Here is a 72089-nt window from a genome sequence, read left to right as displayed (position 1 = left end):
CCCTTCTTACCTTTAACTGCACACTCTCTGGTGCAGCTTGTTTGCATAGATATACATTTTCCCAAATATTTCCTCACTTGTTCTGTACCACAGTGTTTTTGAAAGTGCTTGTCTTTGGCTCCTTAAGCAAAATAAAGGCAGTTTTGTCTCAGCACTGTAGCCAGAAAGTAATTTTATATCAGTTAAGTTGTGACCTCTCCCTAAAAGAGCAGATCCTGCAGCCCTTATGCAAACAAACTCCCATGAATTTAAGGAAATTTTGCCTGAAACAGGATAGCAAGACTGGCCCCAAGAGACTTTAAACCTATTCTCAGCTGTTTCTAGGATTAATTTCAAATATTACTGATATTTAGCTATAAACAGACCTCAGACATCACTCACCCATGACAAAATCCAGCTGCAGGCCAACGTGATATCCCATCTCCCACTCCACACGTCCCCAGACACCGCCCCCCAAAACAAGCTGCCTTTATTGAGTGCTTGTCCATATGTCTAGTGAATGTGAGGTTAGAAGTGCACCTGGAATTGGAGAATTCTTCCTAGCAGAGTCTGGCTGGGCTGCGCATGTGCCCCTGCTCTCTTCATGTTCCACACTGAGGGTGTAAAAGGAGCTGCCAGATTACCGCCATTTCAGTTCCTTCCTACCAGTTGTGGGCTGGGAAGGAGCCTGAGTGTTCACTGTGGCTCCACAGCCTTACCTGTAAATAGTGAGAAACAGTTTCTAGTTTAACTTGGTATATTTTGGGGCACAGTGCTCTCCTTGGGACCCCAGTCAACCCCTTTCCCCAGTGCTATTCTCTGGGGGTAGGGAGCATATGCCAAAAAGAGCCCCAGCTTCAAGAGCTGAGTGGACTGCCAGAAGCCCTTCCTGGTAACCAACGCCTGTTTGCACTGCCTGGGGGAACCCCATATTCCTTCCATGTGCAGTAAGTTGTTTTACTGGAGAACGAGGCAGACGACAGAGTTCCATCTCAATATGTTTCTCATGGATAAGTCCTTGAGGATGGATCGAAACCTCTGGCCAGGGAGACTCCCCTGAACATCCACCTGAAAAAGATAGGAGTGTCCCCTTGGAACACAGCTTTGGCTGAGGCAATCAGAAGGCATGTGCTGCTCTTACAGGGGAGCTGTGCAGATGACCTGATTTTACTACCAATATCCGTTGTGGTTATCTGATTGTTTTTCAGCTGTTCAGTAGTTTCATTGCTTTGCTTTGCTTGAATTTCTCTACTAATACAATTAAAAAAACACCAACTTTTGATGGTAAATGGTTATTTTTAAATATACAGACATATGGTTAGATGCCCAACAGCCAGCACCCAACAATGGTCTAGTGTCAAGATTGTCAAAGGTCAGAGGCTAGTTAGGTTTCTAAATGTGTACTTAAGACACCTGCCTGATTTTTATCAGTGCTGAGCATCTAACAGTTCCCACTAAGGTCAAATTAGGCTGCTATTTTTGAAAATGTTGGCCCTAATCTGCAGGTAAAATTACAGCTACTGCATGCACAGATCATGAATGTAAATGATAAAGTGAACCACAACAGGCCATTTCTGCATGCAATCAAGGTAACTAAATTAAGCATGCATGCACACACAACTAGATACACAGACCAATTCCAGTCTTTTTGGTAACTATCCTGCATAGAGTGTTTTCTTTCCATGCTTCTCTTCACAGGTTGTATAAACGTATGCTCCTTTAATAAAGAGTTAAAAAAATAGGGACCAACTTTCACTAGTTTTTAATAAAACAGCTCCTCCCCCATCACAGCATCCTCTTACTCACCTACTTATGTCTGCTGTGACCTATATGGCATTTCAGAACGACTCTACCATGAGACAGTGTAGTCTTTCAGAGGTAAAAAGAGAACTCCTCTACTCTTTCCATTCTTAAAAGCTTTGTGTCATTTTTCTGGCCACCTTTCTAATGTGAGGCTCCATATCCAACTCAATGCCCAGACACAGAACAAAACAGCTTAAAATGAATTTATAAAGGCTTGTGAGAAAAAAGGCTGCATTCATGCCACTTTTTTGTTCAAGTAGTTGTACAATTTATTGGGTTGTACCTCTCTTTTCATCTCTTTGAAAAAAGCTCTAGGGCAGGAAGCTTAAAGTTGTGGCTGGTTTTAATACACTGTAAATATCAAAGAAAGTGATATAAAGTACTGCACATATCCATAAGGCTTACAGATTTAAAATTCCTCACTTTCATTGAAAATCTCAGCTGTTCCATGGCTTTTAGTATCTCAGTGCTTAAGACAATAGCGATAATAAAACGTCAGAGAGTGGTTTTAAAAAGATATGGAGAATTCAGTGCTTTCCTTGGAATTCATTTGTTGAATCGAGGAACTGGCACTTTAAATGTTCACCAAATAGTGACATACTCTAAGAGGATCTGATGTGGGGTTATGCATTGAGCCTGAATGGGCAGCTCCCTTTCTTTTGGAGAGGTAGTGATGGTGGTGATTCTCAACATTTTACAATCACAGAATCTCAGGGTTGGAAGGGACCTCAGGAGATCATCTAGTCCAAACCCCTGCTCAAAGCAGGACCAATCCCCATTTTTTGCCCCAGATCAACTTAACAGCCCCCTCAAGGGTTGAACTCACAACCCTGGGTTTAGCAGGCCAGTGCTCAAACCACTGAGCTATGTTGGACTATTGTTTTATAACGAATTTTGCCCTGGATGCCAGAGACTAAAGTCAAGCTGAAGTCAAGTGAAGCTGCATCTTAAGAAACAAACAATTTTACTTTCAGCTTCAAACTGACTAAAAAGGAAAAAGTCAAAATCAAAAAGGCACACGAAGACACTTACATAAGACGTCTATGGCAGGGACGTCTGACTCAGGTAGCTACTGAAATCAATGGGGAATGCTTACAGATGATGCAGAAAGTGGATATTTAAGCCAGCTTCCACCTTTTGCTGAACAGAAATGCTTTTAATGAAATAACCGGAGATACTTCCTAAAATGCTCATTCCACTCCCCAAGCTGAAAAGTATTTAGTCAGTGCCAGTTAAGAATTTTAAACTATCTTCTTCCTATTTACCCCAAAATCAGTTTTAAACAGAATTTAAAAGTTCTGTTTAGTACTCAGTATTACTATTTAAGTGCATTTATGTTTACTGAGGTTTCACAGGATAAATCTTCAAAAGCACAAAGCTGAGAGTGGGTTTAGTATAGCTAGAAGAGAGTCACTTTTGGAAAAGTGCTCAGTTTCTATATGTATGGCTGTTCTCTGGTTTCCCACTTTTCATTTAAACAATCAACACACACAAAACGAGTTGATTTTGAGAAGCAGGGACAGTCTTGTTGAAACAGAATTGCAACTGTTTGGCAAATCTCTCTACATTGTTTTTGTTCATTAATTCTCAACTTTGACAAGTCATACTATGATTAATAGCATTCTGTCTGGAAGTGCAGAATTCTGTGGGCTTTTTTTTAATTTTGTTCTTAAGAAAGAATCATATATTCAACTATATTTCCCAGTACACAATTTGGGCTGAGGTTTGTAAATATATATTTTAATAAAAGCAAACAAACCCTGGTAACCGCCTTCCATTCCCAAACTTTTAAGTTTTGCAGATGAAGAAATCTCACAACATACAATCCAGCCAGCCCTGTAGCTTTATCTTGCAGCTCAAACTATTACTGCATATGGAATTCAGTAAGAGTCCCACAGGAGAAAGAGCATGGAGACTTATCACATTTGGCGTTTGCTTCAGTTACAGTCTAAACTCCAGATCTCCCCTCAATGCCAAGGAGACCAATACTCCTTTTTCAAATGCTAATGTTTAAAATATCTAATTAGGTGTTTAAAAAGGCCACACCCTCCAATGATAATTATAAAAAACATTTAATTTATCTCCCATTGGTACGACAAAAACTAGCAAATCTGATACAGCTAAAAGGTGAGGAGATAAATGTTGCATTTTACTAGAGACACGTAAAATGTAAATATTGCTTTCCTCTACATGGATCTTACACATATTAAAAAATGCAAGGTTAAAAGCAAGTGTTCCTTTCTATGTTCTTCACTAGGATTTAACTTCCATTTTTTAAAGGATGCCTTTTTGTTTCTCACTTCTTCTTTTACTTTATTGTTTAGCTACCGTGGCACTTTTTTGGTTCTGTTTTTTCATTTTAGATATACATTTAAGGTGAGCCTCTATTATAGCGTCTTTAAAGTTTTCATGCATCTTGCAGGTATTTCACTTTTGGCACCATACCTTTTAATGTCTGTTTAACTGCCTTCCTCATTTTTGAGTGGCCCCCCTTTCTCGAAATTAAATGCTACATTGTTGGGCTGCTCTGATGTTTTCCCCACCCCAGGGATGTTAAATTTAATTATATTATGGGCACTATTACCAAGCAGTCCAGCTATATTCACCTCTGGGACCAGATCCTGTGCTCCACTTCGGACTAAATAAAGAATTGTCTCTTTTCTTGTGGGTTTTAGGACTAGTTGCTCCAAGAAGCAGTCATTCAAGCTGTCAAGAAACTTTATCTTTGCATCCCATCCTGAGGTGACATATACCCAGTCAACGTGGAGATAGTTGAAATCCCGTATTATTATATTTTTTATTTGTATAGCCTCTCTAATTTCCCTGAGCATTTCACAGTCACTATCACCATCCTGGTCAGGTGGTTGATATTATATCCTCACTGCTATATTCTTATTATTAGAGCACGGAATTACTTTCCATGAAGATTCTATGATACAGTGTGGTTCATTTTAGATTTTTTACTTCATTTGATTCTATGCTTTCTTTCACATACATTTTTCAGAGTAGCAGCCATGTTTGTCTTATCTGCAAAAAGAAAAGGAGTACATGTGGCACCTTAGAGACTAACAAATTTATTTGAGCATAAGCTTTCATGAGCTACAGCTCACTTCATCAGATGCATGCTCATGAAAGCTTATGCTCAAATAAATTTGTTAGTCTCTAAGGGTATGTCTACACTACGGAATAAGGTCGAATTTATAGAAGTCGGTTTTTTAGAAATAGGTTTTATATATTCGAGTGTGTGTGTCCCCACAGAAAATGCTCTAAGTGCATTAACTCGGCGGAGCGCTTCCACAGTACCGAGGCTAGAGTCGACTTCCGGAGCGTTGCACTGTGGATAGCTATCCCACAGTTCCCGCAGTCTCCACTGCCCATTGGAATTCTGGGTTCAGATCCCAATGCCTGATGGGGCTAAAACATTGTCACGGGTGGTTCTGGGTACATATCGTCAGGCCCCCGTTCCCTCCCTCCGTGAAAGCAAGGGCAGACAATCGTTTCGCGCCTTTTTTCCTGAGTTACCTGTGCAGATGCCATACCACGGCAAGCATGGAGCCCGCTCAGGTAACTGTCATCCTATGTCTCCTGGGTGCTGGCCGACGCGGTACAGCTTTGCTACACAATAGCAGCAACCCCTTGCCTTGTGGCAGCAGACGGTACAGTACAACTGGTAGCCGTCATCGTCATGTCCGAGGTGCTCCTGGCCACGTCGGCTGGGAGCGCCTGAGCAGACATGGGCGCAGGGACTTAATTTAGAGTGACTTGACCAGGTCATTCTCTTTAGTCCTGCAGTCAGTCCTATTGAACCGTCTTATGGTGAGCAGGCAGGCGATACGGATTGCTAGCAGTCGTACTGTACCATCTTCTGCCGGGCAGGCAAGAGATGAGGATGGCTAGCAGTTGTATTGTACCATCTTCTGCCGAGCAGCCATGAGATGTGGATGGCATGCAGTCCTTCTGCACCGTCTGCTGCCAGCCAAAGATATAAAAGGTAGATGGAGTGGATCAAAACAAGAAATAGACCAGATTTGTTTTGTACTCATTTGCCTCCTCCCCTGTCTAGGGAACTCATTCCTCTAGGTCACACTGCAGTAACTCACAGAGAAGGTGCAGCGAGGTAAATCTAGCCATGTATCAATCAGAGGCCAGGCTAACCTCCTTGTTCCAATAAGAACGATAACTTAGGTGCACCATTTCTTATTGGAACCCTCCGTGAAGTCCTGCCTGAAATACTCCTTGATGTAAAGACACCCCCTTTGTTGATTTTAGCTCCCTGAAGCCAACCCTGTAAGCCGTGTCATCAGTCGCCCCTCCCTCCGTCAGAGCAACGGCCGACAATCGTTCCACGCCTTTTTTCTGTGCGGACGCCATACCAAGGCAAGCACGGAGGCCACTCAGCTCACTTTGGCAATTAGGAGCACATTAAACACCACACGCATTATCCAGCACCGGAACCTGGCAAAGCGATACCGGGCGAGGAGGCGACGTCAGCACGGTCACATGAGTGATCAGGACAAGGACACATTTCTCTGAAAGCATGGGCCCTGACAATGCATGCATCATGGTGCTAATGGGGCAGGTTCATGCTGTGGAACGCCCATTCTGGGCTCGGGAAACAAGCACAGATTGGTGGGACCGCATAGTGTTGCAGGTCTGGGACGATTCCCAGTGGCTGCGAAACTTTCGCATGCGTAAGGGCACTTTCATGGAACTTTGTGACTTGCTTTCCCCTGCCCTGAGGCGCATGAATACCAAGATGAGAGCAGCCCTCACAGTTGAGAAGCGAGTGGTGATAGCCCTGTGGAAGCTTGCAACGCCAGACAGCTACCGGTCAGTTGGGAATCAATTTGGAGTGGGCAAATCTACTGTGGGGGCTGCTGTGATGCAAGTAGCCCACACAATCAAAGATCTGCTGATATCAAGGGTAGTGACCCTGGGAAGTGTGCAGGTCATAGTGGATGGCTTTGCTGCAATGGGATTCCCTAACTGTGGTGGGGCCATAGACGGAACCCATATCCCTATCTTGGCACCGGAGCACCAAGCCGGCAAGTACATAAACTGCAAGGGGTACTTTTCGATAGTGCTGCAAGCTCTGGTGGATCACAAGGGACGTTTCACCAACATCAACGTGGGATGGCCGGGAAAGGTACATGACGCTCGCATCTTCAGGAACTCTGGTCTGTTTCAAAAGCTGCAGGAAGGGACTTTATTCCCAGACCAGAAAATAACTGTTGGGGATGTTGAAATGCCTATATGTATCCTTGGGGACCCAGCCTACCCCTTAATGCCATGGCTCATGAAGCCGTACACAGGCAGCCTGGACAGTAGTCAGGAGCTGTTCAACTACAGGCTGAGCAAGTGCAGAATGGTGGTAGAATGTGCATTTGGACGTTTAAAGGCGCGCTGGCGCAGTTTACTGACTCGCTTAGACCTCAGCGAAACCAATATTCCCACTGTTATTACTGCTTGCTGTGTGCTCCACAATATCTGTGAGAATAAGGGGGAGACGTTTATGGCGGGGTGGGAGGTTGAGGCAAATCGCCTGGCTGCTGGTTACGCGCAGCCAGACACCAGGGCGGTTAGAAGAGCACAGGAGGGCGCGGTACGCATCAGAGAAGCTTTGAAAACCAGTTTCATGACTGGCCAGGCTACGGTGTGAAAGTTCTGTTTGTTTCTCCTTGATGAAACCCCCCGCCCCTTGGTTCACTCTACTTCCCTATAAGCTAACCACCCGCCCCTCCTCCCTTCAATCACCACTTGCAGAGGCAATAAAGTCATTGTTGCTTCACATTCATGCATTCTTTATTCATTCATCACACAAATAGGGGGATGACTACCAAGATAGCCCAGGAGGGGTGATGGAGGAGGGAAGGAAAATGCCACACAGCACTTTAAGCACAGCACTTTAAAAGTTTACAACTTTAAAATTTATTGAATGACAGCCTTCTTTTTTTTTGGGCAATCCTCTGTGGCGGAGTGGCTGGTTGGCCGGAGGCCCCCCCACCGCGTTCTTGGGCGTCTGGGTGTGGAGGCTATGGAACTTGGGGAGGAGGGCGGTTGGTTACAGAGGGGCTGCAGTGGCAGTCTGTGCTCCAGCTGCCTTTGCTGCAGCTCAACCATACACTGGAGCATACTGGTTTGGTCCTCCAGCAGCCTCAGCATTGAATCCTGCCTCCTCTCATCACGCTGCCGTCACATTTGAGCTTCAGCCCTCTCTTCAGCCCGCCACCTCTCCTCCCGGTCATTTTGTGCTTTCCTGCACTCTGACATTATTTGCCTCCACGCATTTGTCTGTGCTCTGTCAGTGTGGGAGGACAGCATGAGCTCGGAGAACATTTCATCGCGAGTGCGTTTTTTTTTTTTCCTTTCTAAGCTTCACTAGCCTCTGGGAAGGAGAAGATCCTGTGATCATTGAAACACATGCAGCTGGTGGAGAAAAAAAAAAAAAAGGGACAACGGTATTTAAAAAGACATTTTATAGAACAGTGGCTACACTCTTTCAGGGTAAACCTTGCTGTTAACATTACATACATAGCACATGTGCTTTCGTTACAAGGTCGCATTTTGCCTCCCCCCACCGCGTGGCTTACCCCCTCAACCTTCCCCCCTCCCTGTGGCTAACAGCGGGGAACATTTCTGTTTAGCCACAGGCAAACAGCCCAGCAGGAATGGGCTCCTCTGAGTGTCCCCTGAAGAAAAGCACTCTATTTCAACCTGGTGACCATGAATTATATCTCACTCTCCTGAGGATAACACAGAGAGATAAAGAACGGATGTTGTTTAAATGCCAGCAAACATACACTGCAATGCTTTGTTCTACAATGATTCCCGAGTACATGTTACTGGCCTGGAGTGGTAAAGTGTCCTACCATGAAGGACGCAATAAGGCTGCCCTCCCCAGAAACCTTTTGCAAAGGCTTTAGGACTACATCTAGGAGAACCGCGAATGCCAGGGCAAAGTAATCCTTTCACATGCTTGCTTTTAAACCATGTATAGTATTTTAAAAGGTACGCTCACCAGAGGTCCCTTCTCCGCCTGCTGGGTCCAGGAGGCAGCCTTGGGTGGTTTCGGGGGGTACTGGCTCCAGGTCCAGGGTGAGAAACAGTTCCTGGCTGTCGGGAAAACCGGTTTCTCCGCTTGCTTGCTGTGAGTTATCTACAACCTCATCATCTTCTTCGTCCCCAAAACTGCTTCCGTATTGCCTCCATCTCCATTGAAGGAGTCAAACAACACGGCTGGGGTAGTGGTGGCTGAACCCCCTAAAATGGCATGCAGCTCATCATAGAAGTGGCACGTTTGGGGCTCTGACCCGGAGCGGCCGTTTGCCTCTCTGGTTTTCTGGTAGGCTTGCCTCAGCTCCTTCAGTTTCACGCGGCACTGCTTCGGGTCCCTGTTATGGCCTCTGTCCTTCATGCCCTGGGAGATTTTGACAAAGGTTTTGGCATTTCAAAAACTGGAACGGAGTTCTGATAGCACGGATTCCTCTCCCCAAACAGCGATCAGATCCCGTACCTCCCGTTCGGTCCATGCTGGAGCTCTTTTGCGATTCTGGGACTCCATCATGGTCACCTGTGCTGATGAGCTCTGCATGGTCACCTGCAGCTTGCCACGCTGGCCAAACAGGAAATGAGATTCAAAAGTTCGCGGTTCTTTTCCTGTCTACCTGGCCAGTGCATCTGAGTTGAGAGTGCTGTCCAGAGCGGTCACAATGGAGCACTCTGGGATAGCTCCCGGAGGCCAATACCATCGAATTGTGTCCACAGTACCCCAAATTCGAGCCGGCAAGGTCGATTTAAGCGCTAATCCACTTGTCAGGGGTGGAGTAAGGAAATCGATTTTAAGAGCCCTTTAAGTCGAAATAAAGGGCTTCATTGTGTGGATGGGTGCAGGTTTACATCAATTTAACGCTGTTAAATTCGACCTAAAGTCCTAGTGTAGACCAGGGCTCAGGTGCCATAAGTACTCCTTTTCTTTTCACAAAGAGTGTCACTCCCCCAACAGGATGACCTATTCTATCCTTCCAATATGCTTTGTACCCTAGTATTACTGTCTCCCATTGATTATCCTCATTCCACCAAGTTTCTGTGATCATAGAAGATTAGCGTTGGAAGAGACCTCAGGAGATCTAGTCCAACCCCCTGCTCAAAGCAGGATCAACCCCATCGAAACGATCCCATCCCGGCTTTCTCAAGCCAGGCCTTAAAAACCCCTAGGTAACTCATTCCAGTGCTTCAACGCCCTCCTAGTGAAATAGCTTTTCCTAATATCCAACCTAGACCTCTTGCACTGCAACTTGAGACCACTGCTCCTTGTCCCATCATCTGCCACCACTGAGAACAGCCTAACTCCATCCTATCTGGAACCCCCCTTCAGGTCGTTGAAGGCTGCTATCAAATCCCCCCTCACTCTTCTTCTTCAGACTAAATAAGCCCAGTCCTCTCAGCCTCTCCTCATAAGTCATGTACTCCAGCCCCCTAATAATTTTTGCTGCCCTCTGCTGGACTCTCTCCCATTTGTCCACATCCTTTCTGTATTGGGGAGCCCAAAACTGGACACAATACTCCAGATGTGGCCTCTCCAGTGTATATATGACATAACTAGAATGCGTGTTACGCTACATATGCCATGTAACATATCTCTGTAAAGGTTATGTTCTACTGAATCTATTAATCCTATTTGTATGCATGTATCAGTTTTATATACGAAGTTATGAATATTGGCTGCATACTTGTTTGATTCTGAGTAGGTTTTCGTGAAGCAGTTGGTCAGCTTCCTGAGAAAAGACTATTCTCAGTAAGTGCCCAGTCAAGAAGCCCTTAAGCCAACAATGAACTTGGAGATGCCAGTCCACATCTGGGCTTTCCCAGGAATGTGGCTTGGCTGGTAAGGAACTCAGTCATGCATGGACATGTGACTTGCCCAGGTGACTCCAAAACTCCATTTTGTAGCTGGACTTTGCATAGGGGAGAGGAGGGCGGGTCTCCACCCACAAGAGAAAGTCTATTTAAGCCCGTGGGAGACCCCTCCATTTTGTCTTCAGCTGGCTAAAGAGAGCCTCTCCACCCCCAAAGATACCTGAAGGAAACTGGAACAAAGGACAATAACTACAGGGGGCATGAGTGATTGCTGGACCCAGACGAGAAAGAGACTAGTCTGTAAAAGAGAGCTTACTGGAACTGGTGAGGATTTTATCTGTATTCAATTTGATTAGACATAGACTTGTGTGTTTTATTTTATTTGGTAATTCACTTTGTTCTGTTACTACTTGGAACCACTTAAATCCTACTTTCTGTATTTAATAAAATCACTTTTTACTTATTAATTAACCCAGCCTATGTATTAATACCTGGCTGGGGGGTGGTGGGAAACAGCTGGGCATATCTCTCTATCACTGTTATAGGGGGCGAACAATTTGTAAGCTTTATACAGGGTAAAACGGATTTATTTAGGGTTTGGACCCCATTGGGAGTTGGGCATCTGAGTGTTAAAGACAGGAACACGTCTGTAAGCTGCTTTCAGTTAAGCCTACAGCTGTCAGGGGATGTGGTTCAGACCTGGGTCTGGGTTTGCAGCAGGCTAGCGGCTCTGGTTCAAACCAGGCAGGGCACTGAAGTCCTAGCTGACAAGGCAGGAAAGCAGGAGCAGAAGTAGTCTTGGCACATCATCAGGTGGCAACTCCGAGGGGGTTTCTGTGATCCAACCCGTCAGAGGTTTTGGGACAAACTGATAAACTAAACAATAATAAGTCATCCAGGGCCAGATGGTATTCACCCAAGAGTTCTGAAGGAACTAAAATGTGAAATTGCAGAACTGTAGTTTGTCACCTATCATTTAAAATCAGCTTCTATATCAAATGACTGGAGGATAGCTAATGTGATGACAATTTGAAAAAAGGGCTTCAACGGTGATCCCAGCCTTCAGTACTGGGCAAACTGGTTGAAACTATAGTAAAGAACAAAACTGTCAGACACATAGATGCCAATTTGTTGGGGAAGAGTCAACAAGGTTTTTATAAAGGGAAATTATGCTTCACTAATCTACTATATTGCTTTGAGAGGGTCAACAAGCATGTGGACAAGTGTGATCCACTGGATGTAGTGTACTTAGATTTTCAGAAATCCTTTGACAAGGTCCCTCACCAAAGGCTCTTAAGCAAAGTAAGCTGTCATAGAATAAGAGGGACAGTCCTCTCATGGATTGGTAACTGGTTAAACGATAGGAAACAAAGGGAAGGAATAAATGGCCAGTTTTCAGAATAGAGAGACGTAAATAGTGGTGTCCTCCCACGGTCTTCACTGGGACCAGTCCTATTCAACATATTCATAAATGATCTGGAAAAAGGGGTAACAGTGAGGTGGCAAAATTTGCCAATGATACAAAACTACTCAAGATAGTTAAGTCCCAAGCAGACTGAACAGCTACAAAAAGGATCTCACAAAGATGGGTGACTGGGCAACAAAATGGCAGATGAAATTCAATGTTAGTAAATGCAAAGTAATACACAGTGGGAAACATAATCCCAACTATGCATATAAAATGATGGGGTCTAAATTAGCTGTTACCACTCAAGAAAGAGATCTTGGAGCCATTGTGGATAGTTCTCTGAAAACATCCACTCAATGTGCAGCGGCAGTCAAAAAAGCTAACAGCATATTGGGAATCATTAAGAGAGAGATAAGACGACAGAAAATATATTGCCCTCTATCTAAATCCATGGTACACCCACATCTTGAATACTGCATACATATGTATATGGGAATTAGAAAGGTTCAGAAATGGGCAATAAAAATGATTATGGGTATAGAATGGCTGCCATATGAAGAGAGATTAATAAAACTGGGACTTTTCAGCTTGGAAAAGAGATGACTAAGGGAGGATATGATAGAGGTTTATACAATCATGACTGGTGTGGCGAAAGTAAATAAGGAAGTGTTATTTACTCCTTCTCATAACACAAGTAGTAGGGGTCACCAAATAAAATTACAGTAAAAACTTTGTTATCCATCATGTTGGTTAACATGTTGGATAAAATTCCTGTTAACTAAGAGTTATACTTACCAATGGATTACCAATTTTCAAAGAATTAGAATACAATAAAATGAACAAACTTTTCTCGCCCTTTTCAAGACATGTACAGATATCTATTTTCTGTTTTAATGTCAACAATCTCTTACTCTTCTCTCCTTTGCTTTTTGCTGGTATTTTGGAAGCCATAATGGTAGGGTTGTGTTGATATTTTACGATAAACACAGGACAATACACTGAGTAATAAACCGACCGATCACAATGGCGGATACAAACAGAAAGAACAGCATTTGGCTCTTCTTGGCTAACTCAATTGTTGTCTGACTGCTCTAGGAAATACTCAGATCCTGAATAGCTTCAGCATCAGTCCCAGTTACTAGATTGAAGATTTGTATTGGAAGATATCAGAAATGCTGGTTTCTAGAGCTTTCTGGTTGGTAAAATGCCAGATAACACAGCTTTTACTGTAATAGGCAGCAGGTTTAAAACAAAAGGAAGCATTTTTTTCTCCACACAGTGCACAGTCACCGGTAGAACTCTTTGGCCTTCACAACAGCCTCTGGCAAGACTATAACAGGGTTCAAAAAAGAACTAGGTAAGTTCATGGAGGACAGGTCCATCAATAGCTATTAGCCAGGAGGGACAGGGATAGTGTCCCTAGCCTCTGTTTACCAGAAGCTCTGAATGGGCAACAGGGGATGGATCACTTGATGATTACCTGTTCTGTTCATTCCCTCTGGGGCACCAGGCATTGGCCACTGTTGGAAGACAGGATGCTGGGCTAGATGGACCTTTGGTCTGATGCAGTATGGCTGTTCTTATGTTCTAAGTGCCTCCAGTGGAAGTTCTAGTGGAAGAATACACCTTCAGACATGCTGCTGCTTTCTTTTTTCCATGTCCTCCTTTACAGGTAGTAATTCTAGGCACAAGATCTCCCACATCTTAAAGAATCTCAGCCTCAGTAGTTATTGCTACAAGATCTTTGCTACTTCAAGGCTGTGGCATGTAGATTATGGGATAGTCTCTCTTCTGTGCTCAAGACCGCTACATTACGCCACAAGGTAAGATGTTGATTCCATGGCTCATGTTCTGTTGCTTTATGCTGGCTATTTGGGGATAGATATAAATAAGTCACACTTCCCCTCTGCCCTCAAATAATCTACCTACTGTATAAGTATAACCTTCCAATACAGCCTCACATCTGCTAGCTCAGTGTGTAAGAGCCTGAGTCAGACTCAAATCAAAGTAAAGCAGCTCTGTAAGCTGTACCAGTGGATATGGTCTCGCATGCTACTGTTCTTGAAATGGCTAGGTTACCTGAAATAAAGTTACAAAGCCTGCAAAAAGGTGATTAATTTATCTTTATATTCACTGACATGTATCTTTTCCAATGTATTTTTTTAACAATGCTCAAAAAGTACACATTTTGAAGGCTTGTTTCAGTATTACAAATGTCCATGGCCTATATACTACAGCAGCGCCATGCATGACAGTATAGTTAAGGAACTGTCAAGGTTTCCATTACTGACTCTGTTTTTCAAGAGTTGATAATGGAAGTACAGAAATGTGCTCCTGGCTGTAACTTAGTGTGTTCAATATCTTAGGCCTGGTATTTATTTTTAAATATTTGGGTTTAAATCTGTTCATCTGTCATTAGATTCTGATACACAGAGAAGTTTAATTGCTTCACACTTTTTTGGTGCTCCTTTTTAAAAAGAAACATGGATTTTTAACAATGAAAGTGAGTCAATACAAATTAAGATCCCCCCCCAGTAACATGAACTCCACAAACCATTAAACAGCTCTTCTCAGAAATTTTGCTATTTTGTATTATGATCTATGGATCATAAGGGAATCTCACATTTTTATTAGGATTTTAACAAGTGTTAACATTAATGAAATTATCACACACAAAAAGTAGTTTAGAGTAACGTTAATGGTCTGACAGATACATTAAAACAAGAAAGTTCAGAGTTGACAGATACTTCAGCCAAGATTTTCAGAAGTGCCTACTGATTTTAGGTGCCTCAGTTTGGGCTGTTCAGCTGGAGACACCTTAAAGGGGCCTGGTTTCCAGAAAATGCTAAAAACTAGGCCCCTTGCAGACCTCTAAAGTTTGGCTCCCAAAAATCACTAGTCACTTCTGAAAAATCTTGACCCCTTAAAGTAGGCAAGAAGTGACTAGGTACTGAGGCAAATTTATTAGATATTATGTAAATTTCAGAGACTGCTTTTACTCTCCTGCTGAAGTTTTTAGTAAGTTGAAGCAGTAACTCTTAAGTTTTCTTGCTTATCTTAGCTAAAAATCAGACCGTTACCATAACAGTGTAAATTCATTATAAAGACATACATCTGTGTAGAAGTTCTGCAGCTTTGCTGATTTCTTCAGTTATGTTCTCCTATAGACTGATGATTTTGTGTATCCATCGCCAGCAATGGACATCCAGCCGGAAAAAATTCAACTCCTTGTGTGAAAAGTTTTGCTGAACCAGACGAAGAACAATAATTCCAATATTAGACTCAAGCTGGAATTAACTATTTCATTTAGTTCTTACTATGATTTTATAAGCGCTCTGTACACCTCCAGTCTTTCTGAAACACAAGGCACAAATAGGGAACAGACATTCCAGCAAAGAATGATTGTCTGAAAATAGCAGTCCACAAGAGTCCTCAATCCAGCACTAGAAACATCTCTACTGTCCAGTTCTATGCCACATCCTCTAGATAATCTGCAACATCACTTAACTGAGAAATGGTAAGATCTTGCGTGAGGTCTTCAAGCTAGAAGAGTAAACAAAAATCAACCAGACAAGATATATTTATTTAGATTTCTAAATCTATTAAACTATACAGTCCTGCAAAAAGCATCTTGCTAGCTTACGGCCCTGTCTGAAAGGTATCAATTCCAACATATGAGATACCGTGTGCATTCAACTGCCCATTAAGTTAATGAGAAGTACCTTATAGAATTGGGCTCCTAATGCCACTGCTTTACTTTTCCAACCAAATAAAGAGCAATTGGTTCAAATGAGAAAAAAAATATTTAAAATAAAGTAGATTTGGAGTCACTTGCCCTGTTTACAATTTTAAAAATGCACTGAAAATTTTTGGAAGGTGACCTAGGCAATAGGCTGTTAGCATGCTGTCACCAAAGAACTATTCAGCTGGAAGCAGTACCTATTAATTGTAATATCTCAGAGTTCAACAGAAGCCCAGCAAAAATACTTTAAAGTCTTCTGGTTTAGAAAGGGAATATACTCTAACAATGCAGACAGAGGTATGGAAATTTGATAGCCAGTACTGAATAATGAAAATATGAGCACAACTGAGGCAGTTAATAAAAACTCTTGCATAAGCTCAAAGATTACAAGAAAACCTCTCAACTGTTACTGCACAGTTAGATCAAATAATTGTTTTGTTTTTTTTTCTTAAAAAGAGTCAGTATAGACTCTAACCCTAATGAAAACTTATGCTCAAATAAATTTGTTAGTCTCTAAGGTGCCACAAGTACTCCTTTTCTTTTTTAGTAAATGAATGGTTATAAATAGAAGGCAGTTTTAATGAATGGCATGACTATATCCACCTGTGCCCAAAGGGTTTATTACATAATGACAATTGTCCATAAAGGAGAACCCAACATCTAATCACCACATCCAAGACAAGATTAAAAGCATATCCAGACAATAAAAGTCATACTTTATCACTGGCATTCAAGTCGTCTATTTCCACAGAAATTTCCTCTATTTCTTCACCAATACTGATGTCACTTTTTTCTGAGCGATGACTGGTACTAATGACAGAAAAAAGAATAAAAGGTGAAAATAATTAGATTTTCTTTTTCTGCTGTACAAGAATTCCCACCACACTCACACACCTCTATAGGGAAGAGTGTTTAGGTTAGATAGCGCCATTTTTACAGAACAGAAATTTAAATAAAAATATTTGAGAATACACCTGTAACTAAATTAAGCTGTGAGAAATAAGCTGTGCCATGTATATTGTAGGATCCAGGCCTTAAATGTTATTGCTCAATTGTCTGCCCTTCATGCTGCCGAGTTTTTTAGATGCAAGATTCAATTTGGACTAAAGTTAGCTAAAAATACTAATTAAAATGTATAAAAAAGTAAATGATAAAAATGTATTGTTGAGAAGAGGCTTTTTAATTTGATTAAAAAACCCTAAAGCTTGTCAGCATCCTAAGGACAGGTTTTCAAGACACTCCTGCCTACAGAAAGTATAAGAAAGATGTATATTCACAAATGTATAACAGACAGATGGCAGCATTGTCAAACTGATCATGATAGGATGGAACCTACTTCTGGTTCAATGTAATTAGAAAACTGAATCATGTTTACTATCCATTAAATATTACCCTGTAGCAATATAAGTATTTTTCCCTCTTACCTGTTGAAATCATCAACATACTCATCTTCATCTCCAGTTCCTAAATAATAAAAAAAGTATTTTACTGAACAAAACAGATTCCCTGTGCAGGAAATATGAAGAGATCAAATTATATTTCTGTACTTGTAATGGGGGAACTGAAAAATATATATATATATTTTTAAACACAATGCATGTATTTGTAATTAAAAACAAATATCATGTGAGCACTGTACATTTTGTATTCTGTATTATAATTAAAATCAATATATTTGAAAATTTGGAAAACACCTAAAATATTTAAATAAATGGTGTTTATTATTAATAGCGTGATTAATCGCACAATTAATCACGATCAATTTTTTTAACTCACTTGACAGCCCTGTTAATAACAACAAGGGGAAGGAATGTATGACAAAATAGGGAAAAAAAGATTAAAGAAGATTTAGGGGAGTTAAATGTATTCAAGTTGGCAGGGCCTGATGAAATTCATCTTTAGGATATTAAAGAACGAAGTAAAGCAATCTCAGAACGGTTAGCAAATTATCTTCGAGCACTCATGGAAGATGGGTGAGGTCCCAGAGGAGTGGAAAAGGGCAAACATAGAACCTATTTTTGAAAAGGGGAACAAAGATGATCCAGGGAATTATAGACGAGTCAACCTAACTTTGATACCTGGAAAGATACCGAAACAAACTGTCAATTTATAAGCATGTAGGAAATATTTTAGAGAAGTTCTATGGCTTGTGTTATACAGGAGAGCAAACTAGGTGATCACAATGGTCCCTTCTGGCCTTGGAATCTAGGGTTATAAGGAATAGCCAGCACGGATTTGTCAAGAACAAATCATGTCAAACCAATATAATTTCCTTCTTTGACAAGGTTACTGGCCTACTGGATGGGGGGGAAGCAGTAGATGTGATATATCTTGATTTTATTAAAGCTTCTGACAAAGTCCAACCTGACATTCTCATAAGAAAACTAGGGAAATGTGATCTAGATTAAAATTACTATAAGGTGTATGCACAACTGGCTGAAAGACTGTACTCAAAAAGTAGTTATAGAATACCAGAGTTGGAAGGGACCTCAGGAGGTCATCTAGTCCAACCTCCTGCTCAAAGCAGGACCATGCCCCAATTTTTGCCCCAGATCCCAAATGACCCCCTCAAGGATTGAACTCACAACCCTGGGTTTAGCAGGTCAATGCTCAAACCACTGAGCTATCCCTCCCCCCAACGGTTCGCTGTCAAAGTGGGAGGGTGTATCAAGTGGGGCTGCAGGGGTCAGCTCTGGATCTGGTACTATTCAACATTTTCATTAATGACTTGGATAACAGAGTGAAATGTATGCATGTAACATTTCCAGATGACACCCAGCTGGGAGGGGTAGCAAGCACTTTGGGAAGAGGATTACCATTCAAGATGACCTTGACAACTGGTCTGAATTAAACAAGAAAAACTTCTATAAAGACAAGTACTACACTTAGGAAGGAAAAAATCAAATGTGCAGCTACAAAATGGGAAATAACTATTTAGGTGGTAATACTGCTGAAAAGAATTGGGGGGGGGGTAGAGTGGATCACAAACTGAGTATGAGTCAACACTGTGATGCAGTTGAAAAATGGCCAATATTCTAGGGTGTACTAACAGGAATGTTATATGTAAAGGCTTGTCTACATTACGTGCTGCATCGATGGGCAGTGATTGATCCAGTGGGGGGGGAGGGTCAATTTATCACGTCTAGTCTAGATGCGATAAATCGACCACCAAGCACTCTCCCGTCGACTCTGGTACCCCACCAATGCGAGAGGTGCAGGCGGAGTTGATGGGAGAGTGTCAGCCGTCAACTTACCGCAGCGAAGACACTGCAGTAAGTAGATCTAAGTATGTTGACTTCAGCTACATTATTCACGTAGCTGAAGTTGCGCAACCTTGATCGATTCCCCCCCAGTGTAGATAAGGCCTAAGATACAGGAGATAACTGTCCTGCTCTACCGAGCACTGGTGAGGTCTCAGCTGGAGTGCTGTATCCAATTATGGGTATCACATTTTAAGAAAGATGTGGGAAAATTAGAGAGTCTAGAGGCGAGCAAATAAAATGATAAAATGTTTAGAAAACTTGACTTATGAGGAAAGGCTACAAAAATGAGGCATATTTAGTCTTGAGAAAAGAAGACCGAGGGGACAGCTGATAACAGTCTTCAAATAAGTTAAGGGCTGTTATAAGCAAACAGCGATCTATTGTTCTCCATGTCCACTGAAGGTAGGATAAGTAGTAATGGGCTTAATCTACAGCAAGGGAGGTTTAGGTTAGATATTAGGAAAAACTTTCTAACCATAACAGTAGTTATGCTCAGGAACAGGCTTCCAGGGAGGCTATGGAATCTGTATCATTGAAGGTTTTGAAGATCGGGTTGGACAAACACCGGTCAAGGATAGTCTAGATGTACCTCAGTGCAAGGGGCTGGACATTGCTATGATTCTATGTTGATACTATAATTGGGAGAATTTCAAAAGACACAAAAAGCAATTACAGACGCCTAAATCCCACTGAAAGCCAATGAGAGTTGCATGCCTAACTTCTACTTGTGCCTTTAAAAATCTGCCCTTAAAAGCCTATGCTACCATTTTCAATAAATATCTTAAGTGAACACTAATTCCGAGATGCATTTCCATGCTGGATAAATTTACAAAGTCTTATATATTTTTGCCATAGAATTGAAAACAATGGTAACTGGACACTGATGTCATCAAGCATATATCCAGGAATATATTACAATTTCCAAAAAAGTAACTATGTATCATTAATAGCAATATGGGGAAATGCTTCATAAAAGCTAGTATCATATGGACTTAAGCTGCTTTACAAGACAAGACATTTTATTTTTTCTTACAGTAGGTTTTCCCCTGGTGTTCTAGTCAACAATACCTTACTGACAAGCAGACCAACTACAAAATTATCACCAAAATTTATGCATGGGATGGCTTGAGTTCCTGTTGTATGTTTCTACCAGAATTATTTTACACACACAAGTAATTCCTGCCAGTTAGGAATTCTGTACACAGAATAATGAATCAAATCTTGCTTCTTACTCAAGCAAGACTCCTGCTGTCTCCAATGGAACTTTTACCAAAGTAAGACAGCAGGTTTTGGCCCAGTATCAGTATATTTCAGTGTCTCAGTTTCCTTGAGGAGCTGAAATGGAACTCAAATGTAGGCATATCAAAACTAGTATGTTTACGTTCCTTCATACTCAACAACCACTTGCCTAATTCAAGAGATCCAAATTTTGCATTCACCAAGCGTAGATCTTTCAAAACAGAGTTTCTATTTGCATCTGTAACCAAAAAAAATTTAAATCAGAAATACGTTTGGTTATTGTTTGGAAAAAAAAAAGAAAAAGAAAGAAAAAAAGAGCACACTTAAATACATCCATCAACCAATTAAATCTAGTATATTTTTCTATAGGCTAAAATTATATTCCAATTTTAAGAGCCAATCCTGCAAACACTTACAGACATTTATAATTATAAATGTAGGACTGGAAGGGATCTCAAGATCATCTAAGTCCATCCCCCTTCTCTCCTGCCCTAACTCAAGATACAAAAGGATTTCAATATTATACTTACTGTCAGGCTCTTTTAGTGAAGGTGCTCCAGCAAGGGAGCTTAGCCCACTCCTTAGTGGGGGTGCATCAGAAAGAGATGCAAGGCTTCCTCCTTGTTTGTTGGACTCTGTTTTCCTAAAAAGGGAAATAATTTGTAACTAGATATGTGACTCTCTCTTCTACCATCCATTAAATATGTATGCAACTAGAAACAATACTGTATGTAGCAAAAGATCAAGCGAAGGAAATATTTGCTCTACAATCTAAAAAAGGCCAAAAACTTTCTACTGGAAGTCGGTGGTAGAAGCGTCAAGCAAGACATGCAATAAGAAAGTTATTTTCTCACCTATTCACAGACTTCTGCCTGCCTTCTATCACAAACAGATCTCTTGCATCTTCTTCAGTATCACTATTTTTATCAGAGGGCCTTTAGTTATCCCCACAAATACCATGCAGCCAAGAGGAAAAGATTCGGGCATAAATAAATATATCAACCAGTTTTTGAATTATGACAGGTTTCAGAGTAACAGCCGTGTTTGTCTGTATTCGCAAAAAGAAAAGGAGTACTTGTGCTCAAATAAATTGGTTAGTCTCTAAGGTGCCACAAGTACTCCTTTTCTTTTTGAGTTATGATCACTTTTGTTCAACAAAACTAGTAACAGTTGTGTTGTAGAAAGCATGCCCCTTGAGATTGCAACAAAATGGATTTCTTTCATCGCCACATGATAAACTGGTTTAGCTGCTATTACATTTAGGAATGGAACATGAATTAACACATTATTTACAAATAAAAGATGCAACAAGCACATTGAAAGTCAAAGTTTAATCTTCACCATTCCCAGAAAATATCCTCAGTGACCAAGTGGTGATTGGTTTCGTGTAATGTATTTTACGCTCATCTAATGAAATGATGTATGAGCAGAATCTAATTTTGCATTAACTTTCTATGGTTTTGGTGAGTTTAATGTATATTTAAACAAGTTTATAAGGACATTATATACATTTATAATGACTCCACATTACATGTATATACACATGAAATTTGATCCACCATGGAGGAAGATTACAAACTATTATTTTACTACACATACAATAAGTCCCCAAAATCTGTAGAACCTTGCTAATTAGCATTTTGCTAATTCATTTACCACAATCTGCACACACAAAGATGCCTTACTATGAAATTGCTATTAATATCTGCATGCTACCTAAACCAAATTAAGATACACAAGTCTAAAAATGTATGTAAAATTGATATGGAAATAGATCGTTAGCATATTCCATGTAATTTGACAAACCTTGTTTCTTTTCTGCCATGGAGATTTGTTCTATATAAGGCAATTTAGTTTTGCTGCATAACTAAGGCTTCTTTTCTTGAACTCTTATCTTTCAAGTAGCAATAAGTATTACCATTCAAGTCATTGGCCTTTTAACAACTGATGACCACTTATGTACTAAAGTAATACTGTAGTAGTAAAATTCCTGAACAGCAGACATAGTGTACTGAGATTTCCAGAAAGCCTGTGTCAAGGTCCCCCACCAAAGGCTCTTATGTAAATTAAGTTGTTATGGAATAAGAGGGAAGATCCTTTCATGGATTGAGAACTGGTTAAAAGACAGGGAACAAAGGGTAGGAATAAATGGTAAATTTTCAGAATGGAGAGGGGTAACTAGTGGTGTTCCCCAAGGGTCAGTCCTAGGACCAACCTATTCATAAATGATCTGGAGAAAGGGATAAAACAGCAAAGTGGCAAAGTTTGCAGATGATACTAAACTGCTCAAGATAGTTAAGACCAAAGCAGACTGAAGAACTTCAAAAAGATCTCACAAAACTAAGTGATTGGGCAACAAAATGGCAAATGACATTTAATGTGGCTAAATGTAAAGTAATGCACATTGGAAAAAATAACCCCAATTATACATACAATATGATGGGGGCTAATTTAGCTACAACTAATCAGGAGAAAGATCTCGGAGTCATCGTGGATAGTTCTCTGAAGACGTCCATGCAGTGTGCAGCGGCAGTCAAAAAAGCAAACGGGATATAAGGAATCATTAAAAAAGGGATAGAGAAGAAGACGGAGAATATCTTATTGCCCTTCTATAAATCCATGGTACGCCCACATCTTGAATATCAAGTACAGATGTGGTCCCCTCATCTCAAAAAAAGATATACACCTCTACCCCGATACAACGCGACTCGATATAACACAGGTTCGCATACAAGGCAGTAAAGCTCTGACACGCTGCTCTGAGCAGTGTGTTAAGGGTGCCAGGCCGGGGCCAAGGGGTTGGATAAGGGGCAGAGGGTCTCGGGGGCGGTCAGGAGCTCCCCCCCCGGGTCTGGGAGACAGGAGCTGGGGGGGCACTTCTGGGGGCCCCGCAGTCCCAGAGTGGCCTGGGGGATTAGCAGGGGATCGGGAGAAGCCTGCTCCACTTCCGTCGCTTGGGGGAGGGGGCTTGGGGAAGGGATCCCCCCGCACTCACCGGCAGCAGCGGAAGCTGAGCAGCCCAGCCCCAACCCGCTCCACTCCGCCAGTTCCTAGGTGAGTGCGGGACCCCCCTCGCGACATGGCTAGGGCCGAGGCAAGGAAAGCGGAGTGGGCTGGGGCCGCGTTGCTCTGCTTCCTGCTGCGGGTGAGTACGGTGGGAATGGGGGGAGGGAGGGGAGGCGTCCTTTCCCTAACCTCCCCGGCAGCCGGAAGCGGAGCAGCCTGGCCCCAGCCTGCTTTACTCTGCCAGCTCCCAGCTGCGGTGCTCTGCTTCCCGCTGCAGGTGAGTACGGGGGGCATCCTTTCCCCAACCCCTGCACTCACCAGCAGTGGGGAGCAGAGCGCCACAGCTGGGAGGTGGCAGAGTGGAATGGGCTGAGGCAGTGTTGCTCCACTTTTGAGTGCCTATCAGGAGGTAGGGGGTGTGGATAGGGGTCGGAGCAGTCAGGGGGCCAAAGCAAGTTTGCTATAACGTGGTCTCACCTATAACGCGGTAAGATTTTGTCTCCCGAGGACAGCGTTATATCAGGGTAGAGGTGTACTGGCATTAGAAAAGATTCAGAAAAGGACAAATAAAATGATTAGGGGTTTGGAACGGGTCCCATATGAGAAGAGATTAAAGAGGCTAGGACTTTTCAGCTTGGAAGAGAGGAGAAGGGGGGGGTGGGGAAGATATGATCGAGGTATATAAAATCATGAGTGGTGTGGAGAAAGCGCATAAGGAAAAAAGTTATTTACTTGTTCCCAGAATATAAGAACTAGGGGCCACCAAATGAAATTAATGGGTAGCAGGTTTAAAACAAATAAAAGGAAGTTCTTCTTCACTCAGCTCATGGTCAACCTGTGGAACTCCTTGTCTGAGGTGGTTGTGAAGGCTTGGACTATAACAGGATTTAAAAGAGAACTGGATAAATTCATGGAGACTAAGTCCATTAATGGCTATTAGCCAGGATGGGTAAGGAATGGTGTTCCTAGCCTCTGTTTGTCAGAAGGTGGAGATGGATGGCAGGAGAAAGATCACTAGATCATTACCTATTAGGTTCACTCCTTCTGGGGCACCTGGCATTGGCTACTGTCAGTAGACAGGATACTGGGCTGGATGGACCTTTTGTCTGACCCAGTATGGCCATTTTTAATGTCTTTTGTTTTGAATTATTTGATTACAAACACTGGTCTATGAACTGTAGAATTTGCACTCATGATTGTTATATTTAGTTTTCAAGGACGGTAATTAACACAGATGCACTGGATGTGTAATTCTGACCTATGAATAAGACTGTGATTTAGTCACAGAGGTCACAGAATCCGTGACTTCCAAAGATCTGTGACTTCAGGCGCAACGGGCAGCAGGGGGGATCCCCGGTAGCTCCCAGCAGCTCCCCAGAGCTCTCGGCCGCGGTGGGCGGCAGGGGGATCCCCAGAGCTTGGAGCCACCAGCAGAGGGGGACCCTGGAGCTCCCAGCCTCTTCTCTCCTGCAGCTGCCCAGGCTACCCATTTTGTCATGGGTATTTTTAGTAACAGTCAAGGAGAGGTCACGGACTTCCGTGAATTCTTCATTTATTGCCCATGACCTGTACATGACTTTTACTAAAAATATCGGTGTCAAAAACGTAGCCTTACTTATGAACCATGATGTCAGTTAAAAGCCAAGCTAATCTGACAAGATAAATATGCTGGAAATTGCAACAATCCTGGCAATCTACCTGCTTCGAGAGACACTATCACCATCTCAGAGTCAATGACTGGAGGAACAAATTCCTTTGAAAGTTTCATTTTAATATTTTAAAGCCGCCAGTTTAAAGATCATGCACAATTATTAGATCTCTGACACTGGTATTCCCACCTATTGTTATATCCCAGTTTATGACCTCACAATCAGTTGGCTGTAGAAATTAACATGATGTTAGAATCAATTATTACACCTCTACCCCGATATAACGCAACCAGATATAACACAAATTCGGATATAACGTGGTAAAGCAGCACTCTGGGGGGTGGGGCTGCACGCTCCCGCATCTGGCTCCGACATGCTGCTCTGAGTGGCATGTTAAGGGTGCCAGGCTGGGGCCAAGGGGTTGGATAAGGGGCAGAGGGTCTTGGGGGGCCGTCAGGGGACAGGGAGGGTTGGATGGCTCAGAGGTTCTGGGGGCAGGGTGGTCAGAGGACAAGGAGCAGGGGGACTTAGATGAGGGTGGGGTCTTGGGAGGGAGAGGGTGTCTCGAAGGGGGTAGCCAGGGGACAAGGAGCAGGCTTAGGAGTCAGTCAGGGGGAGGGAAGTGCCTATTAATAATGGAAACGCTCGAGGCCAAAGCAAGTTTGATATAACATGGTTTCACCTATAATGTGGTAATATTTTTTGGCTCCCGAGGACCATGTTATATTGGGGTAAAAGTGTACTTAAGCTTTTAAATAAGCAGGAGCAAATCAAAGATGTTATTTTAATTCTGCTATGGCTACTGATAAAAAAAGAAAAAATTACCAAAAGAATAATAGCAGAGTTCTTTGTAATGTAGTTCAATATTTTTCATGAGAAGTCAGCTGCTCTTTAAATATATTATAGGAGCATATCTTGTAATTTTTATTTCCTACTAGATAACAGTCATAAGTAATCCCTTTCTGAAAGGAGTGTGCCAGTTTATTAGAAATAGAGGGGAGAATGATGTCGTTACTTTGTGCCACACCAGGATCCTTCTAGTGTAAGGATGAGCATCTGATATTGAAGGGCCAACATAAGAGGGCTTAGACCTGTGGTTCTCAACTAGGGGTATGTGTACCCCTGAGGATATGCAGGGGTCTGTCAGGGAGTACATCAAATCATCTAGACATTTGCCTAGTTTTATAAACAGGCTACATAAAAAAGGTCTAGTGAAGTCAGGACAAACTAAGATTTCATAAAATAACTTGTTCATACTACTCCATATACACTGAAATGTAAGTACAATATTTATATTCCAATTTATTTATTTTATTATATGGTAAAAATGAGAAAATAAGCAATTTTTCAGTAATAGTGCGATGTGAGACTTTTACATTTTTAGATCGGATTTGTAAGCAAGCAGTTTTTAAGTGAGGTGAAACTTAGGGGGGGGGGGGGCGCACGCAAGACAAATCAGACTCCTGAAAGGAAACACAGTAATCTGGAAAGGTTGAGAGCCACTGGATTAGACCACCTCGCTGCTTGTTGCCACTGTAAAAGGGAAAGAGTGGGAATGGATGGGGCAACCTCCTGCTACATCAATCCTCCTCAGGTGCATTTTTGGCCCACCCAAAACTTTAAAGTTGTTCTAACACAGCACAGTGGAAATGGTTCTGCCCAGAGGTGCAGCAAGATCAAGGGACTGAGAACGTGGGCTTTGATACCTTTGCACCTTTCAGTCAGACTTGCACTTCAAAATATCATTTCACTCATTGTCCGACACTACGTAACCACAAAGTGCCCTAAAATGTTTGGGCCTGCAATGCTGACATGTTCCAGAAGAACAATTAATCTACTGAAAACAAGTCAGCTTGGACACACTGGGTAATAAACGTGAACACTGATTTGTATAAAGGGAACTTTTTCCAAGAGCAAAAGAGTCTTTCCTAATACTTGTATTGTATGAAGCTGGTGTGTATGTGTGTGTGTGCGCGCTACCAATATTTTCTTACCTACTCCAGTATTGTGGGTTAGATTCTGCCAGTCTTTATGAAGTTATGCAGAGAAATAAAGGTTCTCCCCTCCCACTTGTGCAGCTACTTTAAGGTTGGCCAGAGTTGCATCTCCAGGGCTCAAGGAGCATAGGGTTTGTACCTCAGATACTCACTCCTAGCATCAAATGGGTTGGAAAGAGCAGGGGTTAACAGAGCCAAGGGCTCCACTGCCCTTCTCCAACCCCACCAGCCAGATCAGTTGTCTTAGTATCAGAAGGGAATGATGCGACATCCCCAAAAGGGTGAAAATTACTCACCAGTGCAACCAGGGAGCCCCAGAAAGTATTGTGCATTTCAAGCAGGGTGTTTTACAGTGCACCTACACACCACCTTTTACTAGAGGCTATGTGCAAATAGCACATCTAACCCAAACCTACTAAGCATAAAATAAATGTTAACTATGGAGCACAGTTTACTTACCAGCCATAGTTTCTCTCCGGTTTGGGTATGGGATCATCAAAAAAAGAATCTCCCTCTATGTCATCCTCATCTACAGCCGGATCACTTTCTTCTTTGGTATTTAAGTCTTTGTGGTGCAGTTCAGAAACTAGCTTTGTCTCATTGGGAAGAAAGTAAATGCTGCTTTTGCTCTTTGTTTCTCCTGATGAGATACTTGTATCACTTTGACTGGTTTCAGCAACCTTTAAAAAAAAAAATAAAAAAAAAAAAATCAAATTTACAGAAGGGAAATGCCTTTCCTTGAGTGAAGTCATGGAAATAGTTTCTCATGACTGAACTGCAGTCCAATTGTTAATAAAGGACCATCTGGGAACATACACTATGCAAGTTATCCACATAATCAAAATTTTTCAAATTAAATGATTTAATATTTCTATTTTTGTACCCATAAAGTTGTATCAACTAAGAAAAAAAATCCTATTTCAAAGCCATCTAAAGAGCTCTTTTTTAAAAAAAATTCTATTCTATTCCCTCTGTAGGGTTTTATAATATAGGTTATATCTAGAAGCAAAGTCAAATGAACTAAAAATACTGTAGTGCAGAAAAATTTACTCTAAAATTAGTAAAAAGTTATTTTGTGTAGGCAATTTAGTTGCTAACTAGGCATGTTTCAGCCTTCCACTTCTATCTATCTTAATTCTGTTATTTCCTAATTTCTGAGTAATTGATTTTAACCTTGCGAACATAGTTAACAGATAGCGTCGGAATATCGAGATAGAGAGATTAAGTATGGGGGCTCTACAGCTGGATTATTTATGGGACAGAGCTAATGACTTGTATTCTAAACTTGGTTCCAAGACTAACTTGCACAACCATAATCAAGGTACTTAACCTCTCTCTCTCTCTATTTCCCATCTACAGTATAAAAAAAAGAGGTTATCAATATTTACCTACCATAGGGGATGTTGCAAAATAAATGTTTATGAAGATACCATATAAATGCAAGAGACAAGGTGTGTAAGGTAATATCTTTTATTATACCCATTTCTACTGGTGAAAGAGAAGCTTTTGAGCTCCACAGACCTGAAGAAGAGCTCTGTGGAGCTTGAAAGCTTGTCACTTTCACCAACGGAAATTGGTCCAACAAAAGATATTACCTCACCCACCTTGTCTCTCATATTTGGGACCCACAAGGCAACACCACCACTGCAAACAAAATATCAGTGCAAAGTATTCATGTGCAGAACTATGTAAAGTGACTATGCTACCACAGCACTCCATGTTTCCCAATGACTTCCATGACCATATATGCTCATTTTTCCTAGTAAAATGCTGTTTATTCTAATTGTTATGGCACAAAGTCAATATAAACTGAGAATTATCTTCCTTCCTTCTTATGCAACACAAGCAGTTAAGCCAAACTGTGCTGTTAGTGACAACTGCACAAACCCACTGGCATCAAAGGGGTTTTGAAAAGTGTAGATGATTGGAACTTAAACAATTAGTTTGATGATGCACAAGAAAGGATGGAATACTGTTTACTCACTCTGAGTTGCATTGGCTCTTACAAGTTGAACAGGAATAAAATACAATCAAAACTTATTAGTTAATATTCAGCAGCTATGACTCTGAATGCATACAAGAAACAGATCCATTGATTAAGAAATTGCTATTTTTAGACAGTCACTTTTCAGAGTAGAATCGCACTTTAAAGGTAGGTTTCAGAGTAACAGCCGTGTTAGTCTGTATTCCCAAAAAGAAAAGGAGGACTTGTGGCACCTTAGAGACTAACCAATTTATTTGAGCATGAGCTTTCGTGAGCTACAGCTCACTTCATCGGATGCATACCGTGGAAACTGCAGCAAACATTATATACACACAGAGATCATGAAACAATACCTCCTCCCACCCCACTGTATTGTTTCATGATCTCTGTGTGTATATAATGTTTGCTGCAGTTTCCACGGTATGCATCCGATGAAGTGAGCTGTAGCTCACGAAAGCTCATGCTCAAATAAATTGGTTAGTCTCTAAGGTGCCACAAGTACTCCTTTTCTTTTTACTTTAAAGGTAGTCAGTGAAGGCGGGAATTCAGAAGTAGAGCGTGGTGGAGAAAGATAATTCCATTTTGTGTAAGTTCCCCCCTCCCCTTTGGAACAAAAATCTCAAAATGTCTACGTTCTCTGCTAAAGAGACTGGAGCCCCATCTCCAAGGCAAGTCTACATTATGGACTGCCCCAGAGGGACAGACCTCAGAAACCCTAGGAGCCCAGGCTGCCAAGGAGCTGGGTGAGCAAGTTAGCAGACAGCCAGGCATGTTTCTTGCCTAGGTTTCAAAGGAATTTAATCAAAATGGAACCATCTCCATGAAACTTTTCGATTTCAATTAATCAGCAAATTCTGACAAAAAAGTTTTATACTGGAATTTTTCCAACCAGCTCTATTCAGAAGTATTTTGTTCTCAAACCACATTGCACAGAACACCAGTGATACTTTTCCAGGTGTGCAGAATGAAATAATTTGAAACAGTTACTGGATGACTGGTTATTTAGAGGGTGAGGTTATTCATGAGAAACTCTCTTACACAGTTAGAAAAACATTGAACTACTATCTTTACAACATCCTGCAGACCCTATGTAAGCATTACATGGTCTGACAGACCTAAGTAGCAGCCTCATAGGGAATTCTGACAATTCTAACACAGAAGAGAACGATTATATGCAGCCTCGATTCTGCAAAGTGTCACTAGATTTCTGCAAGGTCTTTGGAATAAGGCACATCATTTTGAAAGTTAAACATAACAAAAAGCATTATAGTAATTTCCCCACATCTGAATTATACCTAGTTTTCCAACTTCCCTTTTCAAAAATAGTTTGGCCAATTCACTTCAAAGTGGCCACAAGAGTTACTGTTTGTCCATAGATAAGTCTGCATCGAGTCTGAAGAAGAAATGTCTCTGAAGGAACTTAGAGCAGCAGTTCTTAACCTTTCCAGACTACTGTACCCCTGAAGCAAGAGCCCTGCCACGCAGCACTGTATCTTAAGCGCCTTCCGCCCGGGACTAAAGCATGTAATCTAGCTTTGTGTGGCCCCCTGTGGCATGGGGTCTCGGGCAACTGCCCTGCTTGCCATCCTCTAACGCTGGCCCTGCACTTGCACCCCCCCTCAAACACATCCTGTCCTGTGGACCCTGGGGTCACAACCCCCAGGCTGAGAAACCCTGATCTAGATGCTAGATGAGTTGACATGCCCATTGGAAGACCTCTGTGTGCCCCCCAAAGGGTACATGTGCACCTGGATGTGAACCACAGACTTAGAGGAATGTTGAAAATTCATCTTATAATACAAATATTGTTGTAACCTTAACTATGGAGCTACTGCCATTCCATAATACCTTCTTTAATGACAAATTTTAATACAAAATTGAAAACTCATTCATTTTACAAGTACTTGAGAGGCAAGTCAACTAACAGACATGGGGTTTTAGCATTTATATCATTCTCTCCCACACACTCTTTTTCAAATTAAACATCCTAAAAAGTCAGACATTTTAAATGTGAAGTGGTAGAGAGTGGTATGTGCAGGGGAAGTTGGATCATTTTTGATTTACAGGTTATCTTCCAAAAGTGTTTATTAGCTAATCTCGAACCACATTACAAGGCAAAAGAGTGAGAGTTTGAAAAATTATTCGTTCAAGGAATATATTACAGTGGGAGAGCAAAACACCACATGTTATATGGCAATACTGCTAAAACTGAAGTTTTATCAATATTTCCAATTAAATTTATTTTTTAAAGGGATTGTAAAAATTAGTGGAAATCTGATGCAGACAGACAAGGTTGCAAACCAGGAACAATTTTTTCTAAATTAAAACTCAACTGGCTAATATTTTTAAAAAAGCTAATTCTTAAAAGGTTAGTTGTTTAAGATCCTATTCCCAAGCCTAGTAACTAATAAAGCACATTAAAATAAAATCAATTTTGACAATTAATCTATTCATATACTCTAATGCAAAACACACAGAAAAGAACAAAGATCGTAAACTCTGAAAGGTGGCTGTGAAATTTTTTTTTCAGAAAGGTCAAATACACAGCAGCAACTATGAATTATAGTCCTGACTTATACCATCTTTATACAGTAAGAGCCCACTTCCCTTACCAAGATTGAGTGGTACCTTAACCTACAATCACTCCCAGTTTTAATAGGAGAATGCAAAGTAAAGTACTAAATATAAATCAGGGTAGCAGAATCTGGTCATCATTTAAAGACAAGAAACAAATGCAATATGCAACAAGAGGAAAGGGAGAGGATGAGTAAGCAGGACTGTAGTAAAAGCACATACATAATCATTCCAAATAATTTTTAAAGGATTTATTTTACAATTAAATATAATTTATCCCTACTAGCTTTCTATCTACCCATTATCACCTGGTGATGTCTTGTCGATAACAAGGTCAAAATGGATCTTAAGGAGGGTTCTGAAGGAGAAGGTTAATGGCTTCTCAGATTAGTTTTGGGAGGGTATGCCAAATTAATGCAACATTAAGAAAAAAAAACCCTAGAAATTCAAACCTGAAGACAGTCTACACTTAAACTCATGCGGTTGTCATTCCCTCCACACTTTAACAGCATTAGTTAACAATGACGTGCCCAACAGAAAGCTTAATTTTTCATAATTTGTTAATATGATTTATGTAGTAAGCTTTTTATGTATACAATATTCTAAGTATGGTGCCTTAGAGTGCCATTTCTATACCTTTATACTATATTAATAGCTAAATTATAATAAACTTTAGTGTTTGCATTGTCAATTTTATTTTTTAGTATAATCTGTTTTTTCCTAAAGGAAGACTAAAAGCACCTGCCAGCATCTTCTTCTCTCATGCATTTTACCTGCTCACCAGCCTTGTCCAAGCACTTTTTCTGTCTACGAGGTCCTTTATACCTTGGTATCTAAGCATGAGAATAAAATAATAATAGCACAAAGAAATGAAAAAAAAGAACAAAACAAAACAAAACAAAAAAAACCCCAAAACAAAAAACTATGAGTCATTTAAACCACTCTAATCTGCATTTATATATAGAAAGTTTTTTTAAGCAGTAAAACATTGCAGCTAAATTTTCCCATCTTCAAGGATGTTCTCTCTCTGGCTGTGTGAAAATTTTCATGAGCACATTAATTGCCAGACCTCCTCCAGATGAGGATAGGTTGTTAAAATAATGAATACTGACTAACATCTGTCAGATACTAGTTTCTATATGAACAAGCTTCATGACGAACTCCCCAGAGGAGCATAACAGAAGAGTTTTTAAAACTAAGGATTGGGGGAAAGCCAACAGGTGTGGAGAAGCACATGGTTTGGACAGATACATCCCTTAGAGAAGGATTTATTAAAGGGAATACTCTTTATCCTAGTAAAAAGGAGAAGATAGAAGTTAATAAAGTACATGTAGAAGCTGAAGAGAAACAATCAAACAAACAAAGTCCCATTCGATTACATCACATGAAGGCAGACAACTAAAGATTGACAAATTATTTTATAAGTGCTTGTACACAAATGCAGAAGTTTAAATGCTAAGAAGTATTAACTAGAGTATCTGGTATTAAACAAGGATATTGGTGTAATAGGCATCCAAGAAACTTGGTGGAACAATGATAATTAATGGGACATAGTAATACCAGGGTACAAAATATACAGGAAAGACAGTGGGTAGTGCTGGTGGGGATGTGGCACTATATAGGAAAGAAAGCATAGAGTGGAGTATAGTAACAATCTTAAAATGAATCAAACTGTACCATATAATCTCTATGGACAGAAATTCCGTGCTTGAATAATAAGAGAATAGCAGTAGGAATATACTATTGACAACTTGACCAGGATGATTACTACCGTGAGTGTGGAAAGCTCTGGGAGATTAGAAAGGCTACAAAAAAAACCAGACAACCCAATAATAATGGGGGATTTCAACTACTCCCATCTTGACTGGGTTCACGTCACCTCAGGATGGGATACAGAAATAAAATTTGTAGACACCATTAGTGACTGCTTCTTGGAGCAGCTAGACACAGCCATCTTTTAAAAACTGGAAGTCAAGTCCTAGTGAGGAAAACAGTAAGGAGCATAAACTCTGGGAAGTCAAGTGTAAAAGTATATGTAGGCAGACAAAAATGGAATCTGAAGAGCAACTAGGAAAAGACAAAAACTAACAGCAATTTTTTTTTTTTTAAGTACCTCAGAAACAGGAAGACTACCAAACAATCAGTGGGGCCACTGGATCACTAAGGTGCTAAAAGCAGCGCTCAAGGAAGACCAGGCCATTGTGGAGAAGCTAAATTATTTTTTGCATCCATCTTCACTACAAAGAATGTGGGGGAAGATTCCCACACCAGAGCCATTCTTTTTAGGTGACAAATATGAGGATCAGTCCCAGATAGAAGTGTCAATAGAGGATGTTTTGGAACAAACTAATACTATTCAATTTATCAAGTCATCAGGACAGATGGGTATTCACTCAAGAGTTCTGAAGGAACTCAAATATGAAACTGCAGAACTCTGGTATGTAACCTATCACGTACATCAGCCTCCATACCAGATGACTGGCAAATAGCTAATATAATACTGAATTTTAAAAAAGGCTCCTGAGACGACCCTGGCAATTACAGGCCAGTCAGTCTAACTTCAGTACCAGACAAACTGGTTGAATCTATAGTAAAGAGCAGAATTATCAGACACATAGATTAACATGATATGCTGCGGAAGAGTCAATGCAGCTTTTGTAAAGGGAAATCATGTTTTGCCCATCTATTAGAATTCTTTGAGGGGGTCAAAATGCATGTGGACAAGGGTGATCCAACTGATAAGGCATATCTGGACTTTTAAAAAAGCCTTTCCCAAGGTCCCACACTAAAAGCTCTTAAACAAAATAGGTAACAATGGGATAAGAGGATAGGTCTGCCCATGGATCAGTTACTGGTTAAAAAAAAATGGGAAACAAACAAAGGCTTGGAATTAATGGTTAGTATTCACAACTGAGAGAGATAAATAGCGGTGACCCCCAGGGATCTGTACTGGGACCAGTATTGTTCAACATATTCCTAAACGATCTGGAAAAAGGAATAAACAGTGACGTGGCAAAGTTTGCAGAAGATACTAAATTACTTGAGATAGTTATGTCCAAAGCTGACTGAAAAGTTACAAAGAGATCTAACAAAACTGATGATTGGGCAACAAAATGGCAGATGAAATTCAATGGGGATTAATGCAAAGTGATGTACATTGGAAAACACAATCCCAACAATACATACAGAATTATGTTAGCTGATACCACTCAAGAAAGATATTGACATAACTGGGGATAGTTTTCTGAAAACATCTGCTCGATGAGCAATGGCAGTCAAAGCTAACATTGTTAGGAACTATTGGGAAAGGAACAGATAATATCCTAATGCCACTATATAAATCCGTGGTACGGCCACACCTTGAATACTGCATGCCTCATCTCAAAAAAAGATATTAGAATTGGAAAGTACAAAGAAGGGCAACAAAAACAATTAGGGGTATGGAACAGCTTTAATATGAGGAGAGAGACTGGACCGTTCAGCTTAGAAAAGAGACAACTAAGGGGGGATAGGATAGAAGTCTATAAAAACCATGAATGTATGTAGAAAGTGAATTGCGAATTGTTATTTACCCCGTCACATAACACATTTCTAAGGGTCACCCAATGAAATTAATAGATAGCATATTTAAAACAAACAAAAGAAAGTACTACTTCACACAACACAGTCAACCTGTGGAACTCATTGCCAGGGGATGTTGTGAAGGCCAAAAGTATAATTGGGTTAAAAAAGGAATTAGATAAGTTGATGGAGGTTAGGTATCAATGGCTGTTTGCCAAGATGGTCAGGGATGCAACCCCATGCTCTGGGTGTTCCTAAGCCTCTGACTGACAGAAGCTGGGACGGGACAACAAGGGATAGTTCACTTGATAAATTGCCCTGTTTTATTCACTCCCTCTGAAGCATCTGGCATCAGCAACTGTCAGAAGATAGGATTCTGGGTTAGATGAATCACTGGTCTGACCAGTATGGTCATTCTAATGTTTCTTATGTAAAGACTGCTATCAAAGCAATTAATCACTTTATGTACACAAAACAAAATTTTCCACAGAAGAGAGAGAAATACTGTACGTCTTTTCTATCAGATTTCTGATCATGCAAAATGATTCCCTACTGTCAATTTACTGCAGCTTTGTCCAGGAACACTTAAAATGGAACAAGAGAAGGCATTTCTACCACTTCCCTTTTGAAATTATTTCACATTGTAATAAACCTAATTGTAGAAAGTTTCTCTCAGAATGCTTACTTTTTCTTATCCTTATTGTGGTATACTTTCCTAAAAATTCTTATCCTTGATGCTTACAATTTTCAAATATTTGTGTACTATACTGTCCCTTTCTTAGCTGTTATTTCCCCCTCATATGTACATTAATAAACAAATTTAAGTTCAATAAATACAGCTATATTGCCCACTCACCTAGCTTGATTAGGTCCCTTTGAAATTCCTCACACAGTCGTCTCTAGACTTTATTAACCTAAATAAGAAATGGTTACTAACCTCTTCTGAAACTGTTTCTTCAAGATGTGTTGCACATGTCCATTACATTTCAGGTATGTGTTCACTCAGTGCGCAGTTGCCAGAGATGTTTACTTTAGTGATACCCATCGGGACAACATGTGCACCCTTTGCTGCTTCATGCCATTGCGTGAAGGTACAAAGGGCAAAGCCCTCTCTTTCCCACCCCAAACCAGTCTGCCAGATGGTTTTGAACACCCAGAAGGTGAGAGGCCTTGAGATAGACTGAGCTAGTGATACAAAACTCCCACAGCCATGTTACTTCCTGGCATAGCAGAGTTGACTGGGGCCCTCCTGGCCTGTTCACACAGGACATAGCCACTGTGTTGTCTGAGAGCATGAACAGATTTCTTCCTCTGACATAGGGAAAGAAGATTTGACAAGCTAAGCTGGATGGCCCTGAATTCTTTGACATTTACATGCAAAGTTAAATCCTGAGCCAACAATAAGCCTCGAGTCTCCAGGGATCCCAGGTAAGACCCCCAACCTAGGGCAGAAGCATCCATAACTAGGGTCAAAGCTGGTTAAGGAGGAGCAAATAGAACCCCCCTCACACATATTTGAAAGGTCTGTCCACCAGTCTAGAGAGGCCAAGATTTGAGTGGGCACCCAAACCACTGTGTCTAAGGGATGGCAGATCAGAGAGTACACAGATGTCAACCACTCTTGCAACTTCCAGAGATGAAGCCTGGCAAACTGAACTACTTAAGTGCATGAGGCCATATTCCCCAGCAGAATGAGGCGAATCTGTGCTGTCTGGTAGGATGGGCCTTCAGGTCTAAAGCTATGGCCAGCATTGTCTGGAATCTTATCTGTGGAAGGAAGGAAGACCTTCCTTCCACAAAGTCCAAGACTGCTCCTATCAACTATTTTTTGTGAAAGAATTGACTTCTCAGTGTCAATGAGCAACCCTAGCACGTCAAATGTTGACTGGATGACAGACATGCTACGCAGCACCTGAGCCTTGCACCATCTTCTCACCAAAACAGTCATTCAAGTAGGGAAATGAACTGAATTCCTCAAGAATGCTGCCACAACCACCATATATTTTGTGAACACCTGTGGATCTGCAGCCAGGACAAATGGTAGTACTGTAACTCCAGAGAGGGATTAATGGAAATCAGTGTGACCATGAAAATTCTAGTATGGAAGCAAATTCTTCCTTTGCTTTCAGGATCAGGAAATAGTGGGAATTAAAAAAAAAAAAAAAAAAAACACTACACAAAACAAAACCCACCTTCCCTCTGTATAACTGAAGAATTTTCTCTATGGCCCCCGCTAAAGAAGAGATTGCACCTCCTGAAGGAGGACCTCCTCCTCAGAGTGATCCCTGAAAAGGGATGGGAAGAAGATGAAGGGTGTATCCCAACTCCACTATGCTTAAGACCACTGGTCTCTAGTGGGACTGAGACTTAGGCTTACGAAGTGGGATAGCTGGTTGGCAAACAGTGGGACAGGAGAGGTTGGCACCCTGGAAACTGGTAGGCTGCCCTTGACAAAATGTTTGCTTAGAACTCTTAGTCTGTCTGGATGAACCAGGAGCTGTTGCTGAAGAAAGAGGGAATGGTCTTCTCCTACAACTTCAGCCTTTTTTCCTGGCTCGGTCTTGGTGACAAGATGTGAAAACAGGGAGGCTGCTGAATAGAAGAATTGCTTTCTCTTTGGTGAAAGTGTATGCCCAAAGATTTGTACATCTCCCGTGAGTTCTTTAGACTATGCAGCTTGTCATCTGTCTGCTCAGAGAAGAGCAACAACATGTCAAAAGGCAGATTCCCTATGGTCTGTCAGATACCTTGGTGAAGACCTGATGACTAAAGTCATAAGCATCTGTGGTTTGTAATGGCCAATACCATGGCTCTAATTGCAGAGTTCAGCAATGTCCAACCACATCTGAAGGGAAGTTTTGGCCATTCATTAAACCTTATCCAACATGATGAGAAATCCCCTCCTTGCATCCTCTAGCAATTTGTCTTTAAGTTTTAATATATTGTCTCAGAGGCTAAACTTGTAACGTCCCTGCAAAGCCTGCTGGTAAACAATCCTAAACTTTAGGCCCACTGTCAAAGTTTTCTGCCAAAGAGATCCTGCTTCTGTGCATCCTTTCCTACTGGGGTAAATGCCTGCTGACCCTGGCGTGCTCTCTCATTAGCTGCTAAGACCACCAATGACCCCAGAGGGGGGTGGGTGTAAAAATACTCAATCCCTGAAAAGGGACAAAATATCTGCACTTGGTCCTTTTTGCTGCGGGTGGGGGAGGGAGAGAGAGACACTGCCACAGCACTTTGCTGTGCTCCAAGATAACTGCATTAAGTGAGACCACCACTCCAGATCAGTGGCTTGCAACCTTTCCAGACTTCTATGCCCTTTTGGGAGTCTGACTGGTCTTGCATACCCCCACGTTTCACCTCACTTAAAAGCTACTTGCTTGCAAAACCAGACAAAAAAAAATTAAAAAAAAGTCTCATAGCACACTATTACTGAAAAATTGCTTACTTTTTCATTTTTACCATATAATTATAAAATAAATCAATTGGAATATAAATATTGTACTTACATTTCAGTGTATAATATAGAGTGATATAAACAAGTCATTGTATGACATTTTAGTTTGTATTGACTTTGCAAGTGCTTTTTATGTAGCCTCTTGTAAAACTAGGAAAATATCTAGAGAAGTTGATATACTCCTTGGAAGACCTCTGCGTACACCCGGTTGAGAACCACTGCTTTAGATAGTCTCACAGAAGCTACGATGTCAACCAGCCTGTGAGACCTTTCTCCAACCCCTTCCACCTGGATATACAGAGCGGAAGCCACACTCTTACACAGATCCTGGTGAGCCTTGTAATCCTCAGTGGGAGTTGAGGAACCTTCCAACACAACTGCTTCACTGGGTGATGAAGAGGAGGAAGCTAAATGCGGCTGCAGTGGGGTCTCCACTGATTGCGTTAAAGGGAGAGCCACTTGAGCAACTTCCTCCCTCTTGGCACTGAGCTCAGTAACAGGAGTGGTCTCCCGCTGCAATTGGTATGATAAATCTTGGTGCTCACTCAATGAAAAAAAAAAAAAAAAAAAAAGAGCAGGGAGGGCATAAAGCAATCCTCCCCAAAAGGCTACAGATAAGGCTCCGAAGCCCAATTTCCACCTGGCCATGGGTCTTTTCTTGAAGGCTAAGACACAGCCTCCAGGAATACCAAGGATGATAGGTGGTGGAAGTGGAAGGGAGTTGTTCCTGGTGTGGCTGTGACACAGAGACAACCTCAGAGTCTGAAGACAAATTAGCCTCTTCTGACTAAGGAGTGGGCTGTTCCCATTGGTGCTGGGGATTAATGTTGGGAGCCCAGAGACAGCAGTAATGGTAAGATCATGGCCAGCTTCCCTTTGGACAATAGAGGCATGCAAAGATGCAGGCGAGAGACTGGAGGCATGGACGGTACCCACTGCTGAGATGATCCAGTTACAGTAGGTGCTGGTACTGGGCAAGAAGACTCCTGGATTGTTAGCAAAGCTGACCCTGAGACACTCAGTAGGTCCCAGGCTGAACATAAACTTCTGGAGTAGACAGTACTGGGATATAGTCTCCTGTACTGTTGAACCAGACGAAGCCACCTCAGAGGTGCCAATGCTGACAGTCCCTGCTGAGCAGATTACGGTCTCGGAGTGCACCTTGGCCACAAGTTCACTCTGTTTTCCTTGTAAAAATGCTTGCTAAACTTCAGTGCTGAGGACCTCGCTCTCTCAGATACTGAGCCCTTACAGACCATCTTCTGGTCGTTCTTCCCCAACACTTGGGAGGGGGGAGCACTTCTGAGTGACATGGATGCACTCGATACCCACCCCGAGTGGGAACACACTGAGGGTGGACACAGAGCTGCCTCCATGAGAAGAAACTCAAGTCTGACCTCCCTCTCAGTCTTGGTTCTTGGATTAAAGTCCCTGCAAATTTGAAAACAGTCCCTGAAGCGAGATTCCCCAAGACACTTCAGGCAATTGGACTGCAGGTCACTCGCTGGCATCAGTTTCTTGAAGGAAAGCAGGGCTTTAAACCCAGTGACTGAGGCAAAACCCAGCAACGGGAACCAAAATATTAAGGAACATTTCAAAAGAAAACTCATTTCTGTAAACAGTTTAAACTACTGAAATTACTAAAACGAGTAACAACCATATAAACATAGGAAAAAACCTACAACAACAGAACCACACTTTTCAACCACCTTAAAGGCCGTAAGAAGAATTGAGAGAGCACAGGGCGCATGTGCCACCCAAATGGGTACCACTGAGGGAAAAATCTCTGAGAGCTGCGCGCACACACACCCCCGAAGTGAAACTGACACGTGCAATCAAAGAACTGTATCTTATCTAAATTTAGATAACTCCCTGTTCACCCCTTTTCCAGATTATAACTATATTAAACACTGGATACGACATGTAACCTTGAGGCAGCCTCCTGTCAACCTTTTGCTATGGGGAAATTTTTCCTTTTATTTTTTCTCTTAGCCAGGTTATGATCCAAGCCAATACTTTGCCTCTCATCCCATGATTTCGTTTCTCATCTTGTCATAGGACCTTTGAAAGTCTAAAAAAATTATGTCAACTTTATCCACTACTTTGACATGTTGCAAGAATTCTAGTAGATCAGTGAAATACTATTTTCCTATGCAGACACCATGCTAGTTAGATCCTAACATAATATGATCTACCAGGTGTTTTATTAGTCTATTTTTAACCTATTTAGCAGGTACAGATAAAGGGTTTACTGCTCTGTATTCCACAAATCATCCATTGAGTCTTTTAACATAGGCACGTTTGCTATCCTCCAGTCCAGAAGCTGTTTTTAATGAGAGATTGCAGAGTTTTACTAGTGGCTCAAATACTTCATACTTAAGCTCCTTGGAACTACACCATGTGGGCCTGGTATCATAAAAAGCACAGTGGATAATTAGACACAAAAGATTATTTCTAAATCAAGAACCAGCAGAAATGTCCACTGCACACAAACTGCACAAAAGCTCTGTAAGAATGACGGATTTTCCAGATAATTTTGTCATTTATATGCCTATTTTCAGGGAACAACTTGACACTACGTTCAGTATGTCAAAGTATTGCACAAATTTACTAAGATGGAGTTTGTAGACGTTCAGGAAACAGGAAAGCCAATTATACTGTCAAGGCAATGCCAGCACCAAAAGCAACTGATTATTTGCTTGTTTGCTCTCTAAGAAGCAGTTACCCTGGATGGGCAAATGGCTTGATTTCCGGATGCCCTGGCAATCAGTATGAGATTAAGGATCTTGTATGAATATTTGTACTCCCCTCAATTCCCTTTTAGAATGGCCAAAATGGATATATTTGCTCAATAAATGCTTGGTAATGTCTTATGTAGATTCTAAAACTTCTGAGCAAGAATAACTGGAGACAAGAGTCTGGCATCAGTAGGGTTTCATATCTGGTAAAAACTCCAACCTTATATAAATTGCATGGAGATAATTGTATAAAATGGGGATCACCTATGCCACAAGATTGAGCAAATACTAACCCTAACAACAGTCCTTTGAATGTGAAGCTCTATACAAGTGCTCAATATCAACCATCTCCCCTGCCTCTTTGTTTTTGTCCCCACTTTCTAACTATAGTCTGTTTAAGTAAATGTAATCCTGAAGCAACTGAGGCACATACACTGAAGTGTCACAGAATGAAATCCTCCCTGTCCTAAGGGATCTTAACACTTTTTCTTGTCCTTTTTAATAAGATTTTTAAAATATATTTTTTAAAAAAAGGTATTACACTTTACTGTATGAAGACACTTTGTACATTTTATTTGTAATGATCACTGCAATACTTCAAGTTTATTAAAAATGCCAATCTTTAATAAGTATGTTAGTTTTCAGAGTTAAAAAACTGTTACTTGCAATTATGAATATTATTTCTTCTACTTTCCTTTTCTGGGGGATTTGAACACCAAATGTTGAACAAAGGTTACTTAACAGACATGCATAAGTGCACAAATTCCTTAAAGAACAAGATTAAGAAACCGTATTTGCTCCTGGTAAAAAACAGTGATAAACTGAGATGGCATCGATCAGACTTATTTTTTTTATGAGGCTACATTACATGACAAACTGACACTTCCAATAAGCACACTTTCCTAATGATCTTCTATAATTTCCTCTCTCAAAACAAAAAGAAATGAAAAATTGCAAAGCAGCCACTCTTGTTACTAGTTTTCTTGATTCTTTTCTTGCTATGCACTCTGCCATTTCAAACGTGGTTGTTCTTTTTAAAAAAATGTTGTAATATGTTTTCAGTTGTAATGTGCTTTATTCAGATATTTTTAAATTTGAATGGTCACTTATATAAAAGATGTGAATAATTAGTAAGTCTACTTTAGTGGAACGAGTTCTGAAAACTAGTTTTCCCTATTAAACTGAATAAGTATATTGTTGCTTTAAAAGAATTTACTTGTTCAAAAGGTGCTTTGCTGGTATGACTTCTGGCCTAATACAGATACAGGTATTAATGAAAGTTAACACTTTTGCTCTGTTCCACATAGTGGCAGCCAGAAAACATTCAGTGATGTATAGTTTAATGCCAATTTTAATGTTTTGATAATTGAAATAAATTACCAATTTTAAAGTAAGATCTATGCTGTAAAAATATAGCTGGCATATAACCAAGCATCAGTTAAGTGATTCAAGTTGCAGAAACATATGGTGATAATCTTAAGTAATGTTTGGGGAAACTATTTAAATGAAACAGCTGTTAAATCAAGATTATGGGAATTCACCAGGGTGTTCCAATTAAACAGCTTCTATCATAGGAGTTTTTCTGTCCCTTCCTCCATAACAAGCTGTACTATTCTTTCCTATTTTATATATAATTATAGCAAATGGACTCCCCCTTCCTTCATCACAAGAATTTTCTTTTTAAAACTTAATTTTATTTTTACATACAAAAAATGAATCAAGTTTTTGTTGTTCTCTATTCTGAAGTATTTTTGGGAAGCAAGAGGGTGGTTAGAGACTACCTATGTGTGATAGGTCATTCAGAACTGCTGGTACATGTATCAGAGGGAAAAAGGAAACAGTATGACTTTGAAACTACTGCTGGAATACAAAACTTCACATACTCTATATCCACATTCCAATTCCCCAAAAGAGTAGAATGGGAAGCAACAAAACTAGTTTCAGTTTTTACGCATCTAAAATAAAAAGGACAACCATGTTATTGAGGAGGAACTGAAGTGGACTAACCCTGGATGAGCGCAAGTGTCCAGAGTAGTCTTTTTTTGTTTTGAATAGGAATTGCACAGGGTCACTTTGTTAAACTCTGATGTGTTCAACAGTGTTATCTCATGATGTGATATCATCACTTGTAACAATTAGACCCTCACCTTGTGCCGAACACATTTAACACATGGCTATAACTTGCAATGAAACCATATTTTTGTAGTGCTTATCTAACAGCATGCAGCAATACATCCTGTGACAATCTTCACAACATTTTACATTAAAACAACATGCAGAAAGTTGTTGAGACATTGCAACTAACTAAATACTTTCAGACTGAGCACCTTCAGATTAAGCATACAGCTTCATATGTGAAGGATGGATGATTAGCACGGAGCAAAGACTATTTAAGAGCTTGGTTAAACATCTCCCATTTAGGGTAGTATTGATAAATTAAAGCAAGGATTTACACAGCTCTTCTATATTTCAAAAATGTTTGGATAGAAAAGCCAGAGCCTCAAACAGCTGAGTACGATGGCCAAAATATTCCTGATACATGAATCAGTCAGCATTTCTGCAATAACCATCTTTTACATTAAAAAACCCTTTTAATGCACTTTACCACAAATTGTTACATTATTTAGCATTTCCTTTTATTTAGCTAACTTACCTTACTTGGTATTGGATGTGTATTTGATCTTCCATCAGGTGATTTTGGTGAAGAATGCATGTCAGACACAACTGGAGCTACCTAAACCAAAGTTTCACAAAGAAACAACATACTTAAGATTCCATAAGACTGTGTCAGAATGCCAAATGACAACGAAGGGTGCAAAACCCTTTGCCCTTCACTACGTACAAATTCTGACAGCGTGCAGCCAATTCAGCAACTTTAAGGCAGAACTATTTTCAAATTAAATCTTCTTCCGGCCAATTTATTAGTGTGTACTCAAACACATTCTTGGTGTAAGTGAAAGGGCTGAATGCACTACTTCTGAAAGTCTAGTAAACATTCTTTTGTTTAAATGACTATTCTGACCAGGAATGATAATAAATGCTATCATCGGGATTTCATTCTCTCTGCTTACAGCGCCGACTCCATTACATATGGAGATCTCTTCTAACTTCACTATATTCATCTCAGTGAGTATTTTGTCATACAAATGCTTCAGTTTTCTTTCTAAAATACAACAGGTTTAAGCAGAAAAGCAGTATTTCAGATTAACAGATAGTATGGATTTTCGTTACAATTAGGGATGTGCCAAAAGTTTACTAAACATGAACCAGAGAGACAAAGTGGGTGAAGTAATATCCTTTATACTGCACATAGTACACTGCATAAACACTAACCAGTCACAAGTGTTGTTGACTTAAGCTAAATTAGAAACAAAGTAGTAAATACTGTATTCATCTACATCTCACACCGAATGTTTGTTGATTGCATCAGGATAAAAAAAAAATCAGAATTCATCATTGCAACCTCTTAACACATGTTGAATACTTTCCCTAGTATATTAAATTGCTGTTATCATAACATTTTATGATGAAGCTCAGTAGATAGAACACTTTTGATTAATCAGTTACACAGAATCTCATTCCATTCCTAATCATAATGGAAAGCTATTCTAATTTTCTATAAAGACATTCTAGTAATTAAATCTATTTTGAAAAAATAAAAATAAAAAAAACAAAACAACCCGAAGGCTATGTCTACACTGCGTACCTTACAGCAGCACAGCGGTGCCGCTGTAAATTACACAGTATAGTCGCTCCTTGTCAGCAGGAGAGCTCTCCTTCTGACAAAATAAAACCACCCCCAAAGAGGGACGGTAGCTTTGTCGGCAGGAGAGCAACTCCCACCGACAGAGCACTGTCCACATCGGCACTTTTCATCCGTAAAACTTTTGTCTGTTCTGGAGGGGGGGTTCACACTTTTGACCAAAATATCTTTAGTTTATGCAAGTGACAGGGTTAAGTTTACATATTCAGATTTTCCTATTTTAACAATAATCAGCTTGTATACATGTTTTTTTGACTTTAAAAATACAGGCTGCAAGAGATTAATTAAACAAGGAGTCTCTCCAGACAATAAGCACATAGAAACCCACAGCTTTTGGGATTGCTGAATTTGTTTCTGATTGAGCGATGATACTAGGAAGGCAGCAGATGTGAAGCTGAAGTGTCTCACATGAACCAACTGTAAGAAAGGAAGCAGCAACTGATGCCACAGGGAGCCTAGAGAAAGGAGCAGAGATTCCTATAGAACTTCCCATCTTCCCTTAGCTACCATCAGATCTAGCCCTGAAGGAGGAGGGAGAAGTTAGAACTGGCAATGCTGTAGCTGTTCTGGAAAGGAAGCAGTATTTCTTAAATATATATTCAAATATAAATGCTTAATGAGTTATCTCAAAGCAGAACATAATTTCGACCAAATTAGCTCAATTAAGACAGACCTAAAGTTGAAGATTGGCAAGATAAGAGGACTTTGTTCTCTTGGTTGGAAGCCATGCAAAAGTTGCACTTCATAAGAATTTACCATATAGAACAGGGGTGGGCAAACTACAGCCTGTGGGCTGGATCTGGCCTATCAGGGCTTTGAATCTGGCCTACGGGATTGCTACCACCGTGGCGCCCCGGGCCCCGCACCCGAGCTGGAAGCGGCTGGTACCACGTCCCTGTGGCCCCTGGAGGAGGGAGGGCAGAGGGCTCTGTGCACTGCCCTTGCCTCCAGGCACCGCCCCCTGCAGCTCCCATTGGCCAGGAACAGGGAACTGCAGCCAATGGGAGCTTCGGGGGAGGTACCTGCGGGGAGGGCAGCGCACAGAACCCTCTGCCCCTCCTCCCCCAGGGACATGGTGCCAACTGCTCCCGGGAGCAGCGCTGCTCAGAGCCAGGGCAGGCAGGGAGCCTGTCTTAGCCCTGCTGCGCATCGCTGCCACCCCAGAGCCGCTCCAGGTAAGTGGTGCCGGGCCAGAGCCCACACCCTGAACCCCTCCTGCACCCCAAACTCCTTGCCCTGAGCCCCCTGCCAAACCCCTCCTGCACCCCCTACCCTGAGCCCCCTCGTACACCCTGCACCCCTCCCACACCCCAACCCCAGCCCTACATTCATGACCCTGCATGCAATTTCCCCACCCAGATGTGGCCCTTGGGCCAAAAAGTTTCCCCACCCCGATATAGAAGGCAGGTTTTTAAAAATATTTTGTGTTTTATATTGTTCTTTTGGACTACTGCTTACAGTAAAATGGACATCTGTGCGTACATACAATCCAATACACCAGTGAGCATAGTATTTAAGTGCCATGTATAGTAGATGTATATGCCATAAAACACATTGAGAATTTTAAGTTTGCACAATTAAGAACTCAAAGATCAGGAATGAAAGAGCTATAACTGCATATGCTACTGCCACAGCCTGCTTCCGGTGTGTCTCCACTGCAGACATCTGCAAAGCAGCAACATGATCTTCACCACATATTTACAAAGCACGGCTTTGATACAACTTCCAGAATGGAATCCTGTTTCAGGCTCTCTGTTCTCTGTTTCTTTGGAAAAGATTTCTCAAGCAAAAACTCTTGTACCCCTTTTTATTTCCACTCCCCTAAAAAAAAATAGTTTATTTTGGAACATCCCTTATTCTCAGTTCACTGATTTTTCTTTTGTACAAAGTTTCTCACTAATTGCTGTCACCTGTTCTAGACTAAAATATTGTTTCTGTATTGGATGATTAAAAAGCCTCGTCATGGGTCTGAACCTGCTCCTATTGAAGTCAATGGCAAAACTCGCACTGGGTTCAATGGAGCAGGATCAAGCCATATATTCATAGAATGGTAAAATAAAAATAAGAGAAAAATCCACACTGTTGGCATTGGCCTTGCTGCTACTCATTGCAGCTTTATCCATTTTTCTTCTTCTTTTGGGACGTCTCTCAAGCTACTTATTCCCCAAGAGCGAGAACCCTGCTCAGATGGTATCTTGCTAAATAAAGAAAAAAATACTTACAAGTAATTTGTCTTCTCTGAAGATACGACCTTGTAGGGCTCTCACTTCCACTCAGAAGTGAAGATTTTTATGGATGTGTCTCAATTTTTATTATTTGTTTTAATTTTTAATTAGAGGTATATTCTTGCTTGTGTGTTCATTTTGTACTGGATTATCATGGAAACTGCCACCAAAGGAACTGACTGGAACATTTAGATGGTGGTATTTATATGCGTCAAGGAATGGCAAATTACCACCAGTAGGGTGCCTGCCCATGTTTATCTACCACTGCCCTCAAGGGTCAAAAGACCCTAAGAGGTAAGGAAAATCTCAGACTTGCACTTAAGAGCTAAGACCCAGGAATGAAAATCCTGAAGATGGAAACTCTCTCTAAAGATACTATTTCCACACAAAGTATTCAAACAGTTCATCCCTGAGACAAGCAGTTTATAAACTACATAAAAATTTTAATTGTAAAAAAAGTATAATGCATGTTAACAATACTTACTTCTCCACTACTGGAACCCTTTTTCTGCTGACATCTTCTGACCACTTCCAACAATAAGGGGCCACCTACAGTACCTTCTGCTTCTATAATTCCTAAATCTCGGGCTAAATTCTCTCGCCCTTCGAGCCCATTTAGCTGGAAAAAAGTTAACATATAATCTTAATCTTCAATGCAAATGAAAGTGGTAAACTTTTTAGGAGTTAGCACAGCAACAATTTGGCCAACCAATCAAGATTTCCCAGTTGTAATCGTGTACATATCAGGACTAGCTGACACTAAACAGCATCTTTATTATATTCCACATTATAGAACTAACAAAAAACAAAACAAATAAATATTCCAAGTCACTTAACACACAATTAAGATTAAAATAAATTTTATATTCAAGTTATTTTAGTCTATTACCTTTTAAAACTGGGTCATACCATACTTCAACCAATGATTCTGCAACAAGCTCAGCACAAATGGACCACGGCCTCCATGCAGGGTTTCAGTGACTTCAATGGAACTGTGCAAGCACATGGCTTCACCTATGTGGAGCAGTATGCAGAATCAAAGCCTTACCTTCCAGCCTCTATGGGTCCAAAAAGTCTGATTTTAACTAACGACCCAGATGAAAATTTTTCCTATTCTTTTTTTCCAAATTTCGTTGTTCTCAACATCAGCAACAAGATTATAGAATAGCTTGTAGATCAGTTCAATAAAAAATGAACAAAGGTAGCTCTAAATTCAACTCTTACACACGTTGACACAAAATGTGATAGCATGGTTTGTCCAGGTTTCACTGACATGAGTACAGAATGGCTACAAATGGCATCCTTCCTCTTTTAAATTCTTAAGGTGACTTAATGGGAGCTGTAGTCCGCTTCAAAAATATAGGGAAATCAAACAATAAATTTTACTTGTTATGTAGACATCATCTCATTGAAAACAGACTAAAATTGCCAACATATTTCACATAGGCAACTTGATGAGCCATCACAACTATATACTCATTTAGTCCATAAAGGCCTGGCTTTACTTAAACCGAAAACCTTGAGCTGAAAACATCTATACAACCGTCTAATCCTCTGAATCACTCAATCCCATTAAATTAATGGTCTACTACTACAGAAATAATTGTAAGATTGCACAGTGAATGTATTACTTCACTCTAGGATTGTATAAGAGTGTGCTGTGAGGAAACAAAAATCAATAGCAAATACAGGAAATAAATTATGGAAAGTTACTGAAAGATAAACAGATTTCAAAATAGATGATAATCTGAAAAATGACTGTAAATGTGCCATTATTTCAATACAGCGCCTTTTCAAATATGCTCAGTTTACAAACAGATTCCCACACCACAAAAATGCCAGCCCCACAATCTCAATTTGGATTTTCAGAGTCATTTTTCTTTTCATTAATCAATATCAAACTATGCTCTTCCTTAAGTTTGCATAGGTATAGCTGACTGCATTTTAGTAAAAAATAAATCTGTTGATAACACAAAGAACTCAGCCTGCACTCTCCCGTATGTTGGTTCTGTAGGGCTAACAGAAACAGTGTTGAAACAGCATTTTTGGCTACTGAACTCAGCAGATGTGACTCTGGAGACATCAAGGGAGAAATCTGTTAGTGAGGAAGTACCATTTTCAGAACAGACACTCATTTTATGTAATGAACAGGAATACTTGAAATATTTCTCTAGCATACAAGCTCCTCTTAATGGGAGCTGATTCTGAAGACACATGGAGCTGGGGACGTTTGGCACAGCATGGAGTCTAGGTGGTTTTAGGATTAAGTCAGTTGCAGATTTTTCTGAATTTTCTTTTGTGAAACAGGGCAAAAGTCCTTCCACTAGGATAGAATATGAAGCACCAGTTTTTATCAGTTTATCTAGATTGAATTAACAAATGCCTTATATGTAGCCACTTTTTAAAATGGATATGAAATCAATATTTCATTCAAGTGAAAAAAAATTCATCCTTGATCAAATTCAAGCTTAAATAACTAGTTTAGCAACACTTCTTGCAAACTAAACTGGAAAGTGATCAATAAGAATAAAAAAAACTTTGAAAAGAAACAAATGTTCTTTTTTAAAGCAGATGAAAAATATTTTCAACGCGAAATAATCAATGTCATATATAAGTATTTGATAACTGAAAAAGTGTTTTGAAGACCTAGCAAAATATAGTACTACTTAAAAAAAAAAGGTTTTCAGTCTCCTCCTCTTGTAACAGACTTTTAGGCCAACACCCCAAGCACGTTACCTTGTTGCTTAATGTGTTGTCTGGATCACTTGCATACAATCACTTGTTTTTCCTCCAGTTTCTCTTACTGTATAATGCCACAAAGTGGTTCTGCTGTGAGTTATTTTATTCTCAATTCAGTATTGCTGCACTGATAGAGACATGTAAAATTTGGCACACAGTCCAAAGGAATGTCACCATTTGATTAATAGAATCCCCGACTATTATGAGCACAGATAGTTCCACAGACAAAACTAATTTATTTTAAGCGACAAAGGTAGAAAAGAATTGATGAAGCATGTATGCTTTTAGTCAGCTTTAAAAACCCACCACCATGAATCATCAATTACATAAACATCCTTTTCTGTACTTGTGACAGTCTATGACTTGGGTTAGTGTAGGGACACAGGTATACATTACTAAGTTCTGGCTGATATTTAGAGCATAAATTTGAGTAACTGGTATAGACCAATACAAAATCCAATAAAGCTTCTGTATTTGTTCATTTCAGATTCTAACAGTCAAGTCAGCAAATGATTAAAAACAGTATCTTCCTTACTGTGCTTGATTCAGGCTGAAAAACGGCCAATGTAAAGTCAAGATTGAAAAACTGAAGAAATTCTGCAACAAGACCAGCAACCAAGCAACCTAAAACGAAAGAGGAAAAAAATAATTTGGTACATTAAACAGAATTAAAATTCTCTTATATTAAGGACCTGATTTTTAAGAGATCCTCAATCCGGTCTCCTCTGTCCCACCCATAATTCTGCAGGTCTGGTTTAGGTATTTAACTACCTAATCCTCAATCCAAATCAGGAAGACATTTAAATTAAACCAAAACTGCTGGAACAAAACTCAAGGCTCCTTCTAAAATTCAGGCCCCGTTTAACCTTAAAAAAAAAAAAAAAAAAAAAAAAAAGTCTAGCTCAAAGACACCTTAATCTTGGTGTCTGTCCCACACACACTTTTAATGCTGTGCCTCTACAGTCTACTTTCATATTACAGCTTTAGGTTGCTGTTTCTGCTGCCCTAAAAAGGCTCAGTTGAATTACTGTAAATCAACAAATGACAAAACAATGGAAAAAAAATTTCCTCAGCAATTAATTCAAATACCTACAGAAATCAGTCCTCTCAACTAAGACCATGGCAACAACAGAATATTAGCTTTAAAAGCTCTGGACTCAATCTTAACTTCAGAGTGTGCAATGGTACTTTTGACATTTACTTAATGGGAGAAGGACTGGCTTCTATCTTTACTATGTTTATGACCAACATCAGGATCATATTGCAAACACAAGAGCAAATGGATTTACCTTCACTTTTCTTCAAAATATTTGTCAATATCCGAGCAATGTATAAGTTAACAAACAGAGAAAAGCTTACCATCTTTTGTACCTAGAAACTTTTTCAAGCTTTCATTTACCAGGGGTGTTTTGTTCTGTTGAAAGATGAAAAATCAAGGACAATTAATAAGGATTTCCCTGTACTGCAAAGACATTTAACACCTCATCAAGAGTTTTGGCCATAGAGGCCTCACTAGTATAACAAACAGCTTAAACAACTGATTTTAACCAAAAAAAATGTACTTTTATTCTAAGTGTACTAGTAGTAATTAGTAAAGCAGCACATTTAGATGGTCATAATTAAGGCTTAATATTTCTGTTACCAACCCCCAGGGGATTTTAGTTTGGCTATAAAAACATTATAGATAGGAATAGTATCAGCTGGTTACAGATTTTTATGTTTTTCCATACAGTTAAACAAATTACAAGTTCAGCAGTTGAGCGAAACAACCACTGAAAAATAGAAGTTTGCCAATTTTACTCTGTAGGGCTGTCAATCAGTTAACTCCCCCGATTAACTTAAAAAAAAAAAAAAAGAAAAAAAAACTAATCACAATTAATCAGTTTTAATCGCACTGTTAAACAGAATACCAATTGAAATGTATTATTTTTGAATTTTTTCCTACATTTCAAATATATTGAATTATAACACAGAATACAAAATACACTGCTCACTTTATATTTATTACAAATATTTGCACTGTAAAATGACAAAAGATACAGTATTCTTCAATTCACCTCATACAAGTACTGTAGTGCAATCTCTATCATGAGAGTGCAACTTACAAATGTAGATTTTGTTACATAACTGCACTCAAAAACAATGCAAAACTTTAGAGCCTACAAATCCACTAAGTCCTACTTCTCATTCAGCCAATCGCTCAGACAAACAAGTTTGTTTACATTTACAGGACATAATGCTGCCCACTAATTTACAACATCATCAACCTGAAAGTGAGAACAGGCATTCACACAGGACTTTTGTAGCCAGCATTGCAAGGTATCTACGTGCCAGATATGCTAACCATTCGTATGCCCCTTCATGCTTCGGCCACCATTCTAGAGGACATGCTTCCATGCCGATGATGCTCATTAAAAAAATAATATGTTAATTAAATTTGTGACTGAACTCCTTGGGGGGAGAACTGTATGTCTCGGACTCTATTTTACTCACATTCTGCCATATATTTCATATTATACTAGTCTTGGATGATTACCCAGCATGTTCTTCATTTTAAGAAAACTTTCTCTGCAGATTTGACAAAATGCGAAGAAGGTACTAATGTGAGATCTCTAAAAGCACTCAACCCAAGATTTAAGAATCTGAAGAGCCTTCCAAAAATATCTAAGGATGAGGTATAGAGCAAACTTTCAGAAGTCTTAAAAGAGCAACATTCCAATGTGGAAACTACAGAACCCGAACTACCAGAAAAGAAAACCAACCTTCTGCTGGTGGCATTTGCCTCAGATGATGAAAATAAACATGCGTTGGTCTGCACTGTTTTGGACAGTTATCAAGCAAAACCCGTCATCAGCATGGACGCAGCATTGTGAATAAAAAGTGGGCCACATTATCTCCTGTAAATGTAAACAAACTTGTTTGTCTGAGCAATTGACTGAACAAGAAATAGGACTGAGTGGACTTGTACACTCTAAAGTTTTGCATTGTTTTATTTTTGAATGCAGGGGTTTTTTGTACACAATTTTCTATTATGAAAGTTGAACATACAAATGTAGATTGCACTAAAATACATGTATTAGGTGAACTGAAAAATACTCTCTTTTGTTTTTCCAGCACAAATATTTGTAATAAAAATACACTTTGTATTCTGTGGTGTAATTAAAATATATTTGAAAATGTGAACATCCACAAATTATTTAAATAAATGGTACTCTATTATTGAGTAACAGTGTGATTAACTGCGGGATTAATTGTGCGATTCGTTTTTTAAATTGCTTGACAGCTCTACTATTTTGCACTCGCTCTGTTTTTTAAAATAGAATTTGCAGATTCTTCAGGCAAAATATGGACTAAACTATTCGTTAACATGGGATTACTAAATGATAGTTTTATTTTCTATTTTTTGCAATAAATGCCTGTAAGTGTCTAAGTGTTAATTTCCCCTACTAGATCTGTTCTATTTAACTTACATAGTAAAATCAAGAAGAAATTAACTTGCAGTTTTTGGTTTGAAAAATCACTGTATAATTTAGATAATGCCAAATTCTAAACCAAGATCACCATCATACCAAAATATCACTGTTCATGCATCAGTCTAATAACGATGTCTGTACATCTCCAGGAACAGCCTTTGTCTGTGTTAACTATTGCTGCAGAGTCACCAGAAGCACAAAAATTTGCAAATGAGAAATATTTTTTTTTAATTTATATTTAGAATTCAGAGGCTCTAATTTTAAATGTAAGCTTATACATGAGTAAACTAATAAAGTTCCTTTCAAATTTTTTTTAAAATGCAGAAGTACTTAATTTTTTTAAATTATTTTTTCATAATGTGCTTTTTGAAAGTATTTCAGAAGTCTTTTATGATCGATAGGATATTGATGGGGTCAATAAGAAACATTTTAAAAGAATTTATGAACATACTTGATGAACTGGAGTATCTTTTTTAGATGTTTGTAGTGTTGTTGCAGCCACGTCGGTCCCAGGATATGACAGAGATAAGGTGGGGGAGCTAGTATCTTTTATTGGACTAACTTCTGCTGGTAGAAGAAACAAGTTTTTGAGAGTCATGGAGCTCTTCTTCAGGGACCTGTGAAGCTCAAAAACTTGTCTCTTCCAGCAACGAAAGCTGGTCCAATAAAACATATTACCTCCTCCACCTTGTCTCTTTCCTATCCTCCTTAGAGTCATTCTGGACAACATGCTATTTCAAAACTACCCAAGATCAATATTTACCCAAGAGAGCTAACCAATTGTAAATGAGATGTTATGAATCTAACCAGATCTTATAAAAAGGAAAAGATAGAAAACAGACAGTTTAATATTTTTCAGGGATATTTCTGTCATATTTAAAGCTTGACCCTGTTACCACTGAAATCAGTGAGAATTTAAGGATAGCAACATACTTTTGGCAAAGTGACAAAAAAATGAACTTTTTATTTGTATTTTTGTACTTTTTATTGCATTAAACATTTACTGAAAGCTGAAGTAGAAATTACATTCTTTTATCTCCTTACCTCTACTTTTTCTTGCTCTTCAAGTGCCAAAAATACAGCTGCTCGTAGTTCTGCCTACCAATTAAAAAAGAACCCGTATTTTTGCGGTCAGTTTTCTCCCCACAATTCAAATACAACAAGCAACAAGTAGCCTGCCAGGTATTTGTTTAAAACTGACCCCAGCTTCTTCCTGAGGTACTTGTATTGAATTTAATACACCTAAATGCCTTCATTAAACTAAAGCTATATGCAACGTGGCTTGGGGCTGAGAAAGAAGAGTTTTTAATCTGAAAAAAAGGGAAGAAACAGGAATGTGAACTACAGCAGAACCTCAGTTATGAACACCTTGGGAATGGAGGTTGTTCATAACTAAAATGTTCGTAACTCTAAAAACATTATAGTTGTTCTTTCAAAAGTTTACAACTGAACATTGACTCAATACAGCTCTGAAACTTTACTATGCAGAAGAAAAAATGCTGTTGTTCGTAACTCTGAGGTTCCACTGTACATGGCCCATTAGGTCATTTCTGCTGTCAGTGTGGGATTTTTTTTAAACACTGCCTAGGGGGACTGGACACCTAATTCCTATTAATTTTGAATACAAGTGGGACATTTAAGTCCCTTAGGTGTCTTTGAAACTCACACATTTAATATACAATTCTATGATAAGGAAATGTACACAAATAACATACTCAAAACTAGGAAAATGTTAATAGTAAAGTACAGATATTTCTTCAGTGTCTGGTCAGGAGACATGCAACAGAATCTAAACTCAGGAATCTGAGCAGTATTAAAGGTATAAAACTATTTCTTTATTTTTTGGATTCATTGTGCTCATGGATCTCATTTTCATTCATCGTTTTTTCTTCTTGAACATTCAAATGTTAGTCTTGCATGAATACTTCCTTATGTTTGAGTTTCCCTATGTCCCTCATATATTGTGGATAGTTATCTGAAAACATTCGCTCAATGTGCAGCGGCAGGAGAAAAGCTAACAGCATCTTCGGAACCATTTGGAAAGGGATAGATAAGACAAAAATATCATAATACCACTACATAAAGTAGCGGAATGCCCACATCTTGAATACCACGGGCAGTTCTGTTCACCCCATCTCAAAAACAATATATTAGGACTGGAAAAGGTCCAGAGAAGGGCAACAAGAATGATTAGTGTTATAAAACAGCTTTCATATGAGGAAGGATTAATAAGATTGGGACTTTTCAGATCGGAAAAGAGACGACTAAAGGAGGATCTGATAGAGGTCATAATAGAGGTTCATGATCATAAAATCATGAACGGTGTGGAGAAGTGAGTAAGAAAGTGTTATTTACTCCTTCACATAACACAAGAACTGGGGGCCACCCAATGAAATTAATAGGCAGCAGCTTAAAAACAAACAAAAGGAAGTACTTCTTCACACAATGCACTGTCAACCTGTGGAACTCATTGTCAGGGGATCTTGTGAAGGCCAAAAGCACAACTGGGTTAAAAAAAGAATTAGATAAGTTCATGGAGGATAGGTCCACCAACGGCTATTAGCCAAAATGTTGAGGAATGCAACCCCATGCTCTGTGTGTCCTAGCCTCCGAGTGCCAGAACCTGGAAGTGGACAACAGAGGATGGATTACTCAACGATTATCTGTTCTGTTTATTCCCGCTGAAGCACCTGGTTTTGGCCTCTTTCAGAAAACAGGATACTGGGCTAGATGGACCATTGGTTTGACCCAGTGTGGCCATTATTGTTATGAAGTATCAGGCAGGAATACTTGAGGATAACAGTGGAGCAATAGCAACAGCAGTTAAAGTTATGCCAGTGTTTTCAATTGAGCAAGGGTGACAATGTTTTCCAAGAACTGTGTGTTTTGATTTGTAGAATTAAATTAAAATAGTAATTCCAGGTTTTAGAGTGCTTGAATTTTCCAGGACACTTAAAGAAAGAGAGCTGATCTTAGTTATCACTGCTCCAAAATGAATCATTTGGGAATTAACTGGATTCTGACCTTCTCTTCAAGTTCTCTTTAAAACCTCACAAAGCAGTACAAGATATGAAATTAATCTAATTCTTTAGTATATGTTGTTCATGTCCATATTCATTAAAAGTTTCAATTTATACTGTTGCTATTTTTTAAGGTAAAATATTATGATGATAATATTTGATGTCAAGGAACTATGACGTGATCGGAATAACAGAGACTTGGTGGGATAACTCATATGACTGGAGTACTGTCATGGATGGTTATAAACTGTTCAGGAAGGACAGGCAGGGCAGAAAAGGTGGGGGAGTAGCACTGTATGTAAGGGAGCAGTATGACTGCTCAGAGCTCCGGTACGAAACTGCAGAAAAACCTGAGTGTCTCTGGATTAAGTTTAGAAGTGTGTGCAACAAGAGTGATGTAGTGGTGGGAGTCTGCTATAGACCACCGGACCAGGGGGATGAGGTGGATGAGGCTTTCTTCCGGCAGCTCACGGAAGCTACTAGATCGCATGCCCTGATTCTCATGGGTGACTTTAATTTTCCTGATATCTGCTGGGAGAGCAATACAGCGGTGCATAGACAATCCAGGAAGTTTTTGGAAAGCGTAGGGGACAATTTCCTGGTGCAAGTGCTAGAGGAGCCAACTAGGGGGGGTGCTTTTCTTGACCTGCTGCTCACAAACCGGGTAGAATTAGTGGGGGAAGCAAAAGTGGATGGGAATCTGGGAGGCAGTGACCATGAGTTGGTTGAGTTCAGGATCCTGATGCAGGGAACAAAGGTAAGCAGCAGGATACGGACCCTGGACTTCAGGAAAGCAGACTTCGACTCCCTCAGGGAACGGATGGCCAGGATCCCCTGGGGGACTAACTTGAAGGGGAAAGGAGTCCAGGAGAGCTGGCTGTATTTCAAGGAATCCCTGTTGAGGTTACAGGGACAAACCATCCCCATGAGTCGAAAGAATAGTAAATATGGCAGGCGACCAACTTGGCTTAATGGTGAAATCCTAGCGGATCTTAAACATAAAAAAGAAGCTTACAAGAAGTGGAAGGTTGGACATATGACCAGGGAAGAGTATAAAAATATTGCTCGGGCATGTAGGAATGTTATCAGGAGGGCCAAATCGCACCTGGAGCTGCAGCTAGCCAGAGATGTCAAGAGTAACAAGAAGGGTTTCTTCAGGTATGTTGGCAACAAGAAGAAAGCCAAGGAATGTGTGGGCCCCTTACTGAATGAGGGAGGCAACCTAGTGACAGAGGATGTGGAAAAAGCTAATGTACTCAAGGCTTTTTTTGCCTCTGTTTTCACTAACAAGGTCAGCTCCCAGACTGCTGCGCTGGGCATCACAAAATGCGGAAGAGATGGCCAGCCCTCTGTGGAGATAGAGGCGGTTAGGGACTATTTAGAAAAGCTGGACGTGCACAAGTCCATGGGGCCGGACGAGTTGCATCCGAGAGTGCTGAAGGAATTGGCGGCTGTGATTGCAGAGCCACTGGCCATTATCTTTGAAAACTCGTGGCGAACCGGGGAAGTCCCGGATGACTGGAAAAAGGCTAATGTAGTGCCAATCTTTAAAAAAGGGAAGAAGGAAGATCCTGGGAACTACAGGCCAGTCAGCCTCACCTCAGTCCCTGGAAAAATCATGGAGCAGGTCCTCAAAGAATCAATCCTGAAGCACTTGCATGAGAGGAAAGTGATCAGGAACAGCCAGCATGGATTCACCAAGGGAAGGTCATGCCTGACTAATCTAATCGCCTTTTATGATGAGATTACTGGTTCTGTGGATGAAGGGAAAGCAGTGGATGTATTGTTTCTTGACTTTAGCAAAGCTTTTGACACGGTCTCCCATAGTATTCTTGTCAGCAAGTTAAGGAAGTATGGGCTGGATGAATGCACTATAAGGTGGGTAGAAAGCTGGCTAAATTGTCGGGCTCAACGGGTAGTGATCAATGGCTCCATGTCTAGTTGGCAGCCGGTATCAAGTGGAGTGCCCCAAGGGTCGGTCCTGGGGCCGGTTTTATTCAATATCTTCATAAATGATCTGGAGGATGGTGTGGATTGCACTCTCAGCAAATTTGCGGATGATACTAAACTGGGAGGAGTGGTAGATACGCTGGAGGGGAGGGATAGGATACAGAAGGACCTAGACCAATTGGAAGATTGGGCCAAAAGGAATCTGATGAGGTTCAATAAGGATAAGTGCAGGGTCCTGCACTTAGGATGGAAGAACCCAATGCACAGCTACAGACTAGGGACCGAATAGCTAGGTAGCAGTTCTGCAGAAAAGGACCTAGGGGTGACAGTGGACGAGAAGCTGGATATGAGTCAGCAGTGTGCCCTTGTTGCCAAGAAGGCCAATGGCATTTTGGGATGTATAAGTAGGGGCATAGCGAGCAGATCGAGGGACGTGATCGTTCCCCTCTATTCGACATTGGTGAGGCCTCATCTGGAGTACTGTGTCCAGTTTTGGGCCCCACACTTCAAGAAGGATGTGGATAAATTGGAGAGAGTCCAGCGAAGGGCAACAAAAATGATTAGGGGACTGGAACACATGACTTATGAGGAGAGGCTGAGGGAGCTGGGATTGTTTAGCCTGCAGAAGAGAAGAATGAGGGGGGATTTGATAGCTGCTCTCAACTACCTGAAAGGGGGTTCCAAAGAGGATGGCTCTAGACTGTTCTCAATGGTAGCAGATGACAGAACGAGGAGTAATGGTCTAAAGTTGCAGTGGGGGAGGTTTAGATTGGATATTAGGAAAAACTTTTTCACTAAGAGGGTGGTGAAACACTGGAATGCGTTACCTAGGGAGGTGGTAGAATCTCCTTCCTTAGAGGTTTTTAAGGTCAGGCTTGACAAAGCCCTGGCTGGGATGATTTAACTGGGAATTGGTCCTGCTTTGAGCAGGGGGTTGGACTAGATGACCTTCTGGGGTCCCTTCCAACCCTGATATTCTATGATTCTATGATTAATATACTGACACTAAACAGTACTTTGTCAACTCATCAGCACTTCTATACACATATTATAATTAGCATGAAGGTGTTAACATGACACATTGTTACTCAATATATGTTTTCTGAGCACAAGTTAAGACAACAGAACATTACTAGGGTTTTTGTCCCTCACAGAAGTTGAAATGACAATATTTCAGGCACAGCAGTTACTATAATAAAAGTTTTCTAGTAGAAGGTTTCTCGGGACACAATGTTCACAGCAAAGATTTCCCTTCAGTGGGATGTTCAATGTTTACAATTGCATTTGACGGTAATAGTTCACGAAGTGCTTGATTTTCTCAGGGAATGCTGTAAAACAGCCCTTGTGAATCAGTCAACTTTTTTTACAAGCTACTTTTCTTTTTTTTTTTAAAGAAATCAACTATGTAATTATAATACTATTTTTACAGATTTAAAGAGTATGGTTAAGTTCCCCACCTGCACCTAACATTTAAAGTTTACCTCATTTTGTTTCTTTACAAGCCAACTAACTTCCTGATTGGTTTCAAATGTATTTCTCTCTCACTCTACTAATGCCATAGAAGCCAGATGCACTTACAGCAGGAAGGGAACAGCCAGTTAAACGAAACATTCCCTGATGAGACTGAACACTTAAAGTATTCTGTTAATTGTTTATGAATGGAAGACAGGAACTGGTGCATAAAGGGGTACGCAGTCTCTGCTCCTTAGGTAGGTTAAGAGGCAAACTCAGTGGTTCTTCATGATAGAGAGAATTACTTATCCTGGACACCTTGGTACTCCTTCCAAACATCCCTCAAAGAAGAGAGCCTCTGGTGACACCTCCTCCTGAGCCACATACAAAGTGATCCCACAGTCCTATTAGAAGTCCACATTACATCAATGCAAATAAGTGTCCCTGCTAAGATTCTATCATAGTGATTTAGTTCATGTACCACAAGCAGATCTGGCTCTCATGTCATTAACAAAGTAGAAGATAGCCACTTTACAAATAAAAAGAAGGGGACCCTTGAAATTAGCTCAAGCACAAATTTTAAATTTAAAATATGAACAATTATTTCTTAAAAATACTCATTTACTTCAAAGAAGCTAAAAAATGTTAAAAGTATAGTAACATTATTTATAATGGTACCTAGACAGTCATTCCAGTTTAATGAACAAGCTGTCCTCCTGAAGTGAAGCTGCTTCTGTAACCATACATGCAAGAGCGAAGGGAGGGGAATATTGGTGCAAGTTGCCCTGAACTGTGACAGAAGGGGCTGTGGAAACTAATTAGTTCTTTAAAATAAAGGATCAACTTTATACCATCTTAACAATTAATATAATTTTATTCTTTTTTAACCCTCTGTTGTGGCAATCCTGATAACTGCCCAACAGAAACAGTTTTAGGCTGAACTAATAAAACTGACTTATCAAGGCTGCTGTTAGCTTTATGTTGTCAAAGAGTGTCTTGCTCGCTTATTGCTACAAGCGAGAGGTGTTGCAAGTGCTGCAAACCCCATGTCACGAGTGACTAGGGTGACCAGACGTCCCGATAAAATTGGGACTGTCCCGATTTTTAGGTCTTTGTCCCATGTCCTGATCGATGCACGGTCGGGACGCCATTTGTCCCAATATTGCGGCTTTGGCCACTCTGGCTTTTTTATTTTTCCCCCTCCTTCTTTCCCCATGTGTCCTGATATTTTCTCCATTATATCTGGTCACCTTACTAGTGACATTTCACCCAACTAAAGGAATATAAAATGATTTTGAACAAGCGAGAGGTGTTGCAAGTGCTGCAAACCCCATGTCACGAGTGACTAGGGTGACCAGACGTCCCGATAAAATTGGGACTGTCCCGATTTTTAGGTCTTTGTCCCATGTCCTGATCGATGCACGGTCGGGACGCCATTTGTCCCAATATTGCGGCTTTGGCCACTCTGGCTTTTTTATTTTTCCCCCTCCTTCTTTCCCCATGTGTCCTGATATTTTCTCCATTATATCTGGTCACCTTACTAGTGACATTTCACCCAACTAAAGGAATATAAAATGATTTTGAACAAGTCATAGCCAATCAGAAAATAGTGGTTGTAATGCAGGATATGGGGGAGGGGGAAGGGAAAGAGTAGAGGCAGCCCGAGCACCTGCTCCCCACGGAAGGTCTGGGCTGCGCTCAAGGCCTGAGGGGCCGGAAGAGACAGGAGCTGTGGGGAGCTGCTTTGGGGGCCCCCCACAGGCCCAGAGCGGCCCAGGGGATTAGCAGGGGGCCGGGAGCAGGAAGTGGAATGACCCGGCCCCAGCCCATTCCGCCCCCCCCACCCCTCCCACTGGTGGCAGGGAGAAGGGATCCCCTCTCCCCCCCAGTGGTGGGAAGCTGAGCGACACAGCAGGGAGCCAGCAGAGTGCTGCAGGCTAGGGCGCTCTGCTTCCCACCACTGCCGGTGAGTGCAGGGGTAGGCCTGACCCCCTGCTGCCACCGCCAGGCCCCTCGGTAATCGCCTGGGCCGCATCCGTCGCTGGGGGAGGGGGCTTGGGAGAAGGGGCGGGGTGGGGGCAGAAGGAGATGGAGCAGGGGTAGAGGGAGTTGTCCCAGAACACACATGGGGGGCCAGCTGGGGAATGGGGCTGGCCGCTGGGGGCGCTGCCACCTATGAAGCACGCAGCTGTGTAGGACACCATGAAATTTGGGGAAATCTGGTGCCCCAAATTTCATGCTGCCCTACGCAGCATGCGTATTCTGCGCATGCCTAAGGACAGCCCTGAGTAGAGGCCTTCCTTTTTCATATGAAAACTGTCTCCCTGAAATAAGAAAAGAAAAAGCACAAGCTCTTCAGAACAGGGCCCAAGTCTTCTTTTGTGTTTGTACAGCACTCACCACATTGTCAGTCTTAGTGGAAACAAGTAATAAAAAAAGGGTATGAATGTGAAGAACAGGCTTTTGTAGAAACATGTCACAAGAATACATGAAATAACAGGAAAGAACACACACCTGGGTAGTTTCTGAATGTTAACTAGTTTCATGCTCATGGATTATGAGCACTATTATATATTTCAGTTTAAAAGCAAAAGAAGAAATGTGTATCAATTGCAAGTGGATAATATACCAATTATACGTTTAAGTATTTGCCAATGTACAAATTAAGATTTTACTCATTCTCTTGTGCTCAAAAACTAGTAAATAAAATGTAACACTTCTAAAATAACTGCCCAGCATTACTCTAAACATTAACAGTTTCAAAGGATAATAGACATTTTGCATTGTCAAGTTAATTTACGCAAATGCCAATGTGCACAAGATATTAATACACAGAAAAGCCAAAAATCAAGCAAACTACTATTATTATTATTACAACCTCATACAAACTACTGTAGGACAAAGATCTCACTTTGGTTCCTTCACAAGTCTCTGCAGAAGGCCTAAAACTAACTAAATAGGTTTTGTATATTTTCCCCAGTTTTATTGCTGGTCACCTTTACAATACATCTTCTATTGATAATATTCTATGTTAACTAGAATCCTTCCACATTTGTCTCTTATGACAAGTTCACGTTCTCTTGACTTCATCTGCATCAGACTCGTATACACACCCTTCTTAGAGTTTGCTCTCATTTATGTCTTACTGATCTCCACAGGATACTGAACACAAATCCTTCTATGCCTTACTTTCTAGCTTTTACCCTCACCCATCCTTGGAAAGTACTGTTTAATTTTGGGGTATAGATCCTACATAAATCCGCAATATCAGAGTATAGCTTGTTTTCCCTAACAGGTACACAATACTCAAGCAAACAATATATTGAGCATCCTTACATTTAAATGTATTGTAAGAAAAAATCCTTATGCATGATATAAACCAACTTGAAGGGCAGATGCCTAACAAAATCGATTGGATCAATAGAAGTAGCGCAACTCCCATAAATTGCCACTACCTATCAAAAGTCTGTGCTTACCCCCATTCAGACAGCTGCTACTACATGGCCATTTAGAATACTGTGTTTAAGATATGAAAACTGAATTTCAGGGAAGCATGGCATCAGTGGGAGCCACTGGTAAAAAAAGCGCTATCAACAGAAGCTACAGGAGCCATTTACAAGTCTCTGTAGGGCATACGGACCAAGTGAGGAGCAGGATGTAGCGTATACTTCCAGGAGTCTCTCGCTACTTTTATCTCAACCAAGGCCAACTTAATTTAACCACATCAGAGTGGCAGCCGCAATGGTCTGGATCAGCAAAAACAATGAGGACTCCTTGTGGCACCTTAGAGGCCAACAAATGTATCTGGGCATAAGTTTTCAAAGGCTAAAACCCACTTCATCAGATGCATTGAGTGGAAAATACAGAGGCAGGTATAAATTCACAGCACATGAAAAGATAGGAGTTGTCTTACCAAGTGGGGATGAGGCAAGTGCTAACGAGCCAATTCAATTAAGGTGGAAGTGGGTTATTCTCAACAATTAACAAGAAGGGGTTAATACCAAGGGGGGGGGGAGGAGAATCACTTTTGTAGTGCTAATGAGGCCAATGTAATCATCGGTTGCATCCGATGAAGTGAGCTGTAGCTCACGAAAGCTCATGCTCAAATAAATTGGTTAGTCTCTAAGGTGCCACAAGTACTCCTTTTCTTTTTGCTAATACAGACTAACACGGCTGTTACTCTGAAAAATGTAATCAAGGTGGCTCAATTCAAATAGTTGACAAGAATGTGTGAGTATCAGCAGGGGAAAATTAGTTTTTGTAGTGACCCATCCACTCCTAGTCTTTATTCAGGCCTAATTTGATAGAGTCTATTTTTGAAGTATTGCCACTTTTAAGACTGTTATTGAGTGTCCAGGGAGATCGAAGTATTCTTCTGGTTTTTGAATGTTAGAACTGTTGGTGTCTGATTTGTGTCCAGATATTCTTTTGTGTAGAGACTGTCCAGTTTGGTCAATGTAGATGGCAGAGGGGCATTGCTAGCACATATCACATTGGTAGATGTGCACGTGAACAAGCCCCTGATGGTGTGGCTAGGTCCTATGATGGTGTCCCTTGAATAGATATGCAGATAGAGTTGGCAACAGGGTCCGTTGCAGGGATTGGTTCCTGGGTTAGTGTTTTTGTTGTGTGGTGTGTAGTTGCTAGAGAATATTTGCTTCAGGTTGGGGGGCTAAAAGTGGCAGAATTCAATTTTTTTCAAATGATTTTGACCCATAAATCCAATGTGTATTTTTAAAAAAATTTTCCAATGTTTTATACATTTAATTTTCCACATTTGCAAGAAATTATGGGTGATCAGAGAATGACAGTAAACATCAGGATATAAAAGCAAAGCTTTATTACCATTAAAACACAAACAGTCAATGTCACGTGTCAAAACATATAAAGTAAACATCCTAAAATCCAACTTTAAGAAGTTCTCAAGCAGCATTTTTCTTACTTTGCCTAATTGTTAATTTCAACTATTGATGAAAATATTTCTGTGTTGTTTGTTTCTATTGGTGAAATCAATAGAAACCAACATTTATTGATAAAAATCAAAAACCTTCCAAGCCCAATTATAACTTGTAGAACATTAGAATGGGAGGATTTAGGTAAGGATGTGTGTGTGTGTATTTTACACACACGGGGGGGGGGGGGAGTGGAATTTTACATAAGAAATTAAACTGAAATAGCGGCAAAGAGTCCTGTGGCACCTTAAAGACAAACAGACGTATTGGAGCATAAGTTTTCGTGGTTGAATACCCACTTCGTCGGATACATGCACGAAAGCTCATGCTCCAATATGTCTGTTAGTCTATAAGGTGCTACAGGACTCTTTGCCGCTTTTACAGGTCCAGACTAACACGGCTACCCCTCTGATGAGCTGAAAGAGCAGATCCGCTCCAGCTACTCCTTTGCTTTGCTAGGAGCGCCACGGGCCCGGAGCTGCCACACTAGCGTGGGGAGCAAACTCGCCCGCAACGCAGGGAGCGCAGCGGCAGAGCGATCCCTGACCGGGCGGCCAACCCCCCGCGCCATCAGGGACGTTTCAGGGCACTTTGCCCCGGGTGGGCCGGAGGCGAGGGCTGCGGCGCTTCCCGGGCGCGGAACATCCCATTGGGCCTTCGCGCAGGGCAGAGGCTCGCCACGGCTCCTGCGTAACCCACGGTGCCCGTAGGCCAGACAGGCGCCGCCATCGCGGCCCGGACTACCGTGGGTAGGGGCGGCACAGGAGGAAGCGAACCGAGTCCCCGACCCCGCCTCCCCCTGGCGCGGGGCGGAGTGGCGGTTAGGGCCGTTAGGGCAGCTGGCACCACCTCGCGCTCTGTCCGCCCCCCACCACCACGCGCGCATGTGTCTCGCGCCCCAGGGGACAAGCCCCTCCCCCGCCCATACCTTGATTTTATTGAGCACCCCGCTGCTCTCCAGCGTCTGCACAAGGAGGTCCCGCAGCTCCGTGTCCTCCTCCGCCGCCGCCATCTTGTTTCTCCCTGACAACCGCCCAAACTATGTTAGCGGCGGGAGCGGCGGCGCAGATTCGCGGCGGGGAAGAGAAGAGGCGCCGACGCCAGGGCAGGCTCGAGGGGACGGGGCCAAGCGGCCGCGGCGACCGGCTGGCCACCCAAGAGGCGGCGGGGCGGGACCGGAGCTGCCCAGGACCTGCCTCGGGCCCGGCGCGCGGAATGTGCGGCTGCGAACGGGCAGCGCCGCGATTGGCTGGCGGGCGCGGGAGGTTTAAAGGGAATGGGCGGGGCTAGGCCCGGGCCTGGGTCGGGGAGCGGCGCCCGGGGAAATCGCGGGGTTCCCTGGAGCTGCTCAGGGGCGGGGCGGGCTTTCCCAGGAGGGGCCCGTTTGTGGGGCAGCGGCTCGGGCTGGCGGCTGCCTGGTGTCCTGGGCTCAACGTCGTCCCTGCTGTCGGGGGGTGTTGTGGGAACCCTGGGTGGAGAGCGCGGGCCGGGGTGCAGCTGGAAAACCCGCTAGTAACGGAAGGGGTCAGACAGAGGGCCGGGACCCGGTCGTTCCTGCCCAGGCTATTCACGCTTAACAGCTCCCCAAGCAAATTATTTCACTGTCTGGCACCTAGCCAATGCCCCCCCCAGCGAAACTGCTGCCTCACGTGGAGAGCGTGAGCAATCCTCTCCCTGCTCAACAAAGCGCTCAAGGAGGCACGGTCCCATGGACCTCAAGGAAATCAAGGGGGGCGGTTAAGCATCCCTGGAAATCCAGGGAAATTGTGCACGTGCCTGAAATTAACCAGGTGGTTTGAGTGTTTTGTCAAATAAGGATGAGTTTTGTGCTTAAATTTAGGTACATGCTTAAAGTGCCTTGCTGAAATGGCCTGAATGTGAAATCCGTCCAAAGAGTGCTTCTTGATCAAGTCCCACTCTTTTGCTGATCAATTTACACCAGCTAAGTAGTTTAAAATCACCATCTGAGTTTGACTCATAACAGCAAAATGGTGTAGAAGAGTGGTTCTCAACCCTCCCATGGACGACTTGAAAATTGCTGAGAGTCTCGGTGGACCACCTCATGATCTTTCCAAATGTTGTTTGTACCATTAGCTAACTATCCTAAAGCACTATCTAAAAACCACTTAATAATTATTAACTTTTTTTGTGCTACAAATTAAAAAAACACAACTCATTTTAATATCAATAGTCTTACCTTTCTAATGCAATGGATGTGCCCTCTTTCCCCCACCACGGCAGCCCCGAAGCTGGGAAGGAAGGGGGTCTCCCCCCGCCACAGAGCTGAGCCTGGGAGGAGGGCCATCTCTCCCTGGCAGCCACAGCCCTGGAGAAAGTCACCTCTTTCTCTGGCCACCACAGCTCTACATGTCCCATATTCCCTCTTCTCACCCCACTGCCCCTTCCACCTACCCCTTATTCCCCCAAGGCCATCACCTCACCTGTGCATCTTTTCCAGGGTCCAGGCACCTAATTAGTGGAGCCACGCCTGTGTATCTCCACTAATTAGGTGGGTGACCCTTCTTTCTCTTGTGTGCGGCCACCTGAATGGAGGTCGTGGACCACTGGTGGCCCGTGGACCACAGTTTGAGAAACTCTGGTGTAGAATAATTAGGATAATGGGTGGTTCTGCTGTGTGAAAACTGAAAACATAAATTCAGATAATTAAAATTGCTTTTATCTTAATTTGATACTTTCACATATTAATTATAGCTGGTTAAAAACAGATAAGTATATTCAATGAAATATTTAAAAATGAATTTTTCACTTTCAACAACTTCCTATGAATATTTTCGGGGTTTTCAATACTTTTTTCCCCGTACCTTTCAGTTTTGTGTCAGTGGGATCAATGCTTTTTTTTCCTGCTGGGGGGAAAAAGAGGAAGGAGTAAAAGAAAAGGGAGAGAGTGAGTGGTATTTTTTCTCTACTTTCACTCTTTTATGTCCCCACATTGCTTTTTTCAGTTGGGGGGAGAGTGTAAAAGTTTCAGAAAAATTTAGTTTTGAAAAATTTTGATCAAAATTTTAAAAAATCACTAAAATGTAATCATGTATTTTTCATTAAAAAGTTTGTGAAAATGTTTCTGATCCACTCTACTGTTAATATAACTGAGTAGTTCTCCCAGTTGTTTCAGCTTCACTAAGTAACATTCATTTCAGTAGACTGTTTCACAGCAAAAGCAGCAGAACTTTAGGAAAAAGTTTTGTTTTGTTTTTTTAAATAATTTCCCTTTTCTGACTACTGTGGTGATCAGCGGACACCCTAACACTGTAAACATGAGATTTGATGCAGATGAACAGCACATTACCCACAGCAAAATTGAGAATCACTTTAAAAATACTCTTGGGACCAAATCCTGCTCTGCTTAATTACTCAATTTATAGGACTATTTGTGTGGCCTGATCCAACACCTGTTGATAAGCAAACATGCAACTAAGGGAGGGGGATGCAAATTAAATTCTATATGCAGAGTTACCACAGATTTAAAACAAAAAAGAGACTGAGGATTCTCTAAATGTTTTAACATTTGTTAATACTGTTGAAAAAATACTGTTCGACCAAAGAAAATGAGGGAGCAAGTGGTTTGGATGAAATTATGTTTGGAATATTGTTAAGATAAGTATTTTATAGATGACTATTTATTTACCTCAAAGAGATTTTGTGAAGATTAATTAATTAATGGTTGTGCAGTGCCTTGAACATGTAAGGCATTACTAATGCTATATATTAAGACATGCAAATGCTTTACAGTATGTGATTCTTCTTTGCAGTATGTTTGTAAAGAAAACTTTGTATCTATTTGTAGTAAATTATAGAAATGAGGGGGAAGTTCAGGAAATGAAGAAACCCCAAATGAAATATATAATTAAACATTTTAAAAGATGAGTTAAGAAAATTCAAAGTGGTTAATCATAAGATGCAGATACTGTACACTAGTATACATGTATTGTTGATTGGTATATTGTTTCCAGAAACATGCAATAGGTGGCACTAATAAGCTACATACTATTTTCCCTTGACACAATTCAACGTTAAGACTATTTTAAAAAGAAATCTGAGAAGTCCGATTTTAGCAACGCCATGGCCTGTTTCACCATGTTAATATTTCTCTGTCCTTCCTGCTGCATGTGTTGCTGAATGATTGAGCTCATACCTAGAGTGATGCAAAGAATGTAGTATTGCAGTCTAAAGTCCTGATCCTGAAAGCTGCTCTGCGTGGGCAAACCGTTACCGTAATGTAAAACCCCATTAAAATCAATGCTTAAACTTACCTTTTTTTTCACTTCTCCTTCAAAATTATAAAAAATGTTTTTTAACCTAGTTTTGCAAAATATTGCCATAAGCAAAACACAGAATCCAAAAATGTAGCGCTGGAAGGGCCCCTAAAGTCTATTCCATCCTCCTACTTTGTGGCAGGATTAAGTAGATCTAGATCAGGGGTTCTCAGACTTTTGTACTGGTGACCCCTTTCACATACCAAGCCTCTGAGTGCAACCTCCCTTATACATTAAAAACACTTTTTTATATATTTAACACCATTATAAATGTGGGAGGCAAAGTGGTGTGTGGGGTGGAGGTTGACAGTTTGAGACCCCCCATGTAATAACCTTGCGACCCCCTGAGGGGTCCCAACCCCCAGTTTGAGAACCCTTGATCTAGATCATCCCTGACAGATGTTTGTCTAACCTGTTCTTAAAAACCTCCAAAGATGGGGGCTCCATATCCTTCCTAGGTAACTTGCTGCAGTATATAATTATACTTATAGTTAGAAAGATCATGTTTTCTAAACTTATTATTTTTGTTGCTCTCTTCTTGAGTCTCTCCAATTTGTTTACATCTGTCTTGAAGTGTTGTGTACACAGTACACCTGATACCTCACCAGTCTCCTATGTCTTACATATGACATGTCTTTTTTCACAACAGCATCACACTGTTGACTCATATTCAATTTGTGATCCGCTATTACCCCCAGATCCTTTTTTCAGTTCTACTGCCTAGTCAGTTACTCTCCATTTTGTATTTGTACATTTGATTTTTCTTTCCTAAGTGTAGTACTTCGCACTTCTTTATTGAATTTCATCTTACTGATTTCAGACCAATTCTCCATTCATCAAGATCATTTTGAATTCTAATCCTGTCCTCCAAAGTGCTTGCAACTTCTCTCAGCTTGATGTCATCTGCAAATTTTATAAGCATATTATCCCCTCCACTCTCCAAGTCCTTACTGAAAATATTCAATAATACCAAACCCAGGGACAGATCTTTGTGGGAGCCCACTAGATACATCCTTCTAGTTTGGCAGTTAACCATTAATAACTACTTTTGAGAATGGTCTTTCAGCCAGTTATGCATTTACTTTTATTTTTCCTTTATGCCATTTTCCTGGTGAGGGTTGTGGCAGCAGCATGGAGAGTGGGGAGAACCAGACTTCCCTTTCTTCCGCAACAGGTTCCAGCTCCTCTTGAAAGCAAGGGAGATATTCCCCAGTGTTTCCAGGCCAGCCAGGAGATATAACCCCTTCAGTGTGTCCTGGGTCAGCCTTAGGGCTCCTCCCAGTGAGACGTGCCCGGTAGAGTTCCAAAGGAAGCTTTCCAGGGGGCATCCTTATCAGGTGCCCAAACCACATCAGCTGGCTCCTCTTGATCCGGAGGTGTAGCAGCTCTAGTCCGAGGCTCTCCCAAATAGCTGAGCCCCTCATCCTGTCTCAGAGAGTAAGCCCAGCCATCCTGTGGAGAAACCTCATTTCTAAGGCTTTTACCTGCTATCTCATCCTTTCGGTCATTACCCAAAGTTCATGACCATAAGTGAGGATGTGGACATAGATTGATCTGTAAACTGAGAGCTTCATCCGAGTACTCAGCTCCTGCTTCACCACCACAGATCGGTACAGCACCCTCATCACTGCTGCTGCCGCAACAATCTGCAGGTCAATCTCACGCTCCTGCTTACCATCACTTGTGAACAAGACCCCTAGATACTTGAACTTGTCCACTAAGGGCAGCTGCTCCCCCTTCACCTAGAGAGAACAGTCGATTTCCTTCTGGAAAAGGACCATGACCTCTGATTTGGAGGTGCTGATTCCCATCCCTGCTGCTTCACACTTGGCAGCGAAACATTCGCGTGTGCATTGGAGATCGCAGTCAGAAGAAGCAAGAAGGACATCATCTGCAAATAGCAGAGATGCCACCTCCAAGTCCCCATACCGGAGGCACTCCACAGCTCAGCTGTGCCTTGATATCCTGCCCATGAAAATCATAAACAAGACCGAGGACAAGACACACTGTTGGTGCACTCCAACACCCACCTTAAACAAACTCGACTTAATGCCAAGAATACAAACACAACTCACTCCGAGAATAGAGGGACTGGATAGCACGCAAAAGCAGCACCGGCGCCTCATACTCCAGAAAAACACTTCCCACAAAATAGCTTGAGGAACGCAATCATATGCCTTCTCCAGGGCTACAAAACAAAAATAGACTACATTAGCAAACTCCAACGACCCCTCAAATATCTGCGAGAGAGCAAAGAGCTGGTCCATTGTTCCATGGCTGGGACGGAATCTGCATTTTTCCTCCTGAATCTGAGGTTCAGCTAATGGGCATAGCCTCCTCTCTAACACCCTGGCATAGGCTTTGCTGGGGAGGCTGAGGAGCGTGATTCCCCCTGTAGTTGGAACACACCTGCTAGTCTCCATTCTTAAAAATCTGGACCACCACCCCGGTTTGACAGTCCAGAGGTACTGCACCTGCCTTCTGTGCAACATTGAAGAGGCACATTAACCACAACACCCCAACATTGTCCAGTGGTTTCAACATCTCTAGATGAATCTTGTCCACCCCTGTTGCCTTACCACTACAAAGGCACTTTACTGCTGTAGCGACTGCTACAATAGAAATAAATCCAATCTCACTGGGGGATTCCAGAACTGCCTCCTGAAAGGAAGGTGTGTCCACCGGGTTGAGGACTTCCTCAAAATGCTCCTTCCACCTTTCAACATTCTCCTCAGTTGAGGCCAGTGTTTCACCACCCTTGCTGGGAACAGCCTGAGCAATGTCCCACTGACCTCTCCTAAGGCGACAAATGGTTTGCCAGAACACCTTTGAGACCATCCAGTAGCCATTCTCCATGGTCTTTCCAAATTCCTCCCAAACCCAGGCTTTCACTTAAAAAACCACCACAGCCGCAGCCTTCTTAGACAGCCAGTACCTCTGTTGTACCGGGAGTCCAGTTCACAAGCATTTACCTTCTAGTAATTT

General features: G+C 41.1%; 1 protein-coding gene across 2 annotated transcripts; it reads right to left on the bottom strand.

Moving 5' to 3' along the window:
* Positions 1–14163: 14163 nt before the first annotated feature.
* Positions 14164–66061, bottom strand: CEP43 (centrosomal protein 43). Of its 2 annotated transcripts, XM_084625185.1 has the most exons (13): positions 65759–66061; positions 54501–54554; positions 51343–51397; positions 50519–50607; positions 47729–47863; positions 43910–43990; positions 32274–32333; positions 27402–27622; positions 20821–20933; positions 20460–20528; positions 17213–17252; positions 16505–16598; positions 14164–15589 (listed from the first exon to the last, which is right to left on the bottom strand). In XM_084625185.1, exons 1-13 carry the CDS (start codon positions 65840–65842, stop codon positions 15515–15517), a joined length of 1170 nt encoding a protein of 389 aa, XP_084481311.1. In that variant the 5' UTR covers positions 65843–66061; the 3' UTR covers positions 14164–15514. The 2 variants fall into 2 exon arrangements, with proteins under 2 accessions (XP_084481311.1, XP_084481312.1); XM_084625186.1 differs by lacking the exon at positions 32274–32333 and having other exon boundaries at positions 65759–66060.
* Between the last annotated feature and the right edge of the window lie 6028 nt (positions 66062–72089).

Source organism: Lepidochelys olivacea (assembly GCF_965140295.1).
Source record: "Lepidochelys olivacea isolate rLepOli2 genome assembly, chromosome: 3".
Classification (NCBI taxonomy): domain Eukaryota; kingdom Metazoa; phylum Chordata; order Testudines; family Cheloniidae; genus Lepidochelys; species Lepidochelys olivacea.
This window is presented reverse-complemented; position numbering and strand designations above follow the sequence as displayed.

Excerpts from the sequence above, each read along its gene's own strand:
- CEP43 (XM_084625185.1), bottom strand. The coding sequence starts at position 65,842 with ATGGCGGCGGCGGAGGAGGACACGGAGCTGCGGGACCTCCTTGTGCAG. Across the intron at positions 20,529-20,820 it reads TTCACTAAAAGAGCCTGACA|ATGCAAATAGAAACTCTGTT; the intron begins GTAAGTATAATA and ends TTTTGGTTACAG. Across the intron at positions 15,590-16,504 it reads ACTTGAATGCCAGTGATAAA|CTTGAAGACCTCACGCAAGA; the intron begins GTATGACTTTTA and ends TTACTCTTCTAG.